General features: G+C 38.7%; 4 protein-coding genes and 1 long non-coding RNA gene across 9 annotated transcripts; 3 read left to right on the top strand and 2 right to left on the bottom strand.

The window, feature by feature from the left end:
* Positions 1–344: 344 nt before the first annotated feature.
* LOC139194331 (uncharacterized) lies at positions 345–2507 on the bottom strand. Its single transcript, XM_070818639.1, has one exon. It carries the CDS (start codon positions 2505–2507, stop codon positions 345–347), a length of 2163 nt encoding a protein of 720 aa, XP_070674740.1.
* Positions 2508–11886: 9379 nt separating this feature from the next.
* LOC103417182 (mediator of RNA polymerase II transcription subunit 15a-like) lies at positions 11887–27316 on the bottom strand. 3 transcript variants are annotated; one of them, XM_070818080.1, is made up of 14 exons: positions 26962–27316; positions 26190–26301; positions 25982–26075; positions 25690–25722; positions 25543–25595; positions 25320–25394; positions 24798–25122; positions 24371–24441; positions 23302–23376; positions 22049–23036; positions 12903–13139; positions 12741–12802; positions 12393–12467; positions 11887–12226 (listed from the first exon to the last, which is right to left on the bottom strand). In XM_070818080.1, exons 1-14 carry the CDS (start codon positions 27165–27167, stop codon positions 12050–12052), a joined length of 2583 nt encoding a protein of 860 aa, XP_070674181.1. In that variant the 5' UTR covers positions 27168–27316; the 3' UTR covers positions 11887–12049. The 3 variants fall into 3 exon arrangements, with proteins under 3 accessions (XP_070674181.1, XP_070674180.1, XP_070674179.1); XM_070818079.1 differs by having other exon boundaries at positions 24371–24432; positions 25543–25604; positions 26962–27315; XM_070818078.1 differs by having other exon boundaries at positions 25543–25604; positions 26962–27315.
* A 1552-nt stretch (positions 27317–28868) lies between these two features.
* On the top strand, positions 28869–29466 carry LOC139194157 (uncharacterized). The gene is made up of 2 exons (XR_011578932.1): positions 28869–29022; positions 29218–29466. It is a non-coding gene; the product is annotated as an uncharacterized lncRNA (long non-coding RNA).
* An 8913-nt stretch (positions 29467–38379) lies between these two features.
* On the top strand, positions 38380–41069 carry LOC103416648 (E3 ubiquitin-protein ligase At4g11680-like). The gene is made up of 3 exons (XM_008354882.4): positions 38380–39826; positions 39955–40330; positions 40606–41069. The coding sequence occupies exons 1-3, from the start codon at positions 39321–39323 to the stop codon at positions 40750–40752; spliced, it is 1029 nt and encodes a 342-aa protein (XP_008353104.3). The 5' UTR covers positions 38380–39320; the 3' UTR covers positions 40753–41069.
* A 2824-nt stretch (positions 41070–43893) lies between these two features.
* Positions 43894–49652, top strand: LOC103407600 (farnesyl pyrophosphate synthase-like). Of its 3 annotated transcripts, none has more exons than XM_008346501.4 (11): positions 43894–44143; positions 47171–47195; positions 47278–47393; positions 47498–47584; positions 47678–47883; positions 47985–48036; positions 48410–48505; positions 48863–48907; positions 49004–49093; positions 49188–49259; positions 49427–49652. In XM_008346501.4, exons 1-11 carry the CDS (start codon positions 44030–44032, stop codon positions 49553–49555), a joined length of 1032 nt encoding a protein of 343 aa, XP_008344723.1. In that variant the 5' UTR covers positions 43894–44029; the 3' UTR covers positions 49556–49652. The 3 variants fall into 3 exon arrangements, with proteins under 3 accessions (XP_008344723.1, XP_070674843.1, XP_070674842.1); XM_070818741.1 differs by having other exon boundaries at positions 43953–46317; XM_070818742.1 differs by lacking the exon at positions 47171–47195 and having other exon boundaries at positions 43933–44143; positions 47245–47393.
* Positions 49653–60469: the final 10817 nt, after the last annotated feature.

The following is a 60469-nucleotide window of genomic DNA, read 5'->3' on the forward strand; positions in this document are numbered from 1 at the left end:
AGGTTAAAGAAAAATGGCAACAACTAAATCTTTTTATATAGTAATGTCTTCCATAATTAATCAATACAAACAAATTACAATTGTTGCCGGCGAGGTTTCATGTCATGAAAACGTCGCATAATAGGCTCATTATCAATAAAAGCAAATACATCTTTCTCAATGTAAACAAGCATGCTATCACTCAACCATTGATCTCTCATTTTGTTACGCAATGGTGTTTTCACAATCTTCATAGCAGAAAAAGCTCTCTCCACCGAAGCGGTTGCAACCGGTAACACCAAAGCCAATGTAAGAAGTTTATACACTAACATATAACTTTCAGACCTCCCGGTCTTCACTAACTCTTATGCAAGATCACTAATTCCTCTCAATGATGAAAACTCACTATGCATCTTCATATCATGAATGTAATTGTCAAGTTGAATTGGAAGATTCATGAGGTCCATACGATCAAAATCTTGAGAATAAAGTTTGGCTAAACGAACAATTTTTGCTTTGTCAAAAGATGCAAAATTATTCACCGGACTCAAACAAGCCATACAAAGAAGTAACTCGGTGTTTACCTCATTGAAGCGATCATTCAACTCCTTTAGTTGCATATCAAGGACTTGAAAATAGAGGTCCACACGATAGTAATGGAAGTTTGTGATTTTTGGAGCTTTACGCCTTGATTTTCCAGGTACGAAATGCAAATCCTCCATGTTAGGAACGATAATATCATGCTCCTCACAAAACTTTTCTACATCATGAAGCAAGTCCCCAAAGTCATCATCTCTCAAGGATTGTAGTCTTTGCTTGCATACTTCCACTAACGCCATTGCATTCACAATATCTTGATCTTTCTTTTGCAATGCTTGTGATAACTCATTTGTAATTCCCAATATAAGTCTCATCAAGAAAAGGTGAAATGCAAAATCAAAAGTTTGTATGTCTTTGAATAACCTAGTTGCTTCACCGAGATTATCTTGGTTGCGATCACTTTTAATCCATTCAACCACCTCCACCACGGCTTCAAACATAACAATAATACTAACTATAGTACCATAATGTGAGTTCCACCGTGTATCACATGGACGCATGAGACTCATTTCTTGATTTAACCCTTTACCCGTTTCAAGATTACCAAGATCAAGAGCTTTCTGAATTTGTTCTTGTTGTTTCTCTCTAAATGCATCACGACGCTTACACGATGATCCAATAAGATTCACCAAACTACTAGCATTAATGAAGAAATTGGCAACATCCTCATTTTCCTTTGCCACGAATACAAGAGCTAGTTGAAGTTGGTGTGCAAAACAATGAATATAAAATGCTTGAGGGTATTTGTTCAAAATCTTTGTTTTAAGACCATTCAACTCACCTTTCATATTGCTAGCTCCATCATAGCCTTGTCCTCGTAACTTAGACATACTCAAATTTGTTGTAGCAAACAATCTCTCAATGGCATCTTCAAGCGAGCTACTAGTTGTAGAGGAGACATGTTGAACACCCAAAAACTTTTCAATTGCTTCTCCTTTTTTATTCACATAACGCAATACCACCGCCATTTGCTCTTTAGTTGAAGAATCACGTGCTCCATCAACCAAAAGAGAAAAAAATGCACCTTCCATATCTTTAGTGATTGCACTTACAGTTTCAATGGCACAAGCATGGACAAGATCTTTTTGAATATCGGAAGAAGTATACTTAAGATTCTTGGGAGCATTCTCAAACACAACCTTCCTAACTTGTTCATTATGCTTGGAAAGAAATTGCATAAGCTCTAAATAATTGCCCCTATTGCTTGATTTCAACGATTCATCATGGCCACGAAAAGGTAAACCTTGTCCCAACAACCATCTTGTGCACTCAAGTGAGACACTCAATAAAGTACGATAATTAATGTGAGCTTCATCAGTTTGCTTAATCACAAATGTTTCAATGTGTTGTTTTTGTGTCATCAAATCTCTAGCTTGTTGTACAACTTTATTATGAAGACTTCCAACACCTCCCTCATGGACTCGAAGATTTTTGGGTCCTTTCTTCCAATTTGTAAACCCTATCTCAGTGAAGACATCACTTCCAGTGCTACCCATTTGATCAAAATCACATTTGAAAAGATAACAATAACGGCAAAATGCAGCATTTTTTGATATACTATACTCCAACCACTTAAACTTATCAAACCAACCAATGATAAAACATGGATTGTCGCTAACCTTTCTTGGCATGATGTGGTCTCTAGGTTGACAAGGATCATTTTGGAGATAGTGTCTACGAATTGCTTCACGATAATTAGGTGGATAATCAAGCATTCGACGTCTATGTGCAGGGTCTGCAGGAAGATTAGCCAATATTTCATCCAACTCAGTGGCCTCACTTTGTTGTGACCTACTTGGAATATTTGAAGGAGGACTTCTTGGAATATTTGAAGGAGGAGGAGGACTACTCGGAATATTTGAAGGAGGAGGACTACCCAAAATGTTTGAAGGAGGATTTAAGCACTGTTTCTTATAGTATCGTTCCATTACGTAACTGTAAAATGAAAAGAAATAAAAATTCTTAGACTCTATGAATACAACTAAGCAATTCAACTAATCATATTCATATGAATACAACTAAGTAATTTAACTAATCATATTCATATGAATACAACTAAGCAATTCAACTAATCATCCATCAAGATTCAAAGAATTCAAATTTTAATTTTCATCCTAAAAAATAATTTCATAATTTCATTCAAAATGTGGCTTATTACCAATAAGTTTAGTTAAAGATGACTTTTGACATGCCAATTTATCTATATGTACAATTATACATACACATGATTCTTCTAATTCCCAACAATTCGTATCAATAATTTCACCCTAAAAAATAATTTTACCTTAAAAAATAATTTCATAATTTGTATTAAATAACCATGACATGAATAATCAATAACTTATAACCATATCATTTGATTCACATAATTAAGGTAGGGATTATGCATTTAAAAATTAAAAAATTTACCTTTAAATAGTGATTGGAGCCGGCTCAATCTCATAGGACAGGAGAGTGGCTCACTGGCTTGTGGAACAGAAATTAAAGAGGACTTTGTGGCTTTGGCTTGGCTGCTGGAGTTTGAGGAGCAAATTTGGCTGAGATGGATGGTGGCCCGCTCTCTGTGTGTTGATAATTGATGAAGAAGACAGAAGAAAAGGATAGAAAAGAGTAAAGGCAGTGTGGATGGTGTGTGGGGGGGGGGAGTACAGACAGAAAAAGATAATTGATGAAGAAGACAAAAGAAAAGGATAGAAAAGAGTAAAGGCAGTGTGGATGGTGTGTGTGTGGGGGGGGGGGAGTACAGACAGAAAAAGAAATTTAGGGTTTGATTGGGGTGACACGCGGAAGCGGTCCCCCACCCCATTATATATATTTTTTTAAATTCAACATCAAAACGGCGCCGTTTTGATTTAGCTTTTTAAATTTTTTTATACCAGGTCCAAAACGGCGTCGTTTTGGCCTGGTTTTAAAAAAAAAAAAATTATAATGCAATCTGCAGTGCAGATTGCCCAGAAAACCCAGAAAAATAGAGGGTTCTACCTCTGCTGCATTCCGGCGAGGCGCGCGAGGGGAGTGGCGAAGACCCGAGGTCCAGTGGTATTTCCCGGCGAGGGGAGTGGCGGCCGCCACTCCTCGCTCCTACGTGGCTTCGCCACTGGTTACATTTGATTAGTAATTTAAATAAAAATACCCCAGAGCATAAGAAAAGTCCGTTTGATTATATTGTTATGACTAGTTACCTATAACATGGGCACCTTTAGTTTATGATACATTTGAATTTTTTGTACATTTGGAATCTAAACGTACCTATAATATAGCACATTTGGTTTTATAATACATTTGGGGTTTTTTGTATGTTTGGTTTCTCGTTACATTTGAAATCTAAACATTCCAACTTGGTTACCTATAACATTGGCACATTTGGTTTTATAGATTTTTGGTACATTTGAAATCTAAACGTACCAACATGGTTTCTTATTATAACATTGCAAAATTGGTTTTATGATACATTTGGATTATGGTATATTTGGTTTTTCGGTACATTTGGAATACCAAAAGTCGATACTTTTACCATAATTTAAGCGTATTTTTACGTATCTACATGTAAAACTTGAATGAGTTAATGAAGTTTTCTTGGGAAAACTAGTATTAATGACTTCTTCATTGCGGACGTTTTTAATAGAAAGTTCTCTCTTTTTTTTTTTTTTAAATACATGAGAAATTAGTTAAATTAATTTTTTTTCTTATTTTATTCAAAAACGTTATTTAATGCGTAGAAGTGGATTACAGACATTAAATTCCGATACTATGTGAAATTAGAGCATCCTAAGCTACCTTATGCCTCTTATAGATGCATTTAAATTATGACATGGAAATTAAATGAATGGAAAATTACATTTTGTTATTTTGTTCGGCTTTGTTAGTATATATGCAGTATGTTGTGATGTCACTTTAATTTCGTTTGTTTGCAAATGATTTTAATCCTTTTTGTTTATTTCATCAGCGGTTTGTGTGTCGGCCTCCCTGTGTAATTGTGTTTCGGCACATTACGCAATGAGAATGGGAATTGAGCCGCCGATACTCTCGCTTGAGAGTATTGTGAGAGGCGTGTTCAATGAAAGAGCTTTGAAAGCTCGGATGCTAGCCGATGAAGAAACAAAATTTCAGTTCTTGCATTAATGGGCCTAATGGCTCCGGACTGTGATATTTCGGTACTGGACGGGCTAAAGTATGTGTCGAGATTTGGAATTCCTTTAAAGAAGTATTGGAAAACCGGACAAAAGGCACCAAACATCCCACAGGTTAGTCTTATTATATATATATATATATATATATATATGTTTATATATACATTATTATGGATCAAAATCTGTTAATATATATGTTAATATATATATTATTATGTAGGAAAGCTTTACAAGTATAGGATTGCCGATTACGAAAGTATTGGCAACCATACGGCCACCATTAAATATATGCTCAGACAGTTTCCACTTATTTGCGATGCTTACTTGAGTGACACTGTATATGATTACAAAGATGTAAGTACTAAATTGTTGTGTAAGTTGTGTTTGTTGTCTTTTTTTTTATAGGGAAGTTGTGTTTGTTGTCTTTTTACAGGGAATTTATACATATGAAATGAATCGCCAAGGTGAGAACTTGGAATTGCATGCAATGGTTTTAGTAGGATGGGGATATAGTGATGGTGGAGAAGTTGGAGAAAGCGTTGGAGACAAATCAAGTGAAAGCAGCGGAGAGCTTGAGGAAAGTGATGAAGACGCTGATGAAGGTGCTGAGGAAGGCAGCGGAGAGGATGAAGAGTCAAATGAAGACAGGGAAGTCAAACACTACTACAATAGTGATGTGCAACTGGGGGGATAAATGGGGTCAGGGAGGATTTGGCCTTATGGAGAAAAGGTTAATCCGGCGGGTCTATTATCCCACAATACTGCCTCCTGATGAATTGCCGCCTGATGAGATCTGAGCTCTGTAGTCTAGTCTCTCGAACAAGAAATTGGTTATGTACTCGTATATTAGCTCTTGTGTTTATATGGTTCTGAGACTTCTAGTTAATTAATATTAATTTTTGGTTCCAATTGAAAAGCGATTAAATGATTATTTATCTTATAGTTGTTTGAGATAAAGATTCAAGTCTTTGTTATCCAAATGAACCTGATCATGGTTGAAATGGTCGTTTGGTCGAGTCAGAGCCCCTATTGGTGTTTTGGCTCGAGCACGCGAGCCTGCAGCTTCCCATGGTTATGTGATGTGAATGTGATTGACCAAGTATGTGTGGATTTCCGTGTGTACTTTGCAAATCCTTTGGGGAAAAAAAGAGAAGGAGATGAAACAAATACATGATATAGATCAGATACCAGACATTCCGACTTGGTGAATTTCTTCGTACAACTCGGGAATCATTGATATTATTAATACGACAGTTGAATAATTTTCGATATCGTGTCCGTTATGTTACAGTGTAAACCTACATGGCAAGCAACTTACAACAAGGCATGCAACTTACAACATGGCATTTGAGTCATTGGGCGGCTTGACCATCGGCGGTTTTTTTTTCATTGAGTGGTAATGCAAACTACCCTACACTCTTGATACGCCAATGTAGCAATCTAATCGAATAACGCGACACCATATGTTTTAGTTTGCAACATGACATTACATAATTCATCCGAAATATGCTACGGTAGTATACAGGAGTTGTAGTTCTCTATGAATCATAGACTATGATTGTATAATGTGTTGTGCTATGACAGCACCAAACCCGTTGGAACCAACTCAACCTAACCCACAAGAAATTTATCAAATGAAAATGCAAGAACAAAAAATTAAAGACACCAAGATTTTAACGAGGTTCCTCAACAGTCAGTGTAACTAGAGTACGTCCTCGGAACAGTAGGAGCTCATCCAATAATCCACTATCAACCAAATGGGAGTTTACAAAGTGTTGGCAAGCTCACAACCCAAAAAACCCAATACACCCAATAGCTCTCACACACCACAGAAACAAATAGAGAAAGAAATATAATGAATAATTTCTTCTCTATACATATAGCTCAAAGCTATTACAACAACAACTATGATGGATGATTGCTAACCAAAAAGAAGAGCACTTTCTTCTTCTCTTCAAAGAAGGGCTGCTGCACCCTTTCTGTTTTTCTGATGCTCTGCAGCTTTCTCTGCTTCTCTCAGCAGCTTTCTCCTTTCTACTCCAAAACGAAATGAGCTTCACACTCACAATTAGTGCCCCAACCGAAACCCCCTTATTCTTTTCCTTTGAAAAACAACAAAAGCAAAAAGAAACATAATCATGATGCCTCCTCATCATGATGTTCCCTCATCATTTTGTCTTTCACCTTTTTTTTTTGTTTTGATTTGTTTATTAGCCGAAAGTTGTTTGGCTTGTTTGGTCATAATTCAACAATCTCCACCTTGGCCAAATTCCGAAAATGCCATGATAAGCCAACCAACACAATCAACACGAAAATTACTCCCAAACACTAGCAAGAGAACAACTCATGCCGAGCCAAATGCTCCAAAACTCCTACTGCTCAACGCATTCTTTATATAGGCAAAATATGAACCAAGTTCAAGCAATGAACAAACTTGGCTACACCAACAACCTTAGTCAACATATCAGCGGGGTTGTCTTTAGTTGGAATCTTCTGGAGAATAATCTCTCATTCACCAATGACTTCACGAACAAAGTGATAGCGCACATCTATGTGCTTGGTCCTCGCATGATGAACCTGATACTTAGCCAAATAAATGGCACTCTGACTATCACAATGTACCTCCACCTGCTTCTGATCAACCCCCAAATCTCTAATCAGCCCATGTATCCAAATGGCCTCCTTTATAGCTTCAACAACTGCTATATATTCAGCCTCTGTAGTAGACAAGGCAACAGACGACTGCAAAATGGACCTCCAACAAACTGCCCCTTTAGCCATAGTAAACACATAGCCTGTAGTAGACTTCCTTCCATCCAGATCACCTGCATAATCTGAATCAACATAACCAACTGCAAAATGACCAATACCAGAGTCATCCCTCTCAAAACATAAACCAACATCTCGAGTACCATGGAGATACCTCAATATCCACTTAGCTGCTTGCCAATGCTCTTTACGTGGATTATGCATATATCGACTCACCATGCCAACTACATGAGCAATATCCGGTCTAGAGCATACCATTGCATACATCAAACTACCAACCAAATTTGCATATGGTATATTTTTCATTTGCAGCTTCTCTTTATCAGTTTTAGGACACTGTAGAGAACTCAATTTAAAATGAGGAGCCAAAGGGGTACTAACCGGTTTGGTTGAATCATGGACTCCAAACTTCCGAATCAACTTCTCAAGGTATTGTCTTTGATTCAAACTGACCAAACCTTTCTTTCTATCTCTAGTGATCTCCATGCCAAGGATCTGCTTTGCTTCACCAAGATCCTTCATCTCAAACTCATTCTTCATTTGCTTCTTCAATTTCTCAATCTTTTCGACATTCTTTGAGGCAATCAACATATCATCAACATATATCAACAAATAAATGAAAGACCCATCTTGCAACTTCTTGAAGTACACACAATGATCATATTGACTTCAAGAATAATTTTGGCCTCTCATAAATTTATCAAACCTCAAATACCATTGTCTTGGAGATTGCTTCAAGCCATAAAGTGATTTCTTCAACTTGCAAAACAAATTTTCCTTCCCTTTCACTGTATACCCATCCGGTTGACACATATAGATCTCTTCATTCAAATCACCATGTAGGAAAGCCGTCTTCACATCGAGTTGCACAAGCTCAAGATCATACTGTGCAATAAGAGCTAACATAATGCGAATTGAGGAGTGCTTCACAACTGGAGAAAAGATTTCGTTGTAGTCAATGTCCTCATTTTGTGCATACCCTTTAGCAACTAATCTTGCTTTGAATCTCACATTGCTTTTCTCATCAGCATCTTCTTTCTTGGCATGCACCCATTTGCAACCGATAGCTTTCTTGCCCTTAAGCAATTTAGCTAACTCCCAAGTCTTGTTCTTCAAGAGAGAATTCATCTCTTCACCTATGGCATTGCACCACCTCTCATTCTCCTCACTCTCAATGGCTTCCTCGAAATTCGATGGAATATCATCAGTGATAATAGGAAGAGCAAAAGCAACATAGTCACTATACCGAACTGGCTTGGTAATTTGTCTCTTTCCTCTGTTCTTAGCAATAGACTCTTGAGGTGAAACTTGCTCTTCAACTTGAATAGAATCTTCAAGTTCAACTTCTTCACTTGTAGTGGCTTCGATATCAGCGGAAATAGGATTTGAAGTACTAGAGGCAACTTTCTCAAGCTCCACCTGTTGGACATCTTTCACATTCTTCTCAGATTCTTTGTATATACTTTCTTCATCAAATGTCACATCTCTGCTAATTACAAGTTTCTTCATCTCTGGGCACCACAACCGGTAACCTTTGACACCACTACTAAAACCAAGAAAGATAACATTTTTGGCTCTAGGATTAAGTTTATTTTCAGTCACATGAAAATAAGCAGGTGAACCAAAAATACGGATATAGTCATAATCAGAAGAAGGTTTTCCAGTCCATACCTCCATTGGTGTCTTACCCTGAACAGCAGCTGAGGGTAACTGGTTGATGATGTGACATGCATAATTAACTGCCTTTGCCCAAAATGACTTGCTTAAACCCGACTAAGACAACATACATCTAACCTTCTCAAGCAAGGTTCGATTCAATCTTTCTGCAACTCCATTTTGTTGTGGAGTTCCCCGAACACTAAAATGTCTCACAATCCCTTCCTCTTTGCAAACTTTAAAGAAAGGATCGGATGTGTACTCACCACTATTATCTGATCTCAAAATCTTAATCTTTCTCGCAGTCTGGTTCTCAACCATTTTCTTCCAACTCAAGAAAATGCTCAACACCTCACTCTTGTGCTTCATAGTGTAGACCCAAGACCTTCTTGAATAATCATCAACAAAGGTCACGAACCAATGTCTACCACTCAAAGAGGGAGTCTTTGTAGGACCCAAAACATCTAAATGCATATAATCAAGAATGCCCTTCGTCTAATGTACTGCAGTACCAAACTTCACTCTAGTTTGCTTTCCCAAGACACAATGCTCGCAGAAATCAAGCTTACAAGTCGTGGCACCTTTTAGAAGACCTTGTTTCATAAGCCCTTGTAGAGCTTTCTCACCGACATGGCCTAATCTCATATGCCACAGTCTAGTAGTATCTGAATCGGATGTGCCCATATTTTCTGAGACTACAGATGCTTCACCTGTCACAGTGCTTCCTTGTAATAGATACAAATGACCACATCGATGAGCTTTCATCACAACAAGTGCACCATAAGTAACTTCCAATGTCTTCCCAACTGAATGAAACATGAAGCCCTTGGATTCTAAAGTTCCCAAAGAAATAAGATTTTTCTTCAAATTCGGTACATACCGAACACCTGTCAACTCTTTAACCATGCCATCATGCAACTTCAAACGAACTGTACCAATCCCTTTTGTTGTACAAGGATTGTCATCTCCCATGAACACAACACCACCATCAAACTCTTTCAAGCTTGAAAACCAATCCTTGTGAGGAGTCATATGATGATTACAACCCGTATCCAACACCCATTTAGTATCACAATCAAATGATGAGGAAGTGGTTAAAGCAAAATAAAAAAAAAAAAATCTGTTTCAACCTCAGCAACATTGGCTTTAGAACTTTCTTTTCCTTTGGTCTTCAACTTAGGACAATCTTTCTTCCAATGGCCCTTATTATGACAAAAGGCACATTTATCCCTTTCCAAGGTTTTTCTACCTTTAGAGTTTCCTCTAGGTCGAGAGTGTGATTTTTTCGTACTAGAAGATGACCTCCTCTCCGATGATCTACCTCTAACAAATAAAGTTTCAGAGGTACTATCATGATTTTTATCTCTATGCCTTATTTCATAATTCATCAAGGCATTTGACACATCTTCAAATTTCACAGTTTCTTTACCATGCATAATAGTGGTAACAAAATGCTCATAAGAGTCCGGCAAGGAATTCAACAATATTAAGGCCTTATCTTCATCCTTAATATCCTCATCTAAATTTAACAAGTCAGCAATTAACTTATTAAAAACATCAAGGTGTCTAATTATTTTTGTACCTTCTTTGTATTGGAAGTGGTAGAGTTTTTTCTTCAAGTGTAGCCGGTTCTCTGCACTCTTCGTCATATACTTGTCTTCCAATTTTTGCCACAACACACTAGCTACTGTCTCCCGCATCACAAAATACTTCTGAGTTTTTGCAAGGCACAACCGAATTGAAGAGCAAGCCCACAAATTTAATTTCTCCCATTCCGGTTTCGACATAGCTTCTGGCTTCTCTCACAAAGCGGCAAGTAGATCTTGTTGAGCCAACACATCTTTGACCTCACATTGCCACATCCCGAAGTTGTTTGTGCCATCAAACTTTTCCACTTCGAACTTTGCATTTTGCACCATAATTCTTGCAAACCCGGAGCTGCTTCCAAAAGGATTCTCATCTTGCCCGTCTGACATCTTTGGCAACTAGACAGTACCCAAGAGCAACCAGTGCTCTAATACCAATTGTTGTGCTATGACAGCATCAAACCTGTTGGAACCAACTCAATCTAACCCACATGAAATTTATCAAATGAAAATGCAAGAACAAAAAATTAAAGACACCAAGATTTTAACAAGGTTCCTCAACAGTCAGTGCAACTGGAGTACGTCCTCGGAGCAGTAGGAGTTCACCCAATAATCCACTATCAACCAAATGGGAGTTTACAAAGTGTTGGCAAGCTCACAACCCAAAAAACCCAATACACCCAATAGCTCTCACACACCAACAGAAACAAATAGAGAAAGAAATATAATTAATAATTTCTTCTCTATACATATAGCTCAAAGTTATTACAACAACAACTATGATGGATAATTGCTAACCAAAAAGAAGAGCACTTTCTTCTTCTCTTCAAAGAAGGGCTGCTACACCCTTTCTGTTTTTCTGATGCTCTGCAGCTTTCTCTGCTTCTCTCAGCAGCTTTCTCCTTTCTACTCCAAAACGAAATGAGCTTCACACTCACAATTAGTGCCCCAACCGAAACCCCCTTATTCTTTTCCTTTGAAAAACAACAAAAGCAAAAAGAAACATAATCATAATGCCTCCTCATCATGATGTTTCCTCATCATTTTGTCTTTCACCTTTTTTTTTTCTTCTTTTGATTTGTTTATTAGCCGAAAATTGTTTGGCTTGTTTGGCCATAATTCAACACAATGGATAAGGGATCAAGAAAATAATATAACGCATATAATTGTGATGAATAATTAATAAAGAAAACTCCCAAGTTTAAACCTCACAGTATATCCATACAAAACTTCCAAACCATCCAAACAGAAGCTACGACTCAACTTCCCAGCCTCGCGTGGATGATACATGGCATTTGGATAATACGCAAGACCACGCTATAGAAAAGTTTAAGTGGGATTGGTCTGCTGTGCTATTGAAAGCCCAGAAAAAGAAGACAGAACTTTACCAGGTGACATACTACATTCGGAACTCTCTAAGACTGATATGAGACGCTCCAACATGGTCTTCGACAGTTTCAGCTTCTCAGTCTGCTCTGAGTTTGGTTTTTCCGGAAGAGAATCGTGCTGTCAAAGAGAAAGAATAACGGATAACAAGTAGCAAGATAATTTTACTGGCATTGTTGGTGGATTAACAATCCCATTTATTCAGTTTAAGGGATATATCATAAACCATATCTATAAGCTTGAATGGAATGTCACTTAAGTAAAAGTTGAGCAACAAATTACATACCTGCTGAATTTGGGTAGCAATTTTCTGACACATTTCACGTAGGTCAGATAAGTACATTGCTGTCATGACTTTGATCTGCAAATGAAAGTCCGCAATACAAAGATGATTAGAAAGAACATTGTTGCAGCTGCATAGTCACTCGTGCATCGAATTACAGTTTTTCATTTTAATGCTTCAAATTTCAAGAAAAAATGTCAACAGAAAAGAGATCATGCATACAACCGCGCATGAATTCAGAATGAGTGAAATCATGTGTACATAATGAAGCCAGATTTTACATTAACTTCCCAACCGATGGTTGGTAGCTTAAAATCACGACTGAATGGAGACCAAACAAGGACATCTTACTTTTTTATAGACCTCCTCTGGCACATCACCCTCAGTTGCATCTCCGGTCTTCGCTGTGGAATCTAGAGATGCCACAAATTCGAAACATTTGATTAATAAAAATGGAAAACTATATTTCCCTAAACAGTTAAACATGTAGCTAAAAACAATTATGAAGAATACCCGATTGCTTTGAATCTGAACTTTTCTGCAGGCTAGTCATCATATTGTTTTGCTGCATCATCGGCGGAGGACCTTGAAACTGCATTGACTGCAGCCCAGCTAATGAAGACACTGAAAATTTCTGCAAGTTAGTCATATCGTTTTGCTGCATCATGGCCATAGGACCTTGAAACTGCATTGACTGCATCATGGCCATGGGACCTCGATTTGTAGAATGCAATCGAGCAATTCGAGATGCTACAAAATAAAATATACAGACATACACATCAAATTTCAATATTTGCATACAAGATTGCACGAAACTTGATATTGAACATTATAGATGAGAAAAAAAGCATATGACGAAGATTAGATAAAGAAACATGGAAAACTATCATATGACCAAACGGTAGATAAAAGATATAAACATCTATCCAAATAACATGAGAAATTTGAGAACAAACTAGAAGCTACACAAGCAAAAGTGGGAAAAGAAATCTTGAAGTGAACGACAACAAAACGCTTGAAGTAGCTTAATAATAAGGCTCCGCTGAGAATGCCTTACCTACAAACCAACTGAAGAAAACTAAAAGAATTAAGAGCCATCTTTTATACAATCCAAAGAAACAAAAGACAGCTCAGATAAGATTTTGCTCCCAAATTGGCATGATACCAACCTAATCATTCTGCTGACTAATTTGAATGCAGATCCGTGTAGTTTAATACCAAAAGTCCCATTTGGAGAAGATTACATTCCAAAATTAGACTACTTTCTAAAGGGTCTACAACCATCCGTATGTCAGACAGGCATAACAAGATAAAGTTTTCCCCAAGTCATCCAAAAAAATTGTAGCATTATAAATAAGGACTTCGAGTTTACACCTCTGTACAATGTGCATTCATGATAATCTAAATAGCATTAAAGCGCATGCATACAACAACAACAACAACAAAGCCTTTTCCCACTAAGTGGGGTCGGCTATATGAATCCTAGAACGCCATTGCGCTCGGTTTTGTGTCATGTCCTCCGTTAGATCCAAGTACTCTAAGCCTTTTCTTAGAGTCTCTTCCAAAGTTTTCCTAGGTCTTCCTCTACCCCTTCGGCCCTGAACCTCTGTCCCGTAGTCACATCTTCGAACCGGAGCGTCAGTCGGCCTTCTTTGCACATGTCCAAATCACCGGAACCGATTTTCTCTCATCTTTCCTTCAATTTCGGCTACTCCTACTTTACCTCGGATATCCTCATTCTCAATCTTATCCTTTCTCGTGTGCCCACACATCCCACGAAGCATCCTCATCTCTGCTACACCCATTTTGTGTACGTGTTGATGTTTCACCGCCCAACATTCTGTGCCATACAACATCGCTGGCCTTATTGCCGTCTTATAAAATTTTCCCTTGAGCTTCAGTGGCCTACGACGGTCACACAACATGCTGGATGCACTCTTACACTTCATCCATCCAGCTCGTATTCTATGGTTGAGATCTCCATCTAATTCTCCGTTCTCTTGTAAGATAGATCCTAGGTAGCGAAAACGGTCGCTTTTTGTGATCTTCGCTAAATTGCTCCGGTCATTAGTGTGGATAAGTATATAAATGGATAGAGATAGGAAAGCAAACACAAGATGTATGTGGTTCACCCAGATTGGCTACGTCCACGGAATAGAAGAGTTCTCATTAATTGTGAAGGGTTTACACAAGTACATAGGTTCAAGCTCTCCTTTAGTGAGTACAAGTGAATGATTTAGTACAAATGACATTAGAGTACAAATGACATTAGGAAATATTGTGGGAGAAGGATCTCGTAATCACGAAACTTTTAAGTATCGGAGTGTGGTATCATCTTGACTTGCCTTATCTGTCTCATAGGTAGATGTGGCAGCTTCTCTGGAAGTACTCTTCCTCCATCCAGGGGTGGTATCTATAACTGGTGGAGATGCACAAGGTAATGTATCAATGTCACTTGAAGCTTACTTGTAGTTTCAGGCTTGGTCAAGCGCGATACAAACCATGTAGTAGGAGTCCCCCAAGTCGCCGAGCTAGGGGATTTGCTGAAAGAGGTGACAGACAAGGTAAGCAATCAGAGCTCCGGCTGATTGTTCACCTTCTCCCCATCTTGCAGCAGCATGAAGGATAAAGAGAAGAAAAATGAGAAGAGATGATATGGGATACTTTTGCTTTTGAAGAAGTAACTTTCCACAGGCTTATTCTTGAACTGAGCTGGAGGGTTTTCTGGTTTCCTCCAGAGTATAAGGCCGACTGAAGAATTTGAGGGTCAAAACAAGTCCATCAAATCTAGAGTACGTTCGACCCTGCTGATATGGGATACTTTTTCTTTTGACAGAGTAATGGATGGATCGGCACGTGTGCTGTTACGCTTGTCTCCACATGCTTCCTTGTATCCTTCGCACTTGCCCTATCTGTTCCTCAAGCAGATGCGGTATCTTCCCTGGCAACATAAGATGTTGAAGATGAGTACTCGAGAGCAATGCCAGGTAAGTAATCAGGTAAGGCGTTCCAGGCTGTCAGTTCCTGGCTGGGAGCTTGATTTCAAGTGATGACTGATTGCTCTCTTTCTCCTTGTCTTGCAGGTAAAAACAAGGCCAAAGGAAAAGACAGGGAAAAAGCATGATATGGGATACTCTTGCTTTTAACCCTGATGATATGAGATATTCTTGCTCTAGTATAGCTTGTTTGCAGAGGTATTATCGGGGGGAAAGAAAGCTGAATATTTCGAAAGGCTTCGTTGGGAGTGCCCTCTCAGATATGAGGAAGGGTTGAGCATTTTTGCAGGTCTGCCTGTCCGTTGGGGATGGAGGTCGACATATATAGGAGTCTCCCTAACAACAAGTAGTAATGCTATTCCTTTACCCTACTTGGTCATAGCACGGTAGTGGGAGCTGCCAGCTTCACATGTTTTAACTCTGTCAGAGCACTTTGAAAAAGTGGTATGTGGTATCTGGCTCTCGAGATTCGGAGAACGATGCTTCTTCGATTTTTGAGAAAGCAATCATGGTGGGGGTCTGGCTCTCGAGATTCGGGGAGCAGTGTCTCTTCGATTTTTGAGAGAGTAATCATGTTGGGAGTCTGGCTCTCGAGATTCGGAAGGCGGTGCCTCTTCAATTTTGGAGTAAGCAATCTTGTTGGGAGTGTTTTCTCGGATGTGAGTAAAGGTTGGGCATGTTTGCTAGTCTACCTTGCCACGAAGCACGGAGGTTGACACACAGGGACTTTCCAATTATCCAGCAGTGGTACTGTTCCTTTACCCGTGTGGGTAATAATATGGTAGCTAGACCTTCAAAATTTATGTGTCTAAACTTTGTTAGTGCTGTTTCTTTGCTATTCTTTTACCTTTCTTGGTCAGAGCGATGTAGTGGGAGCTGCAAGCTTCACGTGCTCAACTTTGGCAGAGACTTTGACAAAGTTATCTGTGGTACCCATGAGCTATTGTTGCGTGTGGGAAGTGGGTGATTGAACAGTAAGATTCATGTGCTTTCTACTTCACCAGAAGTCTTCGACAGAATGCCCATAATTTCCGCAAAGCTGAGTGTGCGTGTGACAGGTGCTGACAAGGCTAGAAAAGAAGGTGCCTCTTCGATTTCTGAGATCGGCCCTCGTGGTCTCTGAGCAGCCCAGCTTTTGAGAAAGCGAGCGCCTCTTCGATTGATTCGAAGAACGATGCCTCTTCGATTTTTGAGAAAGCAATCATGCTGGGGGTCTGGCTCTCGAGATTCGGGGAGCAGTGTCTCTTCGATTTTTGAGAAAGTAATCATGTTGGGAGTCTGGCTCTCGAGATTCGGAGGGCGGTGCCTCTTCGATTTTGGAGCAAGCAATCTTGTTGAGAGTGTTTTCTCGAATGTGAGTAAAGGTTGGGCATGTTTGCTAGTCTACCTTGCCACGAAGCACAGATGTTGACACACAGGGACTTTCCAATTATCCAGCAATGGTACTGTTCCTTTACCCTCTCTTCGATTTTTGAGAAAGTAGTCATGTTGGGAGTCTGGCTCTCGAGATTCGGAGGACGGTGCCTCTTCGATTTTGGAGCAAGCAATCTTATTGGGAGTGTTTTCTCGAATGTGAGTAAAGGTTGGGCATGTTTGCTAGTCTACCTTGCCACGAGGCACAGAGGTTGACACACAGGAACTTTCCAATTATCCAACAGTGGTACTGTTCCTTTACCCTTGTGGGTAATAATATGGTAGCTAGACCTTCAAAATTTATGGGTCTAAACTTTGTTAGTGCTGTTTCTTTGCTATTCTTTTACCCTTCTTGGTCAGAGCGATGTAGTGGGAGCTGCAAGCTTCACGTGCTCAACTTTGGCAGAGAACTTTGGCAAAGTTATCTGTGGTACCCATGAGCTATTGCTGCGTGTGGGAAGTGGGTGATTGGACAGTAAGATTCATGTGTTTTCTACTTCCCCAAAAGTCTTCGACAGAATACCCATAATTTCCGCAAAGCTGAGTGTGCGTGTGACAGGTGCTGACAAGGCTGGAAAAGTAGGTGCCTCTTCGATTTCTGAGATCGGCCCTCGTGGTCTCTGAGGAGCCCAGCTTTTGAGGAAGCGAGCGCCTCTTCGATTTCTGAGATCGGCTTTCGTGGTCTTTGAGCAGCCCAACTTTTGAGAAAGCAAACACCTCTTCGATTTATGAGATCAACCCTCGTGGTCTCTAAGCAGCCCAGCTTTTGAGAAAGCAAACGCCTCTTCGATTTCTGAGCAGGCGCCTCTTCGATGTCTGAAGCTCCGTCGAGTGCAGCTTTTTATAGGGGCTGGCATTAAGTTCCAAAGCACACTTGAATCTCCACCAGTAGAAGCTCCATTCTTGCACTTCTAAGATCTTGATTTGTCCGACCTCTTCTCTCTTCAATACCTTTGAAAATGTCTGGCCCCTCCGACCGTCGTTTTGACTTGAACCTTGTTGAAGAGGCAGCCCCGCCTTCTCCAGACAACATATGGCGCCCATCCTTCGTCTCCCCTACTGGTCCTCTTACCGTTGGGGATTCCGTGATGAAGAATGATATGACCGCTGCGGTGGTGGCCAGGAACCTTCTCACTCCCAAAGATAACAGACTACTTTCCAAACGGTCTGATGAGTTAGCTGTTAAGGATTCACTGGCTCTCAGTGTTCAGTGTGCAGGTTCTGTGTCTAATATGGCCCAACGCCTATTTGCTCGAACCCGCCAAGTTGAATCATTGGCGGCCGAAGTGATGAGTCTCAAACAGGAGATTAGAGGGCTCAAGCATGAGAATAAACAGTTGCACCGGCTCGCACATGACTATGCTACAAACATGAAGAGGAAGCTTGACCAGATGAAGGAAACTGATGGTCAGGTTTTACTTGATCATCAGAGATTTGTGGGTTTGTTCCAAAGGCATTTATTGCCTTCGTCTTCTGGGGCTGTACCGCGTAATGAAGCTCCAAATGATCAACCTCTGATGCCTCCTCCTTCTAGGGTTCTGTCCAGTACTGAGGCTCCGAATGATCCCCCTCCGATGCCTTCTCTTTCTGGGGCTCTACCGACTGCTGAGACTTCTCCTAAGCAACCTTTGTGAAGGCTCCATCTTGTTTGTTTATTTTGACTCATGTATATGTACATATTTGTAGCTTATCGGGGATATCAATAAATAAGTTTTCCTTCATTTCAACGTATTGTGTTAGATACACCAAAGCCTTCTTCGCTAAGTTCTTTGAATTTTCTTTTGTTGAAGCTTGTATGTTGAAGCTTTCTGAGTGGAGCATGTAGGTTGGGGTAGTGTTCCCTTAATTTTTCGAGTGAGGAAAACTTCTCGGTTGGAGACTTGGAAAATCCAAGTCACTGAGTGGGATCGGCTATATGAATCTTAGAACGCCATTGTGCTCGGTCCTGTGTCATGTCCTTCGTTAGATCCAAGTACTCTAAGTCTTTTCTTAGAGTCTCTTCCAAAGTTTTCCTAGGTCTTCCTCTACCCCTTCGGCCCTGAACCTCTGTCCCATAGTCGCATCTTCTAATCGGAGCGTCAGTAGGCCTTCTTTGCACATGTCCAAACCACCGTAACCGATTTTCTCTCATCTTTCCTTCAATTTCGGCTACTCCTACTTTACCCCGGATATCCTCATTCCTAATCTTATCCTTTCTCGTGTGCCCACACATCCAACGAAGCATCCTCATCTCCGCTACACCCATTTTGTGTACGTGTTGATGCTTCACCGCCCAACATTCTGTGCCATACAGCATCGCCGGCCTTATTGCCGTCCTATAAAATTTTCCCTTGAGCTTCAGTGGCATACGGTGGTCACACAACACGCCAGATGCACTCTTCCACTTCATCCATCCAGCTTGTATTCTATGGTTGAGATCTCCATCTAATTCTCCGTTCTTTTGCAAGATAGATCCTAGGTAACGAAAACGGTCGCTCTTTGGTATTTCTTGATCTCCGATCCTCACCCCTAACTCGTTTTGGCCTCCATCTGCACTAAACTTGCACTCCATATATTCTGTCTTTGATCGGCTTAGGCGAAGACCTTTAGATTCCAACACTTCTCTCCAAAGGTTAAGCTTTGCATTTACCCCTTCCTGAGTTTCATCTATCAACACTATATCGTCTGCAAAAAGCATACACCAAGGAATATCATCTTGAATATGTCCTGTTAACTCATCCATTACCAACGCAAAAAGGTAAGGACTTAAGGATGAGCCTTGATGTAATCCTACAGTTATGGGAAAGCTTTCGGTTTGTCCTTCATGAGTTCTTACGGCAGTCTTTGCTCCTTCATACATATCCTTTATAGCCTGGATATATGCTACTCGTACTCCTTTCTTCTCTAAGATCCTCCAAAGAATGTCTCTTGGGACCCTATCATACGCTTTTTCCAAATCTATAAAGACCATGTGTAAATCCTTTTTCCCATCTCTATATCTTTCCATCAATCTTCGTAAGAGATAGATTGCCTCCATGGTTGAGCGCCCTGGCATGAACCCGAATTGGTTGTCCGAAACCCGTGTCTCTTGCCTCAATCTATGCTCAATGACTCTCTCCCAGAGCTTCATTGTATGACTCATTAACTTAATACCCCTATAGTTCATGCAATTTTGTACGTCGCCCTTATTCTTGTAGATAGGCACCAAAGTGCTCGTTCGCCACTCATTTGGCATCTTCTTCGTTTTCAAAATCCTATTGAAAAGGTCAGTGAGCCATGTTATACCTGTCTCTCCCAAAACTTTCCACACTTCGATTGGTATATCGTCTGGGCCTATTGCTTTTCTATGCTTCATCTTCTTCAAAACTACAACCACTTCTTCCTTCCGGATTCGACGATAAAAAGAGTAGTTTCTACACTCTTCTGAGTTACTCAACTCCCCTAAAGAAGCACTCCTTTCATGTCCTTCATTGAAAAGATTATGAAAATAACCTCTCCATCTGTCTTTAACTGCGTTCTCTGTAGCAAGAACCTTTCCATCCTCATCCTTGATGCACCTCACTTGGTTTAGGTCCCTTGTCTTCTTTTCCCTTGCTCTAGCTAGTTTATAGATATCCAACTCTCCTTCTTTGGTATCTAGTCGTTTATACATATCGTCGTAAGCCGCTAACTTAGCTTCTCTGACCGCTTTCTTCGCCTCTTGCTTCGCTTTTCTATACCTTTCACCATTTTCATCGGTCCTCTCCTTGTATAAGGCTTTACAACATTCCTTCTTAGCCTTCACCTTTGTTTGTACCTCCTCATTCCACCACCAAGATTCCTTTTGGTGTGGGGCAAAGCCCTTGGACTCTCCTAATACCTCTTTTGCTACTTTTCGGATACAACTAGCCATGGAATCCCACATTTGGCTAGCTTCCCCCTCTCTATCCCACACACATTGGGTGATTACCTTCTCTTTGAAAATGGCTTGTTTTTCTTCTTTTAGATTCCACCATCTAGTCCTTGGGCACTTCCAAGTCTTGTTCTTTTGTCTCCCTCTTTTGATATGTACATCCATCACCAACAAGCGATGTTGATTAGCCACGCTCTCTCCTGGTATAACTTTGCAATCCTTACAAGTTATACGATCCCCTTTCCTCATTAGAAGAAAATCTATTTGTGTTTTTGACGACCCACTCTTGTAGGTGATCACATGTTCTTCTCTCTTCTTAAAGAAGGTGTTGGCTAAGAAGAGATCATATGCCATTGCAAAATCCAAGATAGCTTCCCCATCCTCGTTTCTCTCCCCAAAACCATGGCCACCATGAAAACCTCCATAGTTGCCTGTCTCCCTGCCCACGTGTCCATTTAGATCTCCTCCTATAAATAACTTCTCCGTCTGAGCAATTCCTTGCACCAAGTCTCCAAGGTCTTCCCAAAATTTCTCCTTCGAACTCGTATCCAACCCTACTTGAGGTGCGTACGCACTAATCACATTGATAAGTTCTTGTCCTATTACAATCTTGATTGCCATGATTCTATCTCCTACCCTCTTGACATCTACAACATCTTGTGTCAAGGTCTTGTCCACGATGATGCCAACACCGTTTCTCGTTCTATTTGTGCCCGAATACCAAAGTTTAAACCCTGAGTTTTCTAGATCCTTTGCCTTACTACCAACCCACTTAGTTTCTTGTAGGCACATAATATTTATCCTTCTCCTCACCATAACTTCCACTACTTCCATAGATTTTCCCGTTAAGGTTCCTATATTCCACGTTCCTAAACGCATTTTGCTCTCTTGAACTCTACCCTTCTGTCCTAGCTTCTTCACCCTCCCCCGTCTAATAGGATCAAAGTACTTCTTTTGTGTGTCCCGTGTAAAGTTGATAGGAGCATATGCTCCCAAACAACTTTGAGTGGAGTCGTTCGAAAAGAAGTTTCTACGGCCCCCTTGCTCATTTAACACTGCATCCGGGTACCGATGGAGATACAGCGACCCTTGCTCACTTATCACTGTGCTCGGGCCACACAGCGCGCCACTTACGGGTGACGCCCTAGCTTTAGCGCGATTTTGTTCTGGATTCATTTTCATAAGGATTCGACGTGATCATGGAGTGCCGGCTGTCGACTACCTGACGCCCTCCCCCTCCTCCTTTATCCGGGCTTGGGACCGGCAATGTAAAATTACATAGGCGGAGTTATTAAAGCGCATGCATGAGATGAACAAAAAGGCCAGCGTTGGAAATGGCATAACTGAAAAGAAAAGGTTAGGGAAAAGTGGAAACATACTTGACAGTGCCTCATTTAGGGATCTTTGAGATTGAGATAACAGCATTGCCTGATCCATTGCAAATTGTGATGGACGCATGGATTTTGATACCTGAAATGGTGCTTGAAGTGTTTCCTGCCTATCTCGTTTTAAGCCCGCAGACACCAGGTTGCTCTGCAACATTGTTGTCAGAGGGTGTTGGTTCATTTGATTTTTAAGATGCATGTGAGTAATATGAGAGTGTGACTGCTGCTGTTGCTGCTGTAGTATCTGCCGCTGCTTCTGTATCAATTGGTGCTGCATTTGCTGTTGACACTGTTGCTTCAGTTGATTCTGAAGCTTTTGCTGTTCTATTTGCTGGTGTTGAAGCATACCAGAATTTGACTGAAGGGAGTTAATATTTGACTGCAGCTTACTAACCCCACTCTGTGATGACATGGCATTCGAATTCATGTTCACTTGTTGGGAAACATTGACAGGAGTTTGTTGGTTAGATCCCAACAGAACTTGCTGCAAAGAGTTCAGTGCATTTCCCTGTCCTGGATCCAACTTTGTACTCGGCTGCAATGGATTCATCATGTTGTGCTGTGCTGTTGAACTTGAAACACGAGAAATAGAAGACAACGAATTTTCCTGCAAGTCTGTCATATTATTGTTCTGCTGCATTGTTGGCACAGGACCTTGTAAATTCATTGTTTGCAACTGCGGGTTCATTGGATTTTCATGAGACTGCACTTGAGTAATTTGAGATTGCGGCTGCTGCATCGAGTAGTGCATATGAGGTGGGGGGAGCTGCTCTTGTTGCAGAGGAGGAACTTCCGTCCTCGTTCTATTTGTAATAATAAATTTTACTATCTGCTTCTCATATAAACCCAATTTGCCTTTCAAACTAGGTGAAATCCTATTCTTGGAAATCTGTAAGACTGATATGAGGCGCTCCAACATATTTTTGAACATTTTTAGCTCCTCAAGCTGCCCCGGCTTTGGTGGTTGTGGAAGAGAATCGGGCTGGCAAATAGAAAGAACAGACGTCAGTAAGCAAAAGAACGACAATATAAGGAGTAACAAGACTTTGTTGCGAAATGTTATCAGCACTAGTGGTGAAGTAATACTCCCATGTAGACAGTCTACATGGGTACAATAATTAAAAGGAAAATCCAGGTGGAATCTATCAAAGAACACCACCGCAATAACCTAGCAGGGAAAGCCCGCTTGTTGGTAAAAGTTCAAGCAACAAATTATGAGAGAAGAAAATATTGAATTGATTACATACCTGCTGAAGTTTAGTAACATATTTCTGATAAACTTCACTTAGTTCGGTTAAGTACATTTCCTTCATGACTTTGATCTGCAAATGAAAGTCATAAATACAAAGATGATTAGAAAGAACTTTGGTGCAGCTACATGCTTGTCGACACCATCACATCATCAATGCCAACGGAAAAGAGCCCGTGCATGCAACCATGAATTCAGACGGCATGACAAAGCAGCCCCACAAGAAATCTTAACTAGTATGTATTTCTTCAAAATTCCCATTCAAACTAGGGAATTTTGGCGTTAGTATAATTAAATTGGTTGAAATGGTTTGGATACGTGAACTAAAGACTTAGAGATGCTCTAGATGCGACTATGAGACAGATGCTCAGGGCAAAAGAGGTAGAGGAAAACCTAAGAAAACTTGGAAATGGACTTTAAGAAAGGATATGAAGTACTTGAACCTAACGAAAAACTTGACGCAAAACAGAGTGCGTTGGTGTTCTAAGATTACACAGCCGACCCCACGTGAGATAAGATTTGGTCGTTGTTGTAGCTCTATCCCCACCCCTACCCCAACGTCTAATAATTTGTATTTTTATATTAAGTTGTTGTATGTGAAGGACTGAGATCATCTCCGGAGCTTTGCCTCGGGAGCCGATGGATCCATTAATCCTGGCCATTAAATTCAATCCGGCGGCCATGAAACCAAAAACCAAAGGGGAAAGGTGCAGGGGATGGAAGATGAAGGAGGGGATGGGGTGGGATGACCAGAGGGGAAAGGGTGCAGGCGGTGGGAGAAGGAGGAGGGGATGGGTGTGGGATGACAGCAGTCATGGAAGTGGGAGAGGAAGGAGGAAGGAGGAGGGGATGGGCGTGGGATGACGGCAGTCATGGCAGTGGATGACGGCAGTCTGAGAAAGATCCCAATTTGACCGTCGAACTCCTTGCCGCTGCGTACTTGGTCGGTGATGCTGGAAACCTCCGCAGGCGAGAAGGGGAGAGATTTCTGGGATGTGAAAAGAGTGTTGTGCATTTCTGACCGTAAGTGAAAGCCATCGAATGGACAAGAAGTTAGTGCATCTTACTTTTTGATAGACCTCCTCTTGCGAATCACTCCCGTTTGCATGTCCAGTCTGGGCTCGGCAATCTAGAGAAGCTACAAATTATACAGAGAGATGTGTCAATGTTTGCACCTAAAAAGAAATTTGAACAAGAAACGAAAAAACTAAGCATTGCATGCAGAACATTGAGAAAAAAAATGGAAAACTATCCTTCCCAAAACTGTTGAAAATGTATTTCTTGTAACACAAAATAATGTTATATATATATATCCAGACATCATAAGCAATCTAAGAACATACTAGAAGCTTCATGAGCCAAAGTGGAAAAGGGCCATGCATGCACTGTTTTGAAGATAATGCATCCATGGGCAACGACATTTACTAAACATACTAGACAGTGAATTTTTATGCAGGCTTGTAATATTGTTCTGCTGCAATGTTGGCACAGAACCTTGTAAATTCATTGTTTGCAACAGCGGGTTCATTTGATTTTCACGAGACTGCACTTGAGTAATTTGAGATTGCGGCTGCTGCATGGAGTGCATATGAGGTGGCGAGTGCTGCCCTTGTTGCCGAGGAGGAACTTGCTTCCTCGGTCCATTTGTATCAATAAAATTTATTATCTGATTCTCGTATGAACCCAGCTTGTCTTTCAAACCAGGTGAAATGCTGCTCTTGGTAATATGTAAGACTGATATGAGGCGCTCCAATATGTTTTTGAACATTTTTAGCTTCTCAAGCCGCTCTGACTTTGGTTGTTGTGGAAGAGAATCGTGCTGGAAAACAGAAAGAAGAAGAGGCATGAGTAAGCAAAAGAACAGCAATATATATAAGAAGAAATTAAAACGGGGATCCGTCATTACAAGGGATCTAGCATGAACCATCCCCACGATAACCTTGAACGGAAAGAATGCTTAATTTGTAAAAGTAAAGCAACAAATTATGAGGGGAAAAAAATGAAGTGGTTACACACCGGTTGAAGTTTAGTAGCAATCTTCCAATACATTTCACTTAGCTCGGGTAAGTACATCTCCTTCATGGCTTTGATCTTCAAATCAAATTCAGAATGCCCAAGATGATTAGAAACAAATACACGTTTCCAAACACCATAGTATAGTTTGTTTCTTACTATCTCATGTCTTCTACTAATTTGTTTCTAACCCTAGCCATTTAGTCCGCATGGCAAAGTGGCTTACCTTTTGATAGACCTCTTCTTGCCAATCACCCTCATTTGCAAGTCTTGCTTGAGCTGGGGAATCTAGGATTGGTACAAGTTATGCAAAAATATTTTATACAATCATACAAATTTGTCTGATAAGGGTAGTAATGGAGAAAAGCTTTACCTTCCGAACATTGCTCAAGCAGAATAAAAACCTCTGCAAAAACATGAAATATTTTCTTTTATTTCCATCATTCGATAATTGAACACTAGTTCAGCGTCTTGCACAAACCATATAAACTAAAACTGATCCTAGAACTTGACACCTATTTAATCATAAAAAAAAATAACTGCCGGTGTAGATATTAAAAATCAATCTTTCAGGCAGTTGATCATCAAGAAGAACATTTTTAAAATTCAAATTCATTTTCTCTCCATGTCAAAAAGCATGTTGCAGAAGTTTGAGTTTCTATTACCCGCAGGATTAGGTTGTAATGAATTATCCACTGTGTTCTGAATCATGGTATCCACTTTAAGCATCCTCAGAGAAACTTTTTGTAGATAATCCCACTAGGAAGAGAAATCCATGTTAAACTTCGAATGCATTGCTATTCATAAAGCAAAAAGAGTTGAAACACAAACTAGTAAGTTATGTATGTAATAAGATTTGTCATAGATAAATACCTGGCTTGTGGAAGAAGTATAAATCTTTTCCTCAAACGTCACGGCCATTTTCAAGAGTTCTTGTAATTCCTCGTGACCAGATACAGAAGGATGACTCTTCAATGTATCAAATCTTTACATGCAACACATTTAACAAAGATTATTGACTATCATTAAAGCATGGAATTAACAAGTACATAAGTGAATTCATAATGAACAAATCCAATCATTTCTGTATAAACCCTGACACGCCCCGATCCTGATGTCCATAAAGGATGTGTGGGATTCTTAGCCCACATAGTCACGGGGTGAACCTTCTTTGTTTGTTGAACTTGTCATGCATTATTTCACATGTTCTCGGCATTCGCATTTATTAAATGGCTTGCGTCACCCTCGGTGATGGCCCGTGGCCAACCCGATGTCCCCAGGACATTGGGATCGGGGCGTATTAAACCCGCCTAAAGGTATGCACACAGATTTTTGTGTAAGTAAACGAATATCATCTTCTTGCGATCATACATCTGAAACTGTACTTTCAATTGATGCCTACATAATTGAACTCAGTGCTGTGAAGGGGAATCAAACCCAGGGCTCGGGTGCTGTGGTAAAGGCTCTTAACCACTTAAGCTACAAACCTTTTGCGTTCTTGCATGCTTAACGTTATGATTGCCCTTTTATAACAAACATGATAACAAGTACAAAATCATCTATAAATTAAAAGCTACTGCAAGAGAAAAGCATGAATCTATGATTCCTAGGGTTTTATTTTTCTTTCTTTCTCAAACATACTCACATCTTGTAGGTAATCTCTTGTCGTGAATTTGGAAGAGATTGACTCCTCCAGTCGCCACTGTCCATCGAGAGTTTTTCAAGTTGAGAAATCAAGTCGTCGTCTATTGTGGGTTCTCCATCGTCTGTGTCGGTTGAGGGTTCGCTTCCAACTTGAGGAGCCCGAGGAATCACGTTATCGGAATACATCAATTCTGACCAGATATGCATGGCCTAATCTAAAGAGAATGGAGACCAAAAATTAACGATCAATCAAACCTAGAAATTTGATTAAAAAAAATGCGGAAAGATTTTTCTTTTTTGTTCAAAAAAATGTGGAAAGAGTTGCGCTCATGAATTTAGGGTTAGTAGAGAGATAGAAAGAGATAAGTGTCAATTTATAGGGAGACCATCAAACATGCAAGAATGAACGTCAGCTCATAGGAAATACTTTATTTATGGGTGGTGTTACAGGAAAGGGATCCTCTCCGGTCCCTTCCACCTAATCCTCCTCATCAAACAATCCGGGTCCTTAAAACTTGATCCAACGGCTAAAGTTATTATAACTTTTACAGTGGGCCTGTGTTTTTAGCTGTTGGATCAAATTTCAAGGGTCCGGATTGTTTGATGAGGAGGATTAGGTGGAAGGAATCCAAAGGGATCCGAAGAGAATCATTTTCCGGTGTTATATACACCAAATTCATGCTTTAGATTTGTGCACCAAATGGTGCGGCAGATTCTACACCATATAAATTTTTATTACAATTTTTAATTAAATTTCAACCTGAATTAAAGTACAAATTTGATTGGTGACACATTATTTAGTACACAAATTCTGGTGCAAAAATTTGATGTGTCTATCAGTAAGCTTTAGAATTTTGCTATCTCAACCCAAGGCCTTTTGAAATTCTTTTTTGCCACAAGACATTATTTAAAAAAATATATGCTACATGTTTAAAAATTAAATCACTCATCCAATAAGTCATTGTCACGTGGTAAATTAATATTTTTGTTATTTCTCTAACAAGCTTTATCAAATTCATATACTCCCAGAGTTTGGGATCATCATCTGTTTCCCAACATTTATAGGACATTTATTCTTCGAGACTACCAAAATTTCTAATGATCTTAATTACAATGTATAATAACTTAATGATGTGATTGTGTAGTGTAAATTGAGCATGTGGATGGACTATTCAGTGTAGAGGTTTAGAAGTTCAGTGATTTTTAGCATGGGCGGATGTAGGTCAAGTCGAATCTAGTAAGCCACCACACTGTCATATCATGTTCTTTTTCTCACATGGCGCAAGAGCTTTGCAGACCAAAATTTGGTTGCCTTTAGATTAATCCATCTTGAAGATGCTTGAGAATAATGCTTACAGATACTATTAAATTAATAATATTATTTAAATAATTATATTTAAATAATCCTCGGTTGGATGCGATTATACTTCCTCGTTTAAAGGAACTTATCTTGAATAAGGATAATTTAAAGAGGGATGTGATATACACACACCTATTTTTACTTCTCACACACCATTTTAATTTTCGACCGTCGGATCGGATGAAATGAAGAAGATCTAACGGATAGAAATTAAAATGGGTGTGTGAGAAGTAAAAATGGGTGTGTGGATAGCACACCCCTTTAAACACTTTTAGTTCTCTTGCCTTATCTCCTATCCATAAGCATAGGTAGTTGGAGAAATCCGGGCAGCAACTATTGGTGGTTGAATTATACGTGGAATGTAGATGTTGCCAATTTAATGAGAGCTTCTCGTCATTTGTATGTAAAGTTTACCGTTCTAGAATTTTCTGAATTATTTATGTCATCCAAGTTTTAAAATATCAAAAACAATACCAGTTACAAATTTATAATTTATCTTATAATCCTTGTCATATTAGTATCATCCAAACAAAATAAAGGACGGTTATGTGATTACAAAAAGAGGCAGCACAGTTGTTTACGAATTTGAGTCACGGACCTAATAAAAAAAACATTCCATCGGGTCTTCGTATACCTCTCTCCTTAGGATCTGCTCTGGAACCCTTTCCTCAAGTAATCTCTATCACGCATCTCCTGATCAAGGTAACTTCACCAAACTTTGTTTAAGTTTATATATTTATTGGATTATTTTCTCGTACCCAATTCAATAAAACGGTCATCCAGTTCTCAGGTTGACTTGTTATTTTCATAGCTAGCAACTCATAATTTCAGATTCTGGGTCTTCTTAGATTTTGTTTTTTCAATTCAAATTTGTTTTGTTTCATGATGGTTGGTCAGTTTTGATGGATGCCAATGATGAGAGAGCTCCTCTAGGTGGAGAACCTTCAACGGGCGCTGGTGATTGGAGGACCCAATTGCAGCTAGATTCACGACGCAGAATTGTCTACAAGATATAAGTATAGTTTGAAGTAGAATGAAAATCTAGAAATCATGGACCTCAGTTAATGAAGAAAAATTTACTGATGTAATATTCTCTTTTACATTTTTGAAAAATATGAGAAATAGGATGGATGAGACTTTAAGAAATTATATGGAGTACTTGGAACTAACAGTAGACATGGAGCAAAACCGAGCGCATTAGTATTCTATAATTTTTACAGCCGACCTAACTTAGTGAAATAAGTTTTGGTTGTATGTGTACGAGAAACAAAATCAGTTACAAAAATTTTAATAAAAAAATAGAAGAGAAACATTGAATATACAATAAAATGGGTTCTTAATCGTGTTATATATTGTTTATTGTCTATTTAGTGCTTGCAATTCTGTTATTTGTTAGAAATATATTAACAAGTTTTATTTCTGCATATTTCCCGATATTTTTACCATTTAATTGAATGTAGTGTTTATTTTGTTAAGAAACTTTACCTTCATGCCTTAATCATGATAAAAAAAACTTATTGATTATGTTTCATACAAAGAATTGAAATGTTAAAGAGGCACCTTCCAGGGGGCCGCGCATCTTGGGCTTGGACAAGCCTTCTTGTGGGAAGGGAATTGATTCAAAAGGGGGCTCATTGGCAGATCATGGGTGGGGAGGAGGTTCGTCTGTGGGTTGATAGATGGCTCCCCGCGTTACCTACGGGACATCCCACTCCTTCGGGTGGTGCTTCAGTAACTAAAGGCACACGGGTAAGTTCATTAATTTGCCCAATTTCCAAGACATGGGACATTGATTTTCTCCTGCCCTTCCTATCGACGGAGGAATGCGCGGCAATCAGGGGTACCCCAATTGGGAACCCTCGGAGGAAGGATCAATTGGTTTGGGCGGCTAACAGAAATGGCATTTATTCGGTCAGGTCAGGTTATTTATGGGTACATTTGCGATCCATAGCATTAAGAGATCACCGTTCCCCTTTCACTCGTTTTGTTCCGGAGAAGCTGTGGAAGAGCATATGAAGGGTTAAGGTGCCGGCTAAGGTTAGACACTTTCTTTGGAGTTCTCTCCACAATGCTTTAGCAACTTTGGCTGTGCTGTTTAAGATACGTTCTTCCCCAACCCCTACATGCCCAATCTGTCTTTGTCAGGAGGAAACTATTGAGCATCTTTTTCTTTTCTGCCTTTGGGTCAATTCAATTTGGTTTGGTGGGGCTCTTAAGTACAATATCCATCATGGGAGCATTTCTAGCTGGGTTTTTTGACTACATTCTGTCTTTTCTACTAATTTGGGGTCTTCGGCGAGTAGAAAGTGGGTACAGACTTATGTGGCTTTCACTTGTTGGCATATTTGGAAGTCCCGATGTGATTTTGTCTTTAACCATGTCCCTATCATTCCTTCAAAGGTAATTTTGGGTATCTGTATTTCTATTGGTGAGTTCTTTAATGCTCGGTTGGTCCCTGAGGACTCAAGGATGGTGAAAATAGGTCGGGTCAGGCAGCTTACTAGGTGGACCCCCTGTATCCCCTTTTGTTAAGGTGAAAGTGGATGCAAGCTAGTCTAGGTTGACTAAAGCTGGGTTTGTTGCGGTGGTGGCTCGGGATGCGATGGGGGATTTTATTGCGGTGGCGAGGTACCCCATTTCTGCTTCTTATGTTGCGATGGCAGAGGCTTTGGCTCTGCTCCGTGGTTGTAAGTTAGCGGTCTCCTTGGGTATTAGCTCGGTAATTTTTTAATCTGATTCTATGGAAACTATTTCATGTCTTTCGAAGTCACTTCAGAATGGCAATTGGGAGGCTTTCCCAATCTTGGCAAATGCTTATGATTTGGGTCAAACTTTCCAGAATTGTTGCTAGTCTTGGGTTCCAAGATCGGCCAATATGGCGGCAGATTCTCTTGCGTCGTTTTGTAATGTGGAGATGTGTAATGTTGTTTGGGTCAATTGACCCCCATCTTCGTTAATTTTTGTCTTGAACAATGATGGATTACCTTGTCCTCATTAGTTTCACCTTTTGGCAGTGTAGAGGGCGACGCCTTCGCTTTGCTAAAGCGTCCTCCTTGTTGTACCCTTCTGCACTGTGTTAGTGGTTTGTACGTGTTTGCCTCTGTGTAGGCTTTCGGTGTTTGCTTTGGCCTCTTGGCCCTGGAATGGATTTCTCAGTTTGCCAAAAAAAGAGGCACCTTTCATACTTGAGGTCGAGGACATTGCGGCAAGGTTTGAGGAGAAAATATATGCTGCAGCCTCTAGCCAGGTACTTCCATTACTCTTGGGGTTCTAATTTTTCATGTGTAACATCCCGACCCGAGCTCCACCACATTCCGGGCTCGACTCCGTCATAGCACGATATTGTCCGCTTTGGGCCCTGACCACGCCCTTACGATTTTTGTTTTTAGGAACTCACACGAGAACTTCCCAGTGGGTCACCCATCCTGTGATTGCTCTCGCGTGAACTCGCTTAACTTCGGAGTTCCGATGGAACCCGAAGCCGGTGAGTTCCCAAAAGGCCTCGTCCTATAGGAGGTAGGCATGTACATATAAGGCATATCACCCCCTCTTCGTTGGTCGATGTGGGATGTTACAATCCACCCCACTTAGGGGCCTGACATCCTCGTCGGCACACTTGCACCACACGGCAAAGTGGCTCTAATACCAAATTGTCACATCCCGACCCGGGCTCCACCACATCCCAGGCTCGACTCCACCATAACACGATATTGTCCGCTTTGGGCCCCGACCAAGCCCTCACGATTTTTGTTTCTGGGAACTCACACGAGAACTTCCCAGTGGGGTACCCATCCTGGGATTGTTCTCGCCTGATCTGACACGCCTTAGCCGACATCCGAGGTGACGAAAACCATTTATTGAGTGCAAATGCTAAGAACAAGAAATAAATAAGACTTATAAATTTAAAAGAATAAAGAATATGCATTTAAGGAACGTGTTCAGAGCACACATCTAATCTAGAACACTAAAAGAATTAATAAAAAAATTGAATGAACAAAGGAGTAACCTACACCGAGAGGACTCGAAGATGCCGATGCGGAAATGTCTGGACACCGGGATTGTATGCCTCAATTCTAAGTCCTGAAAGGGGTGCAAAACAAACATGAGTGGACCAAGTTGATATATATATATATATACACACACATACACACTAAAACAGTTATCAACGTACTAACCCCCCAAGTTTTATGAAAACACATATAACATGATAAAAATAGGTTTTCCGAAACCTAGCATGCCGTGCAATGTCTCAAATCATAACTTATATATATAATAATCACTAGTGAATGTCCAATAACCCCCATGCACCATGCCGGCTCCCCGTCTCTGAGCAAACAGTCAGAGGAAAATTACCCCCAAAACATTTGTAGCGTCAAAAACAAATATATAACTATAATAAGGAAATTTACAATACTTATACTGAAAATCCAAAACTGAAAATGATAGTGGGTCTCGCCCAAGCACACGAAACATCAAGTATTTCGAGATAAATTATCTTTGGGTCGAGCCCCAACAATCGCAAATCCATGACAACTGTCGTAGATGGGTCTTCCTGCCTACTTGCTTAACAAACCCAACGAATAAGTTATCGATATTACAGTCGGCTGCCCGCGATATTGGTCACACATTTGTTGTCTCGATAAGCAAGCAATGATTTCCTGAGGGTGCACAATTTCGATCCTTCGAATACTAGTTCGCAAAACTCTTATGTCAGCCAGTGTTGCCTGTAGAAAACTCTCGTATCACGTCACAAAAAGTGCCATACTCAAACCGGACAAAACAGAAACTGTTGTTGTAAAAACTCTATCCAGCACTAAGCATCCCATCCTCTTCAGTTCTTCCAAATGCTACCAACTACTCCAAAGTTTCACCAGTAAAGAACCCATTTGAAAACGATATATATGATGGGATTCAAAAGAAATGGTATTGTAACATCCAACATCGACCAACAAAGAGGGGGTGATGTGCCTTATATATACATGCCCACCTCCTATAGCACGAGGCCTTTTGCGAACTTGCTTAACTTTGGAGTTCCAATGGAACTTGAAGCCAATGAGTTCCCAAAAGACCTCGTGCTATAGGAGGTGTGTATGTACATATAAGGCATATCACCCCCTCTCTGTTGGTCGATGTGGGATGTTACATAATTTCTTACACATCTGTTTATTTTTTCAACTTTTTCTTCGTATGGTGGATGGTGGGATGAATTGTAACCTAAGTTGTTTGGATCTCTTTTTCCAGTCGGATTATCTTCAGAAAATTTCTCTAAAGATGCTCATCCTTGAGATAAAGTCTCATGCCACAATACCCCCCTCCAACTTGAAACGGCATTGTGTCCTTGCTTGATTTTGAAGTTTGATGTACCTGACTTGTCTAAGTTTTAAATAGTTAGACTGAGATAATGACTCAGATAGAGGAAAATGCGGCAAAGCAAATGCTTGCTTGATTTTCTTACAAGCTTTATCATGAAAGTCATATTTTCCCAAAGTTTGGGATCATCATCTGTTTCCGTACATTTACTCTCGAAGAGTACCAAAATTTCTAGTGATTAATCTTAATCACAACGCATAATAACTGTGAGAATATATTTTATTTACTCTGAAAATTTTCCGTAATTATTGCATGCTGGTGGAACCTATTTACTTTGAACACAGTTAATGCCATTGCCTTGTTCATTGAAAAGTATTTTAAAATAATTAAAAGCGATTTTTGTGAAATTATTTTCATCACACCAAGACCCTTATATGAATTGGGATTAAAATTCCATTGGCTACAACTTATCTTTGAGGAAGTTAGAGATATGTCCCACAAACTTTGTCAACAAAAATATACACAAACAAAACTAGTTGCAAAGTTTCAATGAAAAACTAGATACAAACAATAAGTAGTCGTACATATATTATCTCTTTAGTGTTCATCTAGGTACATTTTAGTTAAAAAAAAACTAGAGGGGTTTCGGACGAGGCTTAGAGAGAAGAAGATGACGAGGCGGATTGACACTCAAGGGTTGAGCTCTTAGTCTCCAACAGCGGCGAGGTCTAGGGTTTTTTGCAGAGAGGTAAAGGGTGAAAGTGGGGGTTCCACTGCGTAGCTGAGAGAGAGAGTTCGAGAACAAAACATGAATGAACGCGGAAGTGAGTGGAGTTAGTAAACGGAGCAAGCACTCAAAAGGGTATCTTCGTCAGTGGCACAAATGAAATTAAAAAAAACTACGCGAGGACAAATTTGAAAAAACATTGTGGTTATGAACAATATTTCAGTGTAAAATGAGTTTTATTAGTATATACTAGTAGAAAGCACACACTTTGTGTGTGTGAACAATTTCACTTAATAAGTGCATATTTTTTTTAATATTACATAATTATTATTTTGTCCTTCTTATGTAAATATTGTGTATCAAAAGTGAGGGTAAAATTAGAAAAATAAGTATAAAAAATAGGGTAAATAGAAAAAATAGGGATATGATTGTCATTTTGTCAAAAGGTACAAAATTACTATTTTGCCCTCCTTTTATCAATAGTATGTATCAAAAGTAAGGGCAAAATAGGAAAAAATGACAAAAAGTTGACAAGGAGGGTTCTCTTAATAATAGTATAGACTAAATTTATAATCGATTCTATCTGCACACTTTTGCTAACCTAAATAGAAGAGTCAATAGATAAACCATGGGTGACTAACTTTCTATGACCGACTACCCTATATATATATATATATATATATATGAAGGTGAATCATGTATATATGCACTCCATATGTTCATGTCTCTATCACATTCCTTTCAATGCCAACAGATGGGTAATTTTGCAACGTAGCTGATCTTAAAATAGTAACAAAACCATATAGTTTGACGTAAAAAATAAGCTTAATCATTTATTTAATCACGTAATCTCTCATTTCTCAAAGTGTATTAGACATGCACCTACGTAAGAAAGTGGAACAAAATCGCCACCTGTGGCGCCCATAAAGATAAAGTTATAACCTTTGAAACTTGAAGAAAGGGACTGGGGGAGTTATGTGTGCAACTAAATCCAAAAAGTTGAAAGTTCAAGTGTGCTTACATCTTAAAGCCAAATATATTTAGCACGTTGCCACACATTACTTGATAAGGCAGTCAAATTTTAGTCAATTAAGAAATACCAAGCTCGATTCTAAATATGACACGTTGCAGTAGTATTTGACAGTTTTTAGTAGTTATCGTTTTATCAACTTAGAGACAAACATACATAACGACCGAGGGGTGGTCCGAATGTTAATGACGAATTTCAGATTTGTATTTTAGATGATACGTTTTTGATTTGATTTATGGTACTCATGAATCACATGATGATGATTAGTGGGAGGTTGAAATGCTTTTGTGAGTCTTCCTAGCCCCTGAAAAGGTGGACTGTCATGACGAAACTACCAGCTGGTCCCTTTTATGTGAATCACACCATAGTACCAGGGGAAAGTTGAAATGCCTATGTGAACATTCCCGGCTCTCGAATGTGGACTGTTGTGGTGAAGTCACATGTTGGTCCCTTTTAATAGTTTTGAGTAAATTAGGTAACTCATAAGGCAACACTTGTTATTAATTTCTCACTTTACAGTGCACTTGTATGAACGTTAAGCATGTTTCATTCATTTTTCATTGTGAATATTTTTGCTCATCACCCTCTAAGATAGTGATGATGATGCTCACCATCTTTTTCTTCCGGTTAAGTTAATAATTATTTAGCAATCAAGTTAATCCAAGGGCTTTTATTAAGGTGTTTTTCGCAATCCCTCATTGATCCTTTGGTGAGCAGGGACGGAGCCAGAAATTTCTTCTAGTGGGGGCAACCGAAAACAACTAAGAAAACCTTATTATAGTATGGTTATACGCAATATGATATTAAGATGGTTTCAAATGATGATGTATCATAATTCCAATGTTACAAAAATTTTAATATAGTAGTGGAAAGTGGCAAAGTAATGAGAAAAATATAAGTACATAATAGGCATGAGATGGTTTTTTCGGTTTGAATGACAAAACAAGAGCACTATTGCTCATATAATATTTGATATGGAGTATAAGTAGAATGAATGTATGTTGGATATTAGATCTATATATTTTCTTCAAAGATAACCCGTGTATATTATATAATTGTAGTTTGCAACTAAACAAACGAATTACTTAAGTGGGGGTATCTGCCCTCAGTGAGCCTTCATTGGCTTCGTCCATGTTGGTGAGCGGGACTTCTTATGCAAACTTACACGTACCATTTATGATAAGCCTGTTAAATGGGTCGGAATTTCACTATCTTGACACCATATATACATCAAGAGCTGCATACTTGCTTAATGAGACAATGAGACCAAGGCTATCAATTTTTGGGGCTATTTCACATGTAAGTTTCGGCTACAAAAACTTTAATTTAAAAATTGAATGTGTAATTTGATTCTAAATAAAGCCTATCAAATTTTTGGGCTCCCTTAAATGATTTGTTTTTTGCTAGTTTATATCTTTACTAACCTCAAAAGGTTAGTCTAGTGGTGAACGAGCAAATGTTTGTAATTCTCAATTCAAGTTTAAACTCACACAGATGCATTTTTTAGAAGCACAACTCTATTTTAATGTACCATTTAATTGCTCAAAAATACGTTGCCGCTGTTGTTCAAAAAAAAAAAAAAAAATCCAGTCTTATCCAAATTTAAAATGTTGACAAGTCTCATCAGCCTGTGAAGATCCTACAAGATATCTTTATGGGAAGGATCTAGTTTAAAATAAAATGGTGATGAAGGGCTAATGCTACGTGGCTAGCTGCTAAAGGATATGAGGAAGTTGGAAATCAATTTGAAACTCTATGACGTTGTATGTCCCAAAAATAATTCAAAGTCATACTGTACAAGAAAGACACAACTTTGCTATACGGATGAATCTTTGTAGAGTAATTTCTTATTTAGTCTACGTTTGGCTTATGTTCAAAGCTAGGTATGTTTAAACTTCTTTTATATCGGCTATTTTTCTATAAAGACCAACTTTTGAAATATAAAATCCTTTCCGACCTCTAAAATGTTACTGATATGGCAGAGGCACCAGTTAGTCATTTTTTAAATGTAAGCACAATTAATAAACACAAAACCCTAGTTCTTTAAACAATTTTGACTATGTTTCTTCCTAGTTATAAGTTATAACGTGTAAGTTTTCCATAGTACAAATACGTATACCAAGTACGAATATTAATAAATAACTCATCAAATGGTTTATTAAACTAATCATACGTTGTAGAACGTGTCATTCAATTAATACTTGACCAAACAAATTTGCTTTTGATGTTGAGTATGTGTTCGTAGATAAATGTTAAAGGGACTCTATAAAATATGAGACTCTCCGTCAACTATCGGTCACTTCATGGTTTTGACATAATATTTATAATCATGATATGAGAATTGATTTTAAATTATACGGTGTTAGAAAGTTCATGAAGAGCTCTACTTTTAAAAGAATTCATTTTAACAGTGTTGGCATTATAACCTTGCCGACATATTGAAGGTATAAATGTTCTTCGTTGTAGACGTAAAAAAAGACTACCCATGTAGCATGATATATAGTCGTAAAAGATAGGCCTAAAAGATATGAAATTGGACAAAGCCAAAATAACGGTGTGACCTACATGAAAAACACAACTCAAAGAGGAGGGGCCATGGAGCTCCAAAATAAAATGCAGCTGCTGACCAGATTTAGGTGGCCAACTGCTTAACATGAAAGTATATTGGGCACGAGGGCACTGTGCCCGCCAAAAAAATCAAATTAACAAATGCTTAAGTGTCAGATTATCACTTTATCCCCTATCTAATTAACTTTAAAATTCCAAAAAATATTTTGCTTTTCTCCTAATTTTCTATTAGAGATAAGATAAAGATAGAGAGATTTGCATGTTTTGCTTACTAAATAAATAGGACGTGGATCCTCTACTGGGCTCAGGATGGGATCCTCCTAATCAGTTTATCTGAACCGTTCAAATTTAATCCAACGATTTTAATTATTATAACTTTTAAAGAATTTCTTATTTGTAACCGTTGGATTAAATTTGAACGATTCAGATGAGCTGATCAAGAGGATTCCTATACTGAGCTCAGGAGAGGATCCTCTTCCGAATAAACAAAAGCAGGAAGGAAGTTAGGCCAACGGTTAGCTTTCTTCCCTCCAAACCCGTCATTCCCTTGGAATCAAAGCTAAACCCCTTAGCGGTTGGATTTCTGGTCACCATCTGAAACCCAACTTCACCTTCCTGACATGCTCTCCACACCCTTCTCCTCCTTCTCATATTACTCAATCTCCCCCCTTTATAAATTTCAGTTTTTTTTCATGTTTTTTTCATATTTGAGGTCTACCCAGTACAGATTTTGACCTCTTCTGCAACTTTTGTGCTCTTGGGGTGACAGGTTTAGGCCTTGGAAATTTTGGGTTTTGGGAGTTTTGGAAATTTTGGTGTAAAGGTTGTTAATTTGTGCCTTTGGGTGAGAGATTTAGGCCTTGGAAGTTTTTGGGTTTTTGGAAATTCTGGTGTGAAGTTGAGTAAGTTTATGGTATGATCCAATAGAGTTATTCAATTTCAGGTGCTTTTGTGTAAAGCTGTAAACTTTCTTGGATTTCGGAATATTTAAGAGTTGGGTTTTGGAGGAGAGAGATTTTAAGATGTGTGCAGTTCATTTGCAAACTGAAGGCTGAAGCTTTCTCAGATCCAAAAGTTCCTTTTGGCTGCTCAACCCAAATGGTACTTTTCACCTGTGTTGCTTCATTTAACTCTCATGGCTATTTACTTGAAGAAAACATGAAAGTTGCATGAATGTATATAACACAAGGCTTTTCCATCAAACCCAACTGCAACTGTAGCCCACCACATATTTGTGAAAATTCCCAGCACAACTTTTGTTATACAACTCTCATATATTTCATGTCAGCCTCCCAATTCACACCATATGACACTTGTATAAAGCCATATTTATAGTTGCCGATAGAATCGTATAATCATTCTTCTATGAATAGCCGTTACCTTTTTTCACCAGAACCCATGTGTCAATCTGCTTCCTCTGCGGTTTCATTTTCGTCAAATTCTCTGGGAGATGATCGTGGGGCGGTTAGCCTGGTCAGGACAAGGTCTTCTAGAGCTCCCCCTTCTTCATTCTTAATGAGAATGGCTATGAGAATATCTAGAGCAAGGTGGTTCACCTTCTTGAGAAGAGTCTTCCACTACCAAAATGGTTCGAGGTCCAATCTTGGATCAAATCCTTTCAATAACAGCACTTGGATGATGCTGGAATTCATGGCTTTGGTTGTTCAAATAGGCGTGACCACGATTACTTTGGCTGTTTCGAAGAAGGAGAGGCCGGTTTGGCCTATGAGAATTTGGATTATTGGGTATGATATTGGATGTGTTCTCAATTTGTTCGTGCTCTTTGGGCGTTACAGGCTACTTCATCCGACTCAAAGTGATGGTTTCAACCTCTCCGATTTGGAACAGCAGAGAAGCACTGAAGAGTCCAGGTACTTTTCCTTGGCTTCGGTTACTTCCATTTAGTTACGAAAGAGTTGTTCACGTATTTGTGGAGTAAATTATGGAATTTTGCATTTTTCGGAGATTGATGTATGGTGTATAATGTATATGTGTACAGGACCACACATTTGATGAACAGGTGTAGAACCTCACTTGAGCTCTTCTTTGCGATATGGTTTGTGATGGGTAATGTTTGGGTCTTTGATTCTCGCTTTAGTTCGCTTCCCGGAGCCCCGAAACTCCACGTGCTCTGCATCTCTCTGCTGGCTTGGAATGCCATCAGCTACTCTTTTCCCTTCCTGCTGTTTGTGTTGCTATGTTGCTGTGTACCCCTAATTAGCAGCCTCCTTGGATACAACATGAACATGGGGTCAGTTGATAAAGGAGCATCTGATGACCAAATTTCTCAGCTTCCCAGCTGGAGATACAAAGAAGTTAACGCCAAAGTAGAGCTCGGAAATGATTGCAATTCAGGATCCCTAAATGAAGATCCAGTAAGTCAATCATACATAAAAAGCTAATTTGGCCTTGTATAAATATAATCCTTGTTCTGCTTGGGGTTTCTTCACACGTGAGAATCTCCGTTTTTCTTCAATTCTGATTGCTTGGGTTTACAATCCTAGCAGTTTAATCCCTTAACTTTCTGAAGTTAAGAGCTTTTGGAATCGAAACCTCCAATTCTCCTCCCTATTTATTGTCAAGAAACGCCTTGTAATCTCATATGGCCGCTCATTAATTTCGTCTCTTAATCTTTTTCGTGCACCCGCAGGATTGCTGCATTTGCCTGGCCAAATACAGAGACAAGGAGGAAGTAAGGCAGTTGCCATGTTCCCATATGTTTCACCTCAAGTGCGTCGATCAGTGGCTCAGAATCATATCCTGCTGTCCTCTCTGTAAGCAAGAACTGCAGAGATAGAAAATACTGAAATACAACAAACTTCCTGAGATTTTTTTCTTCTCCTTTTTCTTTAATTTTCTTAATGTTTGCGGCATGATTTTTACATGGTTACTCGAGTGAGTTTTTTTGCTCGTACAGTGGAGCTCACCAGCAACCAGACTATACCAAAGTTTACAGTCTTTGAATGTACAAATAGGTAGCAGAGAATGATGTATACAGAAACACACATTCTTTTTTTAAGTTTTATTAATGCTATGGAATACATGTAAATGTACCAAAGAATGCATCAATCCTGTGTAATATTATGCTTCTGCTTTAATACATTGCTTTTCTGATTTCTGTTCGGAAAATGTAACTTTAAGGCTCCGGTTTGGTGGAGTTATTTGAAAGAAAAGGATGGCGCTATAAGGAAAAGGATCCTCTCCGGATCCTCTTTGTGGGGATTCGGAGAATCATTCAATCATGTCCGTTCATCTTACATCGTGCGGTCAGAAATAATTTAAATTTTAAAATTTAAAATTGAATATAAATAGTACCTAATAGACATGATTGATTAGTTTCTCGGATCTCCACAAAGAGGATCCGAAGAAGATCTTTTTTTGCGCTATAACCCAAAACCCTAGGGCTGGCATTTTCTGAACCGAATACCTAAAGTTATCGAATCAAAATTAAAATTTACTAAATCCGAAATTACTAGAACCGAAAATATTGAATTTTTTGGTTTGGTTTTGGTAAGAAAACCTGGTAAAACTGAACTGAAATTTATTATTAATATATAATATATTAGTTTATTTAGTTGCGATCAATTCCAGTCGTTGATTTTGGTTAAGATTAATCTCAATCATTAATTTATAAAGACAAACATATTCAGTCATCCTCTCTTTCTTCTCTAGTCATTTCTCTCTCTACCCCTGTGGACTAATGCTCTCTCATCCCACTCAGGGTACCGTTTGGTACGTGGGACGGGACGGAACGGAGTGAGACGAGGCGTTCCGTCATACATTTGGTGCGTCTAAAACGGATGGAATGCGCTGTTCCACGGAACGAGTTTTGGGTGAATTTTCGTTCCACCTCATCCCGCTGGAACGAAAAATTATAACCTCTCCGTCTCCTTCTTCTTCCTCCTTGTTTCCATCCAAGGGCATCTTTGCTTCCTCTCCGTTCCGTTCCATTTTGTCCCGTCCCGTCCCATCCTATTCCGTTCTATCCCATCCCGTCTGCATATCAAACGATACCCAAATTCACATAAAAATTACACCAAAATTTGGCACTTTAAGTCACTTAAATATGGGCTAAAACTACACCAATCAAAATTTTCGGTTCCATTTTTTGTTTGGCATTTTCGGTTTGGTTACAAAAGTGAAACCAGCCCTACTGTATACATACACTTTTCTCTTCAACTCACGCGTTCTGGATTCAAACAATCTCTCTCCCTTTAGTGTAGCTTATAGTAGTAATATTGCTTATAATTTAAAACAAAATTTAAATATCGCTTGTATAGAAAATCAAGCGCCCCCAATTACCAACTACAAGAATCTAAGACCCAGGAACGTTTTCAATATGATCAAGACACTGGCACATATTATAACATGCTGAACGACGTGGTTGATACTTTCCCAACTTCAGATATATTATTTGTATGTAATTAACCACATATGTCAAATATAAATGAAATAATAACACAACATTGCGATATGTCAGACACAATAAAAAACCTCCCTCGAATATTGTAAGATTATTGGGCTCCAGTCATCTTCGTAACCCATTTCCCAAAATTTGGAAACCATTCCAACTCAAACCCAATATCGTACTTGGAACGCAATTACAATGGAAACGGGCTCTTCATGAGAAGTAGGCCCAACTCTGAGCCCATGCACATTATAGCCTATAGATCCGGCCAACGTGCTTTGGGAGAGGTTTTTTTATTGTAATCGGAATATAGGACGGAATACTATATGTTATTTTATAAGGTTTTTTTGTTTTATTTTTTTCGTTTTCAAGTGTCTTATTAATTGTACAATAACAGATGGTGTTTTACTTTATTTTTTCAACACATTAAAAAATCTCTCTTTTGGACGTTGAATTTGGAATTTGGCTGGCTGGCTCGCATACTTTGACTGAGTACGAAAGAAGGTGGTTGGTACGATGGGATCTGAAGTTGAGATGTTTACTGTTGTAGATATTGGTGGGCGAGACATAAACAATTCAAGTAAAACTGTGTTGTTTTCTAATTTGTGCTTTCTTTCTTTTCAAGGTTAAACTACTAAAAAGTTCACGTCATGTTATTTCGGTACACTTCACCTGATTCACTAAAGTTACTATCAACGGCAAAGAGTCAAATCAAAATAGTATTTGTACTATTAGACTGATACACCGTGTTTGTAATTCATTTTATTTTAGTTCACTTAGAAATTTAAATTCGTTTAAGGATTTTAGATTTCGATATCTGCTTTGTACATTTATTAGGAAAAAAAAAATACCAATAATGAATTCTCTTGCGAAAAAGGCGAACAAATCTGAAATATTTTCACAACATTACAACTTTGATTTGTATAGCTTTTCTTGTTTTTATTTGTTTATGAAATTTGTATCTTTATTAAAGTATGAGCTTTTGTACAATGCATGTTAAGAGTAATCTGATTCATAATATAAGCGTTATAAGTGTATAGGGACGAACAAGGTGGCTCATCGTTTGACAAGAATGAGATTGGCTTTAGATAAATCATTAATTTGGTTTGAGGAATCTCTTATGTAATTTTTAATCTTCTCTTCGAGGATAGTACTACTTGGTATTTTGTTGGTGAGAGATGCTCTTTTCCCTTTGTCCTGGTGAAATCCTCAGCAAAATTTTTATTGAAGCCCATTATATGCATCATGTCCTTAACTATATACATATTTATTTTTTTATCAATAAATATCGTACTTGATCTAAAAAAAATGTATGTGTAATATTTAATTTAAATAAATGTGTTTCCTTAATTGACTTTCAAAAAAAACAAAAAAAATTGCGGTGTGAAATTTGTTTTTATTTCTTTATATGGAAAATAGAAAGTAAAAGCATATTCCCAAATAAACTAAAAAAGTAAAACAAAGATGGTAATTACTGTGTACTTACCATCAAATACAAGCCCACCAGAAGTGACTTGCTCTCTCTCTCTCTCTCTCTCAAAGCTTGCGGTTGGCATCTATTTATAGACCCTCCTCCTTCTCCTTCCTCCATTCTTGTTCAAAGCTCCCCAAGCTCAAATCTTTCCTTTCTCACTCCACATACACACTCTCTCTCTCTCTAGAAAAAATGGGTGGTGATTTGAGGTCTAAGTTCTTGGAGGTTTACTCTGTTTTGAAATCTGAGCTTCTCAATGATCCGGCTTTCGAATTCACTGACGTTTCTCGTCAATGGGTCGAACGGGTATTGCCATCTATCCCTTTAATCTGCATGTAATTCATATGTCAATGTGCATGCCATTGAAAGATTGAGTCTTTTAAATTATGATGTTTAAATATTCTGATTGCTGGTGTTACTGTTACATTCAGTTAAGTTTTGTAAGATTTTCTGTTTTGGGTTTTGGATAGATCTGTGACCCTTAACTTTGTCGAAAGAAAAAGTCGAATCGAGGAAGATTTGATTTTGGCTGGAAATTTTTTTTATGGGATAGCTTGTTGAGACTTAGATTGGTGAGATTCTGTTGAAATTTTGTAGTAGTATTTGGTTTCGATTTTATTTGGTGGTTTAAATTGGCTCGAAAGCTTTAATTTTCATCGAAGTAAGACGAATTTCTTCCATTGTTTGTTGGGCTTGTTATTCTACGCTGATACGCAAGAATAAAGGGTGGAGTGTGGAATGACGGATTTGAAGTGCTAATGACAGTTCCTGACTAGTTAACGTGAATGTCAAAAATACAGAGTGTCGGATTTTTAATTATGATTTTTTCATCTTTAAGGTGAAATTATAAGAGCATATTGTAAATCTAAAATATGCTGGTGTATATACGCGTACGTATGTATGGATACGAGTCTGTGTCTGGGTTAGCAGTTGTTCTTCTGCACCTAGATATGGGTTTCAAGGCCAATGTATGTATATGGTTCTGCGCACCGTACAACGGTACAAGTTTCTTCTCAATTGTGCTGTTGCTCTCGAAAACTTTGATTCCAATTTCACACTGATACTTTACGTCCTAATTGGATCGTTTGCCCAAAATATATCTTTTGGACATTGAATTTGGTAGTTGGTTGGCTGGCTCACATACTTTGACTGAGTACGAAGGAAGGTGATTGGTAAGATGTGATCTCAATAAAGTTGAGATGTTTACTGTGGTAGATATTGGTGGGCGACACATAAACAATTCGAGTAAAACTATGTTGTTTTCTAATTTGTCCTTTCTTTCGTTTCAAGGTTAAACTACTAAAACGTCCACGTTTTATATTCCACTCTTTTGGTACACTTCACCTGATTCACTAAAGTTAGTATCAACTGTAATGAGTCAAATCCGAATAGATATTCATACTATTAGATTGATACTCCGTGTTCGTAATTCATTTGATTTTAGTTCACTTAGAAATTTAAATTCGTTTAAGGATTTTAGATTTCGATATCTGCTTTGTACATTTATTAGGAAAAAAATACCAATGATGAATTCTCTTGCGAAAAAAGTGAAAAAATCCGAAATATTTTCACAACATTACAACTTTGATTTGTATAGCTTTTGCTTGTTTTTATTTGTTTATGAAATTTGTATCTTTTTTAAAGTATGAGCTTTTGTACAATGCATATTAAGAGTAATCCGATTCATAAGATAAGCGTTATAAGTGTATAGGGACGAACAAGGTGGCTCATCGTTTGGCAAGAATGAGCTTGGCTTTAGATAATTCATAAATTTGGTTTGAGGAATCTCTTATGTAATTTTTAATCTTCTCTTCAAGGATAGTACTGATTAGTATTTTGTTGGTGAGGGATGCTTTTTTCCTTTCGTCCTGATAAAATCCTCAGCAAAATTTTTATCGAGACCCATTGTATACATCATATCCTTAACTATATACATATTTCTCTCTTTATCAGTAAATATAGTACTTGATCTAAAAAAAAGTGTATTTATAATATTTAATTTAAATAAATGTGTTTCCTTAATTGACTTTCAAAAAAAAAAACAATTTGTGGTGTGAAATTTGTTTTTATATATTTATATGGAAAATACGAAAGTAAAAGCATATTCCCAAATAAAATAAAATAAAGTAAAACAAACATGGTAATTACTGTGTAGCCATCAAATATTAGCCCACCAGAAGTGACTTGTTCTCTCTCTCTCTCTCCCTCTCTCCCTCTCTCCCTCTCTCCCTCTCTCAAAGCTTGCGGCTGGCATCTATTTATAGACCCTCCTCCTTCTCCTTCCTCCATTCTTGTTCAAAGCTCTCCAAGCTCAAATCTTTCCTTTTTCACTCCACATACACACACTCTCTCTCCCTCTAGAAAAAATGGGTGGTGATTTGAGGTCTAAGTTCTTGGAGGTTTACTCTGTTTTGAAATCTGAGCTTCTCAATGATCCGGCTTTCGAATTCACTGACGTTTCTCGTCAATGGGTCGAACGGGTATTGCCATCTATCCCTTTAATCTGTATGTAATTCATATGTCAATGTGCATGCCATTGAAAGATTGAGTCTTTTAAATTATGATGTTCAAATATTCTGATTGCTGGTGTTACTGTTACATTCAGTTAAGTTTTGTAAGATTTTCTGTTTTGGGTTTTGTATAGATTTGTGATCCTTAAATTTGTCGAAAGAAACTGTTCGAATCAGGAAGATATGATTTTGGCTGGAAATTTTTTTGATGGGATAGCTTGTTGAGACATAGATTGGTGAGATTCTGTTGAAATTTTGTAGTAGTATTGGTTTCGATTTGATTTGGCAGTCTAAATTGGCTCGAAAGCTTTAACCTTCGTCGCAGTAAGAGGACATTTTGCCTCTGTTTGCTTGACTTGTTATTCTCCATGAACTTCCCAATCCCATAGTACTCACTGTTCTAAAAATTGGCCTAAGCGGCATTAGGTGGTTGGCCACTGCCCCAATTAATGATAGTTTTGGAGTGCTAATGATAGTTCCCAATTAGTTAACGTGAATATCAAAAATACACTGATATGCAAGAGTATCTGATTTTTAATTATGATTTTTTCATCTTTAAGGTGAAATTATAACAGCATATTGTAAATCTAAAATACGCTGATGTATATATGCGTACGTAAGTATGGATACGAGCCTGTGTCCGGGTTAGCAGTTGTTCTGCATCTAGATATGGGGTTGAAGGCCAATGTATGTATATGTTTCTGTGCACTGTACAACGGTAGAAGTTTCTTCTCAATTGTGCTGTTGCTCTCGAAAACTTTGATTCCGATTTCATACTGATATTTTACGTCTTAATTGGATCGTTGGTTCATTTTTGTTGCAGATGCTGGACTACAATGTGCCTGGAGGTATAGAAATGTTACATTTTCTGATTTTTATTTCACATCTTTGCGATAGAACTTCTGCTCATAATGCTTTTACCGTTTGCAGGAAAGCTGAATCGAGGTTTATCCGTTGTTGACAGCTTAAAATTACTCAAGGATGGAGAGGACCTAACGGATGATGAAATTTTTCATTCATCAGCACTTGGTTGGTGTATTGAATGGGTACGACAACGCATAATGGCTCCTGCTGTTTATCATACATCCACACCTCTCCTCTGCATTGGTTACAACGGCATTTTGACCTTCCTTTTTATTGAATTTTGCAGCTTCAAGCATATTTTCTCGTTCTTGATGATATCATGGATGGCTCTCATACGCGTAGGGGTCAGCCCTGCTGGTTCAGGCTGCCAAAGGTGTGAGCCTCAAACATGAGCGATTCTTTTCCTTTTGCGTTTCTCTTTTTAATTGCTTTGAAGATTCTAACTTCCATAACTGTTAAATTCTAGATTGGCATGATTGCTGTGAATGATGGCATACTACTTCGCAACCATATCCCGAGAATTCTCAAAAAGCACTTTAGGGGAAAGCCCTACTATGTGGATCTGCTGGATTTATTTAATGAGGTTGAGTTTCAAACAGCTCATGGACAATTGATCGATTTAATTACCACTCATGAAGGAGAGAAAGATCTATCAAAGTACTCATTGTCGCTGTAAGTAAATAGTGATGGTTTTGACTCTACTCGATTTATTCCCAATTAAATCTATTTACTTCTCCTGTTACTTATGCTCAAGTGGTTGTCTTTTCATGCAGTCACCGCCGCATTGTTCAGTACAAGACTGCTTATTACTCATTTTACCTTCCAGTGAGTACAAATTTCTTTTACGCTTTCATAGGTCATGGTTCTCAGATTCATTTAATCTTTATGGTCAATTGTCAATTTCGCTTTAGAGAAGTTTTCAACTGATGGTGCCTTACGTAGGTAGAAAGTCTGAAATTTTGAAGATTTTTTGTTTCTGATCATATATTTGAATGGCCGAAAACCTCTATAGAACAGAGTTTTTGTTTGCATGATTTCCTCTGTAGAAGTGAACACCCGAAACCATGTGAAGCAATTAACTAACTCTTTTACATGATTGTCTGTCATTTTTACTTTATTCTAAGGCATGCTTGTTCATCCCAAGATTTGATGAAATTTCTTTGACATGATCATGCTTATAACCAATCTATGCACTCAGGTAGCATGCGCGTTGCTAATGGCAGGCGAAGATCTTGAACGCCATGCTGATGTGAGGAATATTCTTATTGAAATGGGAACTTATTTTCAAGTACAGGTAATAGTTAATTTCACATATGAATCCTCTACTATTTTCTCGCTGATAAACTGTAGCATGATTAGGGAAAAAGAAAAGGAAAACTAATGAAAAGGGTTTGAAAACTTTGAGTTTTAACGATAAGGACAAAATAAAGGGTAAAATGAATAGTAACAGGTTTGACTTTTTAGTGTAAAAATGTGGTTTTTCGTTAAAGTGAACAGTACCGTGGGCTTTTCGTTAAAACTCCCAAACAGAAATGGAGGATTGCCAAACCTACAGCTCCACGATCAATTTATTACCACCATTTTCTTTTTCTTCCTTCTATGTAAGCTCCTTTTTTACATTATCCGAATGATATGCTGATGTATTTTGTAGGATGATTATTTGGATTGCTTTGGTGATCCCGAAGTGATTGGAAAGGTACTTTTTAAACTATTTTCATTTGGATTCTGGTCATGCAATTCCCTACCTTCATAGCGTTATGAACGATCTAACTGTTTGTCGTTTGAATTTTAGGTTGGGACTGATATTCAAGACTTCAAGTGCTCTTGGTTGGTTGTGAAAGCTTTAGAAATTGCTAGCGAGGAACAAAAGAAACTATTACATGTAAGCAAGTAAATCTATATTCCAATGTATCATATACTATTCCTGTTGTTATAGTTCTTGATCACATTTATCCGCGTTTGTGTTATGCTACCAGGAGAATTACGGGAAAGATGACCAAACATGTATTGCGAAAGTAAAGGAACTATACAAAGTCCTTGATCTTGAGGTTATTCTCCCTGTCTTCTTGTTCTGCTGTACTTTTTTGTTTTTTGGAGCCTCGTCTTTAACTGGGAAACATTTTGCATAACGTCAAGGGTTTATTTCTCGTGCATTTTTTTTCTGGATTTGGAACCAAAGGTTTTAACGTTACTTTATTTAACTTGCGGTTTGTAGGGTGTGTTTCTGGAGTACGAGAGCAGCAGTTACGAGAAACTTACAAAATCCATTGAATCTCATTCAAGTAAAGCAGTACAGGCAGTGCTGAAATCATTCTTGGCAAAGATATACAAGAGGCAGAAGTAAGTAAAGAAGGAAGCAGATACCGAATGCTTAGCAACGGCAATGTCACTGCCTCGTTTCTAATAAATGACGACAAAAAAGAAAAATAGAAAGAGCAAAATGTGTTTGTATCTTCTCCCTTGGTTTTCCTGCTTCTGACTCCCGTGAAAAAAAAAACTCACCTGCTGAATCCGTTAGCCAAACTATGTTAATTTTGGTTACTATTCGATCATTGTATGTTAAATTATGTTGTAAAATTGATTTCGGCTTGCTCAGAAATTATCTCTGACTCAAATTAATTTATTTCCCGTTACTGAAAAAAAGACTCGAAGCTGCTGTGTTCTATTGTATTCGGAGCTCAAGTTTGTTCTTGTGACTCCATGCCTCCCTGAAGCAAATGCCACTTACTTTGCAGCTCCAGTGCAGATTCCGGCCCGGCTTAGTATGCTCGTCTCTTACTGAAATGCTGCGAGACTCGTACCTATACTTTACGAGGGTTGGTTCAGTCTTCAGTACCAGTAATTTCCTGCACTTGCATGACTGATGCGTAGTGTGTGCACATAAGAAAGCATCCAAGTTAACATAGAGATATACATGCAGACACTATTACGCACAACCAAACCAAAGTATAATCAATAATTTGACATTCAGAAGTTAATTTTCAGTTTTATCTAGTAGCTTCGAGGCTCGTTTTGTTGAAATTTGTGGTATTATATCTATTAAAAACATACAAAGGTTACACAAAATATATATAGGAGTTTGAGTGAGTTGCAAACTGCACTCAACACTCACGACAGCCAGCATAGGATGCCATGCACTCAACACTCACGACAGCCATCATAGGATGCCACACTAATCTCCTTAAATCATGCAAGACAGTTAACTTCCTTGAGGCATAGGGAGCCACACTAATCTCCTTAAATCATACAAGACAGCCGGCACTTGAAATGATGATAAGATCAAGAAGAAAATAGAAGGCTATTAACTAGATAAAACCCTAATGAAGTTGACCCTAATCAGGAGTAGTCATAAGTAACCTGAGGTCCTTCCTTCAATACTCCCCCTCAAGCTGGATCCAAAAGGTTGATGGATCCAAGCTTGCCAAGAAGAAGCTGAAATTGATGAGAGGCCAAGGATTTGGTGAATAGGTCCGCAAGTTGATCCGAGCTCCTTACAAACTGCGTTTGGATAACCTGAGATTGAACTTGTGTACGAACATAGTGACAATCGACTTCAATGTGCTTGGTTCTCTCGTGAAAAGCTGGGTTGGAAGCAATGTGCATTGCAGCTTGATTGTCACAGAAAAGGGACATGGATTGATGATTGAAAACACCTAAGTCACATAGTAAACCTTTGAGCCAAATTAGTTCACACGCAGTAGATGCCATGGCCCGATATTCTGCCTCAGCACTGGATCTTGCAAAGACAGTTTGTTTTTTGCTTTTCCATGAGACAAGGTTGCCTCCCACAAACGTGCAATATCCCGTTGTAGACTTACGAACAATGGAATTGCCAGCCTAATCTGCATCACAATAACCTGTAATCTGAGTGCTTGCATTGTTCTTCATGATTATACCACATCCCATAGAACCTTTTAGATACCGAAGTATCCTTTTGACTAGGTTAAAGTGCTCCATCGTGGGAGAGTGCATAAATTGGCTAACAATACTGACAGCATAGGTAATGTCGGGCCTTGTGATGGTCAGATATATCAACTTACCAACCAGCCGCTGATAATAGCTTATGTTCAGAAGAGGTTGGCCCTCTAAGCTGAGCTTAAGTTTAATGTCAAGAGGTGTAGGGACCGGTTTAGCATCACTCATGTTTGCTTCCTTAAGGAGATCAAGAACATATTTGCGCTGGTTAAAGAAGAAGCCCTTGTGAGAGGTAGCCATTTCGATGCCAAGAAAGTATCTTAGTACACCAAGATCTTTTATTGCAAAGCGTTGCTGAAGAGAATGCTTGAGTTCTTTGATTTCTTCAGGGTTATCTCCGGTGATGATCAAGTCATCAACATACACAAGAACAACCAATGTAACAGCGGTGCCTGAGCGTACAAATAAAGAGGAGTCCGCATTGCTTCTTCCAAAACCAACATTGATAAAGACTGAACTAAGCTTAGCATACCAGGCTCTCGGTGATTGTTTAAGACCATAAATTGATTTGTGCGGTTTACACACAACATCCTGTTTATGACTTTGAGAGTGACCCGGTGGTAATCTCATGTAGACGTCTTCTTCAAGCTCACCATGTAAGAAGGCGTTTTTGACATCCATTTGATACATAGGCCACCATTTGTTGACAGCCACGGACAAGAGTACGTGCACTGTGTTCATCTTTGCAACCGGGGCAAAGGTTTCCTTGTAGTCCACATCAAATGTTTGAGTGAAGCCCCGGGCTACTAATCATGCCTTGTGTCTTTCTATAGACCCATTCGAGTTGAATTTAATCTTGTATATCCACCTGCAGCCTACTATCTTTTTTCCTTTGGGCAATGGCACAATGCTCCAGGTTTTATGTTGATCGAGTGCATGTAATTCATCTTGCATGGCTTGCTGCCACACCTGGGATTGGTTAGCTTCTTGAAATGATTGAGGCTCTTCATGCGCAGATATATTACTCAAATAGACAGTATAATTAGGTGACAACTTTTGGTAAGAACATTAGTTGGATAAGGGGTGCTTGGGCTTGTACGTAACAAAGTCCTGCAGTCTTGCTGGTGGGTGCCTCTCACGAGTTGGATTTCGTCGAGGTATGATAGGAAGAGACTCTTCTGAAGATTCTTCAGGACCAATACTGCGTAGAGTTTCATTTTCCACAAGCATGGTGCTGTCGTCATATGGAGCCGGTTGATTTGGGGCCACAAGATCCATTGTATGAGGTTGATCACCCAAATTGTTGAGTATCTCAGTCCTTGGCAGTGGAAACATGTCCAAGATAATCTCCCCCTGACTTGTACCATCCAGAGACTTACTGTAATAAGAATTAGTTTCATGAAATTGAACATCCTTTTAAACAATTAATTTCTTAAGTTGTGGATTGTAACACTTATACCCTTTTTGTATGGACGAGTAGCCAAGGAAAATGCATTTAGTTGCCCTAGGATCAAGTTTGTCTTGATGTAAGGGCTGAACATGAACAAAACAGATGCATCCAAAGACTTTAAGGTGAGACAAGTCCACCTTTCTGTTCTTGACTATCTCCATTGGAGATTTGAACCCCAAAACCCTACTAGGTAACCTGTTGATCAGGTAAGCTACTGTCATGACGCCTTGAGACCAAAAACGTTTTGGTACATTCATTTGTAACATCAATGCCCTAGTTTTTTCAAGGAGATCATGATTTTTTTCTCTCGGCAACACCATTTTGTTGGGGTGTGCCAACACAACTAGTTTGATGTATGATGTCATTGTTACTCAAATATTGAGTCATGACTTGGGACATGTATTCGGTGCCATTATCAAACCTTAAGGTTTTGATTTGAGAAGAAAAATGATTTTTAACAAGGTTGTGAAAGTCCTTAAACACTTCCATCACCTCACTTTTTGATTTTAACAAATATAACCAGGTGGCTCTTGAATAATCATCAACAAAAGTTATGAAATATTTATAACCATCAAAAGATTCACTTGATGGTCCCCATATATCAGAGTGTACAAGCTCAAAAAGGTGAAAAACTCTAGACATCGAAGACCCTAGTGGTAGTCTTGTTGCCTTTGACAAATGGCAAGTTTCACAGTGGGTTGATTCTTTGCCTAAGTCAGGGAATAAGGTGGACAAGATAGGTTGAGATGGATGGCCTAGTCGCTGGTGCCACAAGGAGACATCTTGAATGAAGGTATGGATGGACTTTGACTTGGCATGGAACCCACAGGAAGAGCTTTTCGATATGTAATAGAGACCATCAATGTAAAACCCCTCACCAATCGTCCTCTTGGTTATACAATCCTGAAAAATGACATTTTTTGGTGAAAAAAATGGCCAAACAATTTAAGGAATTTGTGATTCTTCCCACTGAGAGAAGTTGAAATGGAAAAGATGGGACATATAGGGCCATAGACTCTATTTGATCAGATATCAGGTGGATTTTCCCTTTCCTACAATCCTAGCACCTTCACCATTAGCAACAGATACATGTGAATGATTATGTAGTTTCTCAAATTTGTGTAACTTTGACATTTGATTAGTCATATGATCTGTGGCACGAGAATCTACAAACCAAAAATCATGTAACTCATTTATTTTAAGAGCAGTTTGGAAAGCAGTTACAATACCTTTCAAATCTGTCTGAGGTACACAATCAGCATCAGCTAAAAAACCTGCAAATTTGCCCATCAATGCAGTAGTACTTCCATCTTCATGATCAACAAATCCCTCATTTCTTCCCTTCTTTTGTTGGAGATACGCTGCGAACTCATTTAACAGGGTGGCAGGATTTGCAGTGAACTGTTGATAAGTATCAAAACTGTTGATAGATGAAGATGTTGCAGTGTTGGCACGAGGGTGTGCTCGACTTGTCTTTGGTGCGGATTTATCCTTCATGAAGTCAGGTTTGAGTTCTGGATGTAGGATCCAACACTTGTCTCTCACATGCCCGATGTTGTCACAATGTAGGCACTTCAAATGAGGGTTTTTACCTTTATACCTTTTTTCATTTGTCAGGTAAGCCCTAGCTTCTGTCATGTTGGTTTTTATACCATTGTTAATGACTTTTCTCCTTACTTCCTCACGTTGGATAGTTGCACAGACACTAGTGAAAAATGGTAGCTCTGGGTTCATGAGAATGTGACTTCTCAAATCCTTATATTCTGAACTTAAGCTAGACAATAATTGAAATTTTTTATCTTCTTCAGTTCTTTTAAGGAGCACTGAGGAATCAGTAGTGTGAGGTCTGTACACATCTAACTCATTCCACATGCTTCTCAAAGAACCAAGATGTTGAACAAAGCTTTTACCTTCTTGCTGTATATTGGAGATATCCTTCTTGAGTTGAAAGATGCGAGCTGCATTGTTTTGATTTCCATACATCTCCTTCATGGTGGTCCAAAGAGTGAGAGACGACTCGGAATAGCTGAAGAGTTCAGCAACCTTCCTTTCCATAGAATTTAACAACCATGACATGACCAGTTGATCTTTACATAGCCACCCTCCAAATTCTGAAGAAGAAGCATCTGGTGCAGGTTGACTGCCATTGATGAAACCAAGCTTGGATCTTCCACCGAGAGCAAGACTAACAGCCATTGCCCATGGCAAATAATTAAACTCATTCAATAACACTGAACTGAGACGTTGGTTTGGATTGATATCCATTTCAGATGCGCTTATAGATGGAGAAGCAATGATGCTTACATCCTCTGGACTTCCATCTGCCATTGTTTTTGAAAAATAAACACAGCAGTTTCGATATACAGAACATGCTTAGAATGATGCCCGCTCTGATAACATGTTGAAATTTGTGGTATTATATCTATTAAAAACATACAAAGGTTACACAAAATATATATAAGAGTTTGAGTGAGTTGCAAACTGCACTCAACACTCACGACAGCCAGCATAGGATGCCATGCACTCAACACTCACGACAGCCATCATAGGATGCCACACTAATCTCCTTAAATCATGCAAGACAGCTAATCTTCCTTGAGGCATAGGGAGCCACACTAATCAGCCACACTAATCTCCCTAAATCATGCAAGACAGCCGGCACTTGAAATGATGATAAGATCAAGAAGAAAATAGAAGGCTATTAACTAGATAAAACCCTAATGAAGTTGACCCTAATCAGGAGTAGTCATAAGTAACCTGAGGTCCTTCCTTCAATACGTTTAGTTTCGTACACGTCCCGTTTTGGTAAACTTTAGAATGCAAACAACAACAAAGCCTTATCCGACTAAGTGGGTTCAACTGTATGAATCCGAGAATGCCATTGTACTCAGTTTGCCGCTAGTCTTCCGTTAGCTCCATGTGCTCCACGTTTTTTTAAAGTCTCTTTCCAAGTCTTCATAGTTCTTCCTCTACCCCTTTTGCCCTAAACCCTTGAATCATAATCGCATTTTCTAACCGAATAATGATTGTCTATCTTTATGAATAACAAATATTGAGTTCTACTAAGATATTAGCTAGCTAATATTACTTTTGGCTTTGGAAAGCTGTTATTCTGTTTTTTTCATGGCATCCTAATTATTTGAAACTAAAAAAATTATTTAGAGATAGCAAAAATGGAAATTTGTGGCTACAAACATGTGATCAAGGAGTTACCACAAACTTGCAACTGCAAAAAAAGAGGTGGTTGAAACTTGAAGCCCAAAAATTCAGCTATTTGTGACTGCTGTCAAATTTGTTCACATTTCTCATCAAGATTTTCTTTCATTTTGTTAAGGTTGGGTAGAAAGATAAAAGTGGTAACACCTCCTTCCACCATCTCACCTTTCTCTCCTTTGCAAGAAGCCAGACAACATTTTTGCTGTGGCGATTGGGGACGAACTTCGGCAATTTCCAAGTATTCTCCAGGTTTACATATATATACAATTTTCTTATCAAGATTTTGTGATCTCAAACTTGTTCTTTCATGGATTCTTTATGTTTGTTTTCTCTAATCAATTTTGAATATTTGATAGAAAATTTAACAAATTGTTCGATGCATGATACAGCGGGGAAAGTCATGAATCTGAATAATTTTGATGCTCGTGTAGTAAACACGCGGAAAGTCAAGAATTATCGCGAATCATTTCAGTATGCATTCTAAGTAAATAAACATGCAAGAAAACTATAAGCATCATTGGAAATCTGATATCCTTAAGAACCTTCTCTCTTTGAACAATTGTCGTCCAGACTCAAAATCTCTGAGTGTTAGGGTGAATACATGATACTAGGGATAGATTAACCACCGTGACATGTATGTAATAACGGTTGTTATTTTTCTTTTTGGTTGAAGTTTGACAGAAAAATATGGCTGAAAATGTGGAGCAAAATCCCCGAATCACAAGGATCAAGTGCAAGGGTCAAAGCCTAACCATACCAGAATTTAGCCTAGAGGATTTAAAGAAGCATACTCACATGCTTGTTTCACCAACATCACAAGATACTCTAAAATCATCAAGGTGGAAAAACTGCCTCTGCTCCCCAACCACTCATCCTGGCTCATTCCGCTGCAGACAGCACCGAACTTCAAGTATCGGCTTGGGCCTCAACCGTGTAGGAGGCTCCGTTGGCTCCAACCTCTCAGAGCTCCCGAACCGAAAACTACAGTCTAGTCGCCTTGATGACTGAGTCTCTGAGTAACTTATGGAAAAATTGAGTTGAGTGAATATTTGGCATGCATGCATTTAGCTTCTTCATAGCCGACCCCACTTAGTGGGAAAAAGCTTTGTTGTTGTTGTTGTTGTATGCATTTAGCTTCTTCAGCAGAAGAATAATACTATCAACAGAAAAACTAAGATCCTGATGAATTCTGGGTATCTGAAATTTTGATAGAACTTTTGAGGTGGTAGTATTATTTATTGATTAGTAACATATTAAGAAGCTTCATTCAAATTGTTTTTGTTAAATTACGATACAGCACATGTATTGTTTCTTTTTTTTTTTTTTTTTTTTTTTTTTTTGGGTAATGACAATGTTGACAGATGAGGATTGGGACCTGAAACATCGAATTGGGGGTAAATGAACTACGTACTGAAGTTGTAAGCCATGTTATTTTCACTGTCTTGACTCTTGATCTTCTAATTAACCACTAAATAACCATCATCAACAAAAAAAATTATCTATGATAGATCTAACATTCAGCCACAACAATTTTTGGGAAGGAGAAAAGAACTTAAACATATTTGTGATTGAAAATTCATTCTCCGGTTAAGGTGAAACTATTTTAGTCATCTATATATAAATCACGGTTTGGTACTATTTATTGTCAATTGAATGTTACTTTACGATTTATCTTTGATTAAAATTTTGTAATGGATTCTATTAGTGCATGTATTTCTTCATTTTTTTTATAGCTCTATTCAATAACACTTATACGCCAAAATAAAGAAAACCATCCAATTAACAGAAGAAAGAACCAGTGGAATATACAAAAGATTAATCAAGTTCAAACATAGTTATTTAATCAGTTAATGATACTTGACCAAGAACCCCATAATACAAAGGAGAATACTGAAAATCATCGGTCTTCGAAGGCTTAGCACAAAAGAAAAATACGAGAACGAGCACAAAAGTGGAAGCAGCAGCCACACCTAGCACAAGAAACCAATTGTCTGTCGCCTCCTTGAGCCAAGAAACTCCACCAGAACTGACAACATCTTTCGCAATCACGTCGTACTGTGGATACCTTAGGGTTTGGAAAGCCGGATCAAAGAAGTCCTCAACCCCGTGAACAATCAGCCGTCCATTGTTATAGAGATCCCACTCAGTAACTTTGACTAGGTTAAGAGAAGCATATCCATGTGTGCCGGCCGGTAGGGAAGTAACAACGAGAGGATGACCCGGCAGAAGAGTATCAACCTTGGAACCGTGACGAAAAGAGGCATCCATGGAATCTTTGTCCATCTTGAATGGCAAAGCATGGTACTTGAGGAGCGTCAGTGGAGGCTGTGGGTACTTGGATTTAAAGAAAGCTTTGTCTTGTGGGCAAAAGAGGGTAAGAGTGGCGTTAGGGTTTATAGCATCAAGAACCATGTCTAGGGTAAGTGACATGGCATGATACCCTTTGTCCGAGAGCACGGCTGACACCAAACCGACGTTGATCATCCTTGATGGTTCGTGTTTCTTTGTTTCTTCGTACGGTTGGACAGCCTCAGCTTGCATGTTGCCGGTAACAAAGAGAGGTGAGGTGAGAAGAAGAACAAGAATAAAACGGACTGCAAACTTGGGATCCATGGGAGAAGAGAGAGCTAGGTTGCTTTCAACAAGAGAGATTTTGGTGAAACAAAATATGAGTTAGGAGCACGTATATATAGTACTGAGCCAGTTTCTTAATCCTACCCTAATTCTAATTGATTTCCAAATCGTAAAGGGATTCACTTTTCTTTCTGGAGACATATAACAAAATAACAATTGGTTTCCTAATTTTTTTTGGTTTTTTGGGCAAATTATTGTGAAATCATGTTCTTGGATTTCATTATTATAATCTATGTATTGATATTATAGAGATTTTATATTATTTTTTCGGGAAATTAATTATTTAAAATCCGTAGACCATTTGAGGTCACAATTTATATTGTCGAATAGATATCGAGATCACGAACGCATAGGCGAAAACCGTTTGCGAGTCCGAATTATAACGATATAGTTACATACGTTTGAAGTTGTTGCTAAAAACAAAAAATGAAAAGAGAAGGAAAAAGCCATAGGAGTGGCTAAAAGAGGGAAGAAAAAGAAAGTCACGGGAGTGTGGCGAGAGAAAAGAAGGAAAAACTCGTTTTGGGGCGAATTAGATCCGTTAACCCGTAAACTTGATCCGCTCATATCTCCTTCATCCGATCTCCGTTTTGGGTGATCTTGGTGTCCATGGAAAGCTCTTGACGAGCTCTACATCTTTGAAATGTTATATTTCCCATTTTCTTATCCATTTTTCCAGTTCGAGGCAGCAAAGTTCCGTGGGTTTTCGATGATTTTGTCATTTTTCCGGTGATTTCGGCAACCATTTCTTTCGAGTGAGGTATTAAACTTCATATAATCTTCATAATCTTCAAGTTTGTATGCTTGGTTTGTACTTTTGTATTCGTTTTAGAGTTGGGTGTTTAGAACCCTAGAAACCCGGTTTTCCCCGATGAATTTGGATGGTTTCCGGTTAGAATTTGTCGTTGGCCTAGCTGTAAATAATGTTTCCCTTGTTGAGCTCTAGTTACCATGTAAATTTGAGCCTCTATGGTTAAGGTTGAAAATTTGGGTTTTCAAACCCTTCACCATGGTTACCATCACGTGTGGCGGTGCGTGGGACTGTCCATGAGTGTTGTCTAAGTACTAAATACCTTCTAGTGACCCTATGAATCTATTTCTAGCTTGATTTCCCGAAATTCAATTGTTTGATGTGGTGATCAAATTGGACCACCACTTGTTTGTATGATTGACGACAATCCGATCGTTGGATCGTCGTACAATTTTGTGAGCACCTTAGTTATCAGTTGTTGGACCTTTGAGAACTTACGATTAGAAATCTGATGTGCGGATCTTCCGATTTGAATAACCTTAGATTGTTGATCTTAATGGACCTACCTTATTGACGGTTGACGTTCTAGTCAACGTGTTATACTCTAGAGTGTCGTTTATCTCTAGTTTGTTGTTGAGACTTGATGGAACTTAGTTGGCTCATCACGATGACGTGTCGTTCTTGGTTGATGTGTGTCTCGATATATGTATTAGTGGCATCATATTGAGTTATACTTGTTAATTAAATGTGCTTTCTATTGAAGTGTTATTTTATTTTAGCATCGGTCTATATTTATTAATTGTGATTCGACTGTAGCTTGGAAACGTTTATGAAATGTGGTTAGATATGTATGATCAGTATGATGTGTATGATTGTTTTTAGGACGATATGAACCCAAAATCTTATGACAAGTATTATGTATAACTTTTATGCTTGTATGATAAGATAGTTAGTGGTCATGAGAAGTTGATAGTGCAAGTGATTCCGTTGAGTGATGGTCTGGAATCGTATCCTTGTTTGGATTCCTTTGAGTGATGGTCTGGAATCATTTCTACTCCGCGATTCCGTTAAGTGATGGTCCAGAATTGTTTCCTGGTTTGGATTCGTTTAAGTGGTCCAAAGTTGCATCACTTGACTTGTTGGTTTCTTAGCTTCAGAGATGTAGGCTTGGCTTAACTGTGTCACTCTAGCCTTAGTTTTAGAATATGTGTGAGCAATGGTTTTGAGAATCTTGTGAATTGAATTAGAAAAGTTGTTAGATGTTTGGGTGACTCCTTCAGGATTTTCTATGA

Source organism: Malus domestica, chromosome 03 (genome assembly GCF_042453785.1).
Source record: "Malus domestica chromosome 03, GDT2T_hap1".
Classification (NCBI taxonomy): domain Eukaryota; kingdom Viridiplantae; phylum Streptophyta; class Magnoliopsida; order Rosales; family Rosaceae; genus Malus; species Malus domestica.

What these genes read in the sequence shown, in the direction of transcription:
- LOC139194331 (XM_070818639.1), bottom strand. Translation starts at nt 2,507, where the DNA reads ATGGAACGATACTATAAGAAACAGTGCTTAAATCCTCCTTCAAACATT.
- LOC103417182 (XM_070818078.1), bottom strand. Translation starts at nt 27,167, where the DNA reads ATGCATATCTGGTCAGAATTGATGTATTCCGATAACGTGATTCCTCGG. An exon ending in CCTAAATGAGGCACTGTCAA is followed by an intron (nt 13,140 to 22,048) that starts GTATGTTTCCAC and finishes TTTATTTTGTAG; the next exon opens with CATCTCGAATTGCTCGATTG. An exon ending in TTCAGATTCAAAGCAATCGG is followed by an intron (nt 12,803 to 12,902) that starts GTATTCTTCATA and finishes TGGCATCTCTAG; the next exon opens with ATTCCACAGCGAAGACCGGA.
- LOC103416648 (XM_008354882.4), top strand. Translation starts at nt 39,321, where the DNA reads ATGAATAGCCGTTACCTTTTTTCACCAGAACCCATGTGTCAATCTGCT. An exon ending in AGAAGCACTGAAGAGTCCAG is followed by an intron (nt 39,827 to 39,954) that starts GTACTTTTCCTT and finishes ATATGTGTACAG; the next exon opens with GACCACACATTTGATGAACA. An exon ending in GATCCCTAAATGAAGATCCA is followed by an intron (nt 40,331 to 40,605) that starts GTAAGTCAATCA and finishes GTGCACCCGCAG; the next exon opens with GATTGCTGCATTTGCCTGGC.
- LOC103407600 (XM_008346501.4), top strand. Translation starts at nt 44,030, where the DNA reads ATGGGTGGTGATTTGAGGTCTAAGTTCTTGGAGGTTTACTCTGTTTTG. An exon ending in TTGGTTGGTGTATTGAATGG is followed by an intron (nt 47,394 to 47,497) that starts GTACGACAACGC and finishes TGAATTTTGCAG; the next exon opens with CTTCAAGCATATTTTCTCGT. An exon ending in ATCCCGAAGTGATTGGAAAG is followed by an intron (nt 48,908 to 49,003) that starts GTACTTTTTAAA and finishes TTTGAATTTTAG; the next exon opens with GTTGGGACTGATATTCAAGA.